A 72,089-nucleotide genomic window follows, 5' to 3' on the forward strand; every position below is an offset into this window, starting at 1 on the left:
ATTATCCTTGGAATAATGAGTCTATGTACTCGTCATTGGTGTTTAAGGGTCGTGTGGTTTGCTGACCTTGACGCTCTTTTTCCTTGGCAACCAAGTCTTAGGACTCGTTCTTGGTGTTTGATAAGTGTGATTTTTATTACTCTTTTATTCATGAAAAGTGTCAGTTTTCCTTTATTTCTATTGATTTTATTTTAGTTCCATATATTTTCTTTATTTTCTTAGATTTGAAGGAATAAGAAGATTTAGTGCAAAAGGAAAGCATTTTGGTATAAAAGAAGAGACTATGGAGCTAGACCGATTAGAGGCGACGAGATCTGAAAAGGCAAGAAGACTTTCCCCTCAGTAGGCGAATAGTCTTTCCTCTCGGTAAGCAAGAAGACCTGGTGACAAGGCTCCGGGCGGTTAGATTGGGCGACTAGTCTAAATGACCAACTAAAAAAACCAACCTAAATGACATCGTGGGCAACAACTAGTAAAGACAAGCAGCTTTACCGCTCGTTAGGTTGGCGAGAGGGTTCTATCATCCCGGTTGCGAGTCTTTCCTCTTGGTAGGCGAGGGACCAATTATATTTATTGCACATGGCATCTACCTGATGGGACTCTTTTGAGTTCCGTAATCAATTTGTTGGCGACCAAATCCTCTTGAACTCCTCAATTCAAGCCGCATATAACTGAATCTTCCATTTTAGATAATTCGGATATTCTTGGAATAATTTCTTTTATGTTAACATTTATCTTTAGAAACTATTTTCTAGATGTTTAGGCTAGATTGTAGCCACATTTATCTTGTTTCCAGATTTGAATTTTGACATCTATTTAATCTCTTCTTGTGGGATGAATAGACTCTGACTCTGACTCTAAGTTTTAGCCCTTCCAAACAATATATTTCCAACAACTCTTGGATCTTATTCCATTCATCCAATTTAGCCCTTCCAAAGAATATACAATCATCTGCAAAGAGAAGATGATTGATACTTTTCCCCCTCGAGTCACTTGCACACCTCATGTAATTTTCTGTTTCTCATAATAGTTTAGCAAAGAGCTGAGCCCCTTAGTACAAATGATGAAAAAGTACGGTGACAAAGTGTCACCCTACCTTAACCCCCTTGAGGGCTTAAAAATATGACCTACCTTTCCATTTATTAGCACTGAATAAGTTACAGAACAGACACATTTCATGATGAGCTTCACCCCCTTCTCACAGAAACCAAGCCTTAACATCATTGCCTCCAAGAACTTCCATTCCACTCGATCATAGGCCTTGGACATGTCCAGCTTCATGGCCATACTCCCCACCCTCCCTCTCTTCCTTGTTTTCATTGAATGTAACATTTCATAGGCTATCATAATGTTCTCACTTATCATTCTCCTAGGTAAAAAGACACTTTGAGTGGGAGAAATGCTAGTTGATAGCACTTTCTTGAATCTATTGGTGATGGTTTTTGACACTATTTTGTAAATGACATTACAAAGGCTGATGGGTCTATAGTCACTAACCATCTTAGGGTCTTTTAATTTTGGTATCAAAGCAATATAAGTGTAATTGAGAGAAGAATCCAAAGAGTTTCCATTTAGAACAGATAAAGCAGCCTGGCTACCACACTCCAGTGGTTTTGGAAAAAACAAGCTCCAAATCCATCTAGGCCAGGGGACTTCAAGGGTCCTATTTGCTTAACTGCCTCTTCCACCTCCCTTCTTGAAAAGCTTCTCGAGATCCTTTCATTCATCTATGGAGAGACCTTTGCTTCAATGCCTTTAATACAATCCTCAATCTCCTCTCTATTAGGACTGGTTGTTTAAAAGAGCTTCATAAAGTACCTTATGAAAGTTTCCTCAATTTGTTCATGCCTAGTAACTCTTATACCGCCTTCATTCAACACTTCTTTAGTAAGATTACTTTTTTTCCTTTAGTTAGCACAAGCATGGAAATACTTTGTATTTCTATCTCCAAGCCTATACCAATTTGTTTTTGCCCTCTGTCTCCATCTTAGATCTTCTTTGTCTAGTATAAGGTTCAATTCTTCTTTCACTCTCCTTATCTCATTTACATTGCTGCTATTTTCATCCTCTTGTAGCCTCTGCAACAATTTTGATTTTTCCTCAATTTCATTTCTTCCCCCATTTTTTAGCTTTTTACTCCATTTCTGAAAAGCTACTTTACTGCTATCAAGTAACTTTACCACCTTGTTCGTGGGATCCCTTCCTTCAACTTCCTTATTCCATGCTTTCTTTAAAACCAGTTCACACTCATCTTTTAGGGTCCAATTTGCTTCATACTTAAAGATCTTCTCTTAACCCATTCAACTTCTTTTTTTGCTTCAGTAAGTGAACTAACAGTGGCTTATGGTCAGAGGTACTAGCCACCAAAACTTCCACCCATGTCTCCTTATACTCCTCTCCCCATTCAAGGTTTGCAACAACCCAATCTAATCTTTCCTTGGTAAAGGATTCATCTCCATGTAGATTACTCCATGTAAATGTGTCTCCCTTCCAACCTAGGTCTATAGGTTTCCATCATTAAGAACCTCCCTGAATAAGGCCATTTGACCCTCTGGTCTAGCTCTTCCCCCTTCTTTTCCAATGTTAACAAGGATTTAATTGAAATCCCCACAATACACCACCCATCCTGCTCCTGTGGTTTAAAGGATTTTAACAAGTTTCATGACGCTTTCCTTTTTGCAGTTTCAGGCTGCCCATAATAACATGTCAGCAACCATCTCTTATCAACCTCTTCATCCATAATCCAAGCATTAATATGCCTTTGGGAATAATTCACAATTTCTATTCACACATTTATATTCCAAAATAAAACCAAACCACCCGATTTCCCCATTGGGTCCACAATGAAACAGCCCTCACAACCTAACCTTTTCTTCAGACATTCAATCCTCCTACTTCTAATCTTGGTTTCCATAATAAAAACCAAATTGGGTTTATTTTTCTCTGCCATATTGTAGAGATCTTGAATTGTTTGACGATTCTCCAATCCTCGGCAGTTCCAACTTAAGATTTTCATAATGTTTGGCAGGGCTGAAAATTAGCCGCCGCTACTTCAACCACACTATCTTCTCCCTCTACACCACTGTTCCATTTCCCCTTCTTCCTATTTTTACCACTCTCTTTTCATTTAGAAACAGTCTCACCATTCCTCTTTTTACTGTTAATGATAATTGCTAACCCCTCCCTTTTTCCTTTTTTCCTTACTCTCCTTTTCCATGTTCTTGTTTTTATGACCAACATAGCTCCCTTCCTGCACTCCATCTGGTTTGCAACCTCATTAGGACTCACCTCTCTCTTTAAATTTTCAATGCCCTCGCTACCAGTTTGAAAAACTACCTCCTCTCTAAGCTCCACCTCAAACAATTCTACCATACCCTCTCTTCATGATTTTGCCCTATCCACGCACTCTAACTCACTTCTTCTTTATTAATTATTGAATGATTCTACCCTTCCCTCCCATTGATTGATCTTTCACTTTTTGAAACATCCTCTTCCCTCTCTTCCACACCTCTCATTTTTTGCCTTTCAGCCTCATCTCCCCCTCTAGCCCCCTTACCTTCTTTTGCTTCTCTGCTCTCCTCACCTTGAGACAGACTAGTTCCTTCCTTCTTCCATATGTTTCACCCTTTGTCCCTTCTAGAAAAATTACTAAAATTCTTACTTCTTTGAAACTGAGTAGCCCTCAACCAAACACCATACTGCTCTTCCTTGTTCTCAGAATCTCCCAATAAACTACAAGATCCATTTGTCCCGTGAACAATGCATCCCAAGAAAAACAAATACGTAGCATCTTCTCATAACTAAAAGGAATCCAGATACTCTCTCCCTTCACCCTAAGTGTTCTTCCTCTAGCTAAGGGTTGTGTCAAAGCCACATAAGTTCGAACCCTCAAATAACTCCCCCAACCACAACCATCATCCTAAACATCCACCTCCCCAACCTTTCCAACTGTACTACCAATCTGTTCTCCTCTTTCTTATATCATACATGATAAGGGAAAATTGTGCATTCTGATCCAGAAGTTTTCATGGTCAAAATTTATATGATGCAAAGGAATATAACCCTCAAACTCCCTCAGAGCTAACAAATTGTTATAAAAAAGCCAAGGTCTCCCTGCCCAAACTCTTTACTTATCCGCTTGATTCTCAAAAACTAGGACAAAGATATTCATACTGGCCTCCATGAATTTAGTTGCCTTACTGATCCTCCATATCTTTGCCAATGTTGACTCCAATGCCTCCCTGCTTATAGTTCTTGTTGAAAACACTTTACCCATTAAACTTATCTGCTCTTTATACCGTAGTTCCTCAAATTCATTGCCTTCTATTACGATGTCTGAGACCTCCTCTTCTAGTAGCCTAAGCTTCTTCCATTTCTCTTCCAAGTCCTCCATTGCTCGCCATTTAGGTATTGTTTGGTTAGTGAGATGAAAGGAGATGGCTTTAGATGAAAGTTAAATAAAATATTGTAAGAATCTTATTTTTTAATATTATTATTGTTTTGGGATTTGAAAAAGTTGAATTGTTTATCATATTTTGTGTGGAAATTTGAGAAAGTTATAATCATGAGATGAGATGAAATCGTTTCTGTATCCAAACGGGACCTTAAACAAACACAAGGCTCATGTTAGTTTCCTTCGACATCTCTTAAACACTTTCTTTTGATCTTCTTGAGCGTGACTAAAACAAATTTCATGTTAGTTCTTTGTTCGGGCAACTCTGCATAACAATCTAAAGTCAATCCCGTAATTGAAGATATGTAGTCCTCCAAGGCAACATGACATCTTTCATTTTCCAACAAATTGGCATTAACAATATCAACCGTTGAAATGGGCAATGGTACCAAGCACTTCAAGACCATTTCTCCTACAAACATGTTATCTGTAGGTTTTTTTCTTGTAAAAGTCTCAATAAGCAGAATACCATAACTATACACATGATCCCCTCTTATAGAAACAACTCCTCCTAATCCATACTCTGTGCATAATATTACAACTTATTGTTATAACTTACTTCAATATTTGATATTAGTGAAAAATAATAAGGCAAAAGTGATAAATTGTGTAGATGAATGTTCTATCATATGAGAATACTTAGTTGTGTATGAGTAAAATAATGAATAAGAGAGTTTTAGTAGTCTGCATCATAGAATCCTCATCACCTAAGAGTTTGGCCATGCCAAAATCAGCAACATGTGCAACTATATCTACATCTAATAAGACATTGCTTGGCTTCAAATCACAGTGAACACTATTGCTGAGTAACCATAATGAAGTATTCTAATGCTAATGCGACATCAATCATTATATTTAGCCTTTGTAAGAAATTCAAACAAGGATCATGAGAGTATAACCACTTCTCTAAGTTGTCTTTTGGCATGTATTCCAATACCAAGGGCTTTGAAGTCGATGTTGCTACAAATGGTAATGATTTTGACCAAATTGTGACGATGAGAATTTCATAATACCTTGCACTCTGCATCAAAACACTTAAATGCCCCTTCTACTTGCAAGTTTTATAACTTTTACTGCAATATTCAACTCATCTGAAAGTGTTCCCTTGTATATTGATCCAAAACTCCCTTCACCAAGTAAGTTGCTTGAGTTCAGCCTTTTTGTTGCTAGTACAAGTTCTTGGTGAGAAATTCTTTTCCATGTAGGTAAATTGTACAAGTCTAATTGCAGTGGAAATCCAGGATTCTTTGTTTTGCATATATTATCGGCTAATGAAGGAACCACTACAAGCCTCGGTAATCCAATTGTTGGTAACAGATACTTCATTAAATCCGATACTTTGGCTTCTTTTTTTTTTTTTCTTTTTTTCTGGCGAGGGGTGCACCACAAAGCACATTATTTGAGATAAATGAAGCAGACTAGAAGTATACAAATGGTCCTCCTGTTAGAATTTCCCCTCGTACATTATTACAAGAGACAGTTAGATACTTGAGGAATAAAGGTGCTTTTAAGGAGTTGGGAATCCTTCCATATAAATTGTTGAAGTAAAGATCTAAGATCTCCAAGCTTGAGAGTTCACCAAAAGACTATGTAATTGAACCTTCTAGTTGATTGATTGCTAAAGAGAGATTAGTTAGATCTTTGAGGCCACCAATTGTTATTGGAATATACCCTTATAGTTGATTTCTTGACATTTTCAATATCCTCTGGACTTTTATATCTCCAATCTCTAATGAAAGAAGACCGATTAAAGAACTGCATGATAGGTCAACCTCCAAGAGATATGTAAGGTTCCACAAGTTCAAAGGAATTGTGGAAGTTAATTTGTTGAAATCTAAGTAGAAATATCTTAGGGAAGTTAGATTACTTATGCATATTGGAATATGTCCAAAAAGCTTATTGCTATTTAGAGACAACACAAACAAGCTCTTTAAATGACTAAGATCAAACAAGATATGACCCTCTAGTGTATTAGCTGGAATGAGTAAAGCTTGTAGCATGTGTGTCTTCCTAATGTAGTTGTAATATGTCCTTCCAAGTCGTTGGATAGGTCCAAAAAAATCAAACTACTTATATTCCCAAGCTCTACATGAATGCTTCCCTCAATATGGCTAGAAGATAGGCCAAGTTTTTGAAGAGAGAGAGAAAGGTTACCAACGGAATTGGGAAAGAAGCCACGAAGGGGATTGAATGAAAAATCTAATACTCTGAGAACTTTGCAATTCAACAAGGAAGAAAAAAATATTCAATTATTGACTTCTTATTGACAAATTATTAATTTCCAGGTTGAGCCAAAGGAGGAGCTTTAAATCACCAAGTGCTTTTGGAATTATGCTCGGCAATGAGTTATTACGCAAGTATAGGAGAGTGAGCTTTAAGTTGGGTTTTGGCAAATTCGAAGGCAAAGCGTTTTGGCGATTCTGAAGGCAATTTTTTTCTTATTTTGGAACTTCCTTTTTTTTTTTCTGGCCTTTCCAATTTTGGTTTAGGTTGGTGGACTTTCGGAGATTAGGGTTGCCTTTGACCGCACCTTCTTTCCCCTCTGATGGCTTCTCCATCGGCGGGGCCTGAAGCTTCTTCAGGTCATGTGGTTTGGTCTTACTCCTAGGTGGTGAACACGAAGTTGAAAGCTCCATCGTTTGAAATCCCCATGAGTTTTCCAGTTGAGATTAATGGTGAATTGGGTTTTATATTCTCTGAAACTAAGATGTCAAAAGCAGTGGAAGAATTTCGTTTTGCATTGATTATGAAATTTATGAGAGTTCCATTGATAAAATCCGGTTGTTTATGGTCAAAACTTGGGGTCTGCAGGATATACCAATGATAAGTTTTATGGATGATTACCATGTTCTTATCCAGATGAAAAATGAACATGGCTTTGTGCATGGTTGGGCACGCGAAGGACGTACAATGGCAGGGATAAACTTTCGACTTTTCAAATGGTCTAAAGACTTTGATGTGAAGAAAGAGTCACCGCTGGCACCACAATTGATTAATTTACCAGGCCTACTGATGCATCTGTACAAAACATATTTGCTACAAATTTTGATACCTGGGCACAGACAATGCTACCCTTAATCGTACGAGAGCCTCGGGGGCGCGTATTTGTGTGGAAGTAGATCTAACCATGGAACTAGTAATTGATTTTCCTATTGTATTGGCTCCCAACACATGCATTTGGCAAGAAGCAAAATATGAAAAAGTTGGGTTGTATTGCTCAAAATGTTATCGACAAGGGCATGCAGTGGTGGTGTGCAAAGTGGGCCAAAAGTAAAAAGATGAAAGTAAACCGAAAGATAAAAAGGAATGGCAGGCAAAAAGTAACAAAGGTTTATCAGATGAACCTATGGATTTTGATGGCCGGACTGAGGAAATGCATAATAAAGCAGGTAAGAAGAATACACACAATATAGAAAATAGTATGCATGTTACGAATGACATGAATAGTCTGGTGGCTTTGGACAATAATATGCAAGTCACGAATGAAGTGAACAAAACGGTTGATATGACAAATTCTGTGTTGGAAATTCAAGAAATTGGGGAAAAAACAGTGGAAGTGGTCTTGGAAACACAGTTAAATATTAAACAAAACGTGAGGACTGATAAATCAGAGAGTAGTGATGAGGAATGCGAAGAAGTGTGGTGTGATGAATATAGACCCCTTGGAGAAATAATGTCTCAAGTACGAGTTGAAAACATTGAGGAGATGCATACTAGGGCTTGTCTAGGGGATTTGGCACTAGAATGTGCATCAGAAAGAGAAGAAGGCGAAATACCAACATTGATGGGTAAAGAAAAACTGTACGAGTCAGATGTGGAACATAGTTCGATTTCCAGAAATTCAAAGAGGATAGAGGAATTATCTGTGAGGAAATCTCAAAGGGTTCATACCCGATCTCAAAAACTAAATCTATGACGGAAACAATCTTCTTCTGGAATATTAGAGGCTTGAGAAAGTCTAGAGGTAGGCTAAAGAAGCTTCTCAATAAATTTCGAGTAAAACTGCGTGCTATTTCGGAACCGTTTGTTTCCGAGAATCATATGTTTATGTTGGGGAATTTTCTGCAGTATGATTACTCTGTTTCTAATGAAATACAAGGTGGTAAACTGTGGTTGTTTTGGCATGATCCGAATGATTTTGAGGTAATTTCCTACACTTCTCAAATGGTTTCTGGATGGTTGGTTATGGCCGGCCATAGAATTATGATTTCTTTTGTCTATGCCAAATGTACTTATGTTGAAAGAAGAGAGTTATGGAACCTGTTAGAAGTGACACAAGTGGCTGACACACCTTGGATGGTGCTGGGTGACTTCAATGTGATTCACATGGATTCGGAAAGGATTCGTGGAAATCCAAGACCTCTCATTTCGATGTCGGAGTTTAATGATTGTTTAGATCATTGTGGTCTATTTGACTTATCAAATGTTGGCCATCGTATGTCATTGTGTAATGGCCATGAAGGGATATCTAGGAGCTGGGCGAAGCTGGATAGAGTGCTTATTAATGATAAATTAGTGAGGTAATTTCCATCGGCTCAATTTAAATTCCTTTTGTGGAAAGCATCTGATCATTGTCCGATAATGGTCTTTCTGGAGGTGCCACAGTCCTCTTATGGTCCTTCGCCATTTCGTTTTCTTAACATGTGGTGTACTCATGATGCCTTCCTGGCATGTGTTAGAGATGCGTGGAATCAATAGGACTCGGCCTTGGGTCTTCTGAAGCTTGTTATCAAACTTAAGCGTACTAAGGTTGCTTTACGTGCTTGGAATAAAAATGTTTTTGGGAGAGTGGATGATCACTTAAAAGATCATGAGGAATGTATGGAGTTTCTAGAAACCCAATTACAGGGTGGTTTTTCGGAGGAAGTTGAGGCAGATTTCCTAGTTACTAAAAGCGAACTTCAGCTGTGGGAGATGAGGGAATCTAGCCGCTTGAGTCAGATAGCTAAAAAAAGATGGTTGACAGTGGGGGATCAAAACACGAGAGTTTTTCATTCAGTAATTAATCAAAAGCGGAAAAGAGGTCTAATATCTAGGATGGTGCTTGAAAATGGAAGAATTCTTGAGGGGGCCGATATTGTTCATAAAGAAGCTGCTGATTGTTTTCCAGAATTTTCTCTTTGAGAACTCGGGTGTTGAGGAGTGTGACCTCTTGGATTTGATTCAAAATCAAATATCTGAGGAAGAGAATTTATTCCTTTGTGCAGAAACTTCAGAGGATGAGGTAAAACAAGTAGTTTTTTCTATTCCAAAAGATCGTAGTCCGGGTCCTGACGGTTTCGGATCAGAATTTTATGTCTTGCTGGGATATTGTTAAACATGATGTCATTGAGTCGGCTAGAGATTTCTTTAGGGGTGCACCCCTAACCAGGTTCTACTCTTCTTCTTTTATTATCTTAATTTCGATAGTGCCTAATCCCTCCAGTTTTGACAAATTTAGACCGATTAGTTTGTGTTCCGTGAAGTATAAAATCTTTTCTATGATTATTGTCTCTAGACTTACTCCGGTTGTAGAGAAGTTAGTCTCACATGAACAAGGGGCGTTCATTCTTGGGCGAAGCATTTTTGAAAATATCACCCTTGCTCAGGAAATGGTTCATTCTTTACATAAGAAAAATATCGATGGTAATGTGATGATGAAACTTGACATGGCCAAGGCCTACGACATGGTGAATTGGGTTTTTTTATTGGAGGTATTTAAGGCTTTGGCTTCTCTGATAATTTTTGCAAATTAATACGACATTGTGTGGAATCCCCGTAGTTTTCTGTTATGATGAATGAGACTTTGTCTGGTTATTTTAAATCGATTCGGGGTCTGCACCAAGGAGACCCTCTTTCTCCTCTTTTATTTATTATCATGGAGGAAGTTCTGACAAGATTACTCAGAAAGAATTTTAATTCTGGGCGTATTAAAAAATTCTATCATCTAGTTGGTGTTCCTCTGGTATCTCATTTACTCTATGCAGATGATATCCTTATTTTTGCAAATGGGAATAAGAGGTCTATGAGAAACCTCATTTGTAACAGCCCGCTAGAAATTCATTGGCGGAATTTCTATTGACTTTAGGAATCTCGTGAAAATCTCATAAGTTTTTACGAATCGACCTATTGCATAGGTTTTAGTCTGTCAACATAGTCAGTGTTATCACTCACTATGCTGCTAGAAATATGAGTTTTATTTATTTGAGGTGGTTAGAAGTGTCAGAATGCATTATGGTCTACGCCATTACACTCAGTGGATTATTTAGGATTTTATGGCACAATATCCTATTTTCATAATTCCGGACGAAACGTCTGTTGGAAATTGTGAAATTATTTTTAGGGGCACTTTGAGGTTAAATTTCGGTAAAAGATTTTCACTGTAGGTTAATATGAATATTTAGGAATTTTTAGTACTAAGTTTATGATTCACTTTTTTGAAGTGAATAGTAACCTCGGTAAGCGCACCAATTGCAGTGTTTCGAAATCACAGTGTGGAATGTCCAAATTGGATTAGAGAAGTTTTATTTGGACACTTGGCAAGATCTTAGCCACACTTAGTGAATAATTTTAGACACTTGGCACCATAAGGAACGTTTGTTGGATTTGAAGGAATCAAGGTGTGAGATCATGTCGCTTAAGCAAAACTTTGTTTCATCTGCTCAACCAAATTGTGCCAGATCAAAGAGGTTTTCAATCCTAGTGAAATTCTAAATGGTGGGAATCCAATCGAAAGCCCAAAAGCATGGTTGAAATCGAAACCCTAAACGGTTTCCCCAAAACCCTAAAGTTGGCCTCTAAACATTTTCTAATCCGATTTCTAGCATTGTGTTTAATCACTTGATTAAATCACTTCCACATGCTATTAATCCTTCAAATTTGTGTTAGAACATCATTATCCAACCTTGTTAACCTTGAAAAATTGATTGGGCCAAGTGATATTGGATTTGGGCTTGATAGCAACCCAAACCCTCTTTAAACCCCAAATTTTAGGCCCATTCGGTTTAGGCCCTTTAAGGCCCACGAATTTGGTCACCATAGGATTGCTTCATGGCTAAGTTTTGTACCCCCACTTGGCTGGCCAGATCTGTACAAGAAGAGCCTAGAAGGTTCTTGAAAGACATAGCTAAAGGGCCACCTCACTCATTCACTCTTACACTCCACCTTAAGAAAAGATCTTGGTCTGATTTTTATGAGAAGAAAAGGCCAACACTCAACCATTCCTTCAGTCCTATCACTTTACATAGCTTGTGTAAGAAGCTCTTCAGTCCACTTCCCACGAAAAAGCAACTCTCCTTTACACTTTTCCTTCATAGAACACAAAAGACACTCTCGGACAGTTTTTCGTACCTCTTTTGAATGCCTGTTTCGAAGCTTTTGTAAGTGTTTCCTCGCAACGTTTCCTTCATGAAAGTTGTTTCTTTTGGAGTCTAGTTTACGTGGATATCTTATTTGTTCCATTTGGAGATCATTTGATTGGTAAAAAGTTGTTTAGACCCCAGAAAGGTCATTCTGGGCGATAAACTGGAGAGTGTGTTATATTTTGGAGTTTTTGACCAAGCTAATGAATAGATCTTGGTCCGAAATTTTTATGGAGTACTGTTAACATGTGTATATGATTATTTGTTGAGGATTTGTTGCATGATTAAAAGTTTTGGTGAAATATTTTCTTAGGTCTAGAAACTTAGAAACTGGAAGAGGAAAAACAGTTTCTGTTTTGAGAAAGTTTAAATCTTTTATGGTTTAATCTTATTCCAATGGCTTTGATATTTTTATTGGAAGATCCTAAGCATCTTATATACATGTTAGAATGTTATTTTGAAGATATTTGATGTTAGTTTCGAACATATGAAATTTTATGGAAGGAGATATTCGGTTAGGCCAAAGTGATGATGTTCTTGGCTAAATTTATGTTTTGGTTGATGTTTACCCATGTGATCTTGAGTTTGAAGCTTGGATCTGTTTTAGGACACCTTTTTGAACCATGTGATGTTTTGGTTTGAAGATCACTTCTTTATAAGTCATGGATCAAGAGGTTGATCAAAACAAGTTAGAAACAAAATTCTGTTTTGAACTTAGAAGAGAAACCAAAAAGTTCAAGTATGGTTTTAGTGATTTTGATGACTTTTGTTCATGATTCAAAACATGATTATTCTTAAGAATATGTTATGAGTGTAGTAGAAGAAAAATTTTGGTTTAATCATGAGTTTTGAGATTTGAAAGAATTACAACAAAAAGCAAAGGAAATAGCCTTTGTAAGTTTCGGCCATATAGAGTTTTGATGGTTGTGTTTAGTTTTAAATTTTTATGAATTGATATTTGAGTTTAGGACAAAATTTACATAAGGTATGTAAATTTTGGTGATTTTTGAAGTTATGATGCAAAATCCTTAAGTTAGGGGTAAAATGGTCATTTTCCCACATGTAGAGGGTAAAATGGTAATTTTACTCTAAGTTGATATTTTTCCATATTCCTAATTGTTAGTGATTAAGTTCTAATTTTTAGAAATCACTACTTTCAGTTTCCCGTGATCGCACTTGAGTTTTGTCTCGAAGCACGAAGATCGAGGTAAGTTAGCTTTTAACTTACTATCAATTTAATGTGTATGTGTGATAAGTAAGGGAACTAAATTGTATGTATGCATGTTATCATATGTGCCATGCCAAGTCATTACATATTTATCTGTTACACAGAATTTATTCTGTCATGAATTATTCATCTGTTACACAAGATATTCTGTCACGTATTGCTATACATGCTATACATTGCAAGTATGTCATGTTAAGTTAAGTATGCCATCTGTTACATGTATTTCTTGTCATGTAATATTCATTGTCACATGTTACGCCACGTTAAGAAATGTTGTCTGTTATATGGTATGCCATGTTACGAAATGTTGCATGTTACATGTATGACATGTTATGAAATGTTCTCTGTTACATTTATGTCTCGAAGTATGTCATGTCTGTCGTCCTACGTTCATGTCACGTTATGTTACGTCAAGATTTCTGTCTTTTATGTCACGTTCATGTTACGTCACGTTACGAAATGTCATGTCTGCCAGTTAAGTCATTCATGTCAATCACGACCCTAAGCGCTAGGATGGGGTAATATCCTAGTGGAACTCCTTTGTTCACGCTGGAGTGTCTAAATAGGTGTGAAATTCCCTGGGTTGACGAAGTACAGTCAACAGGTTGCGAATGGGGCCTAATTAGCTGGTCACCGGAGCGCGCCAGGCACTAACGCCGATGGTGCCACACATTATGTTACGTGTGTCCACAGCAAGTGTGGCACAAACAGATAAGTCATGGGGCCACAACAACTGTGGAGCATGAAGTATGGGGCCACAACAACTGTGGAGCATACACTACGTGAGACACAGCAATTGTGACACGTAGAATACGTGGGGCCACAACAACTGTGGAGTACGTATTAACGCACTCACAGCTGGTATAGACACCTGTGATGTGATGCGGTAATCGGCAGGGACACACGGCTCAAGGGGACCTGTGTAGCACCCATATGGTCACGTTAATGATTAAGTTTATTGAATAAGATTCCAAGTTCAAGTCATGTTTCACGTTATGTTACGTTCAAGTTTACGTTCACGCAATCATGGTAATCCCATGAGACAAGAATATGTTTCAAGTTCATGTTATGTTATATTCACGTTCACGTTATGTTCCAAGTTCATGTTATGTTATGTTCACGTTTACGTTATGTTCTAAGTTCACATTTATGTTATGTCATGCTCAAGTTCAAGTTCAAATTATGCATGTTCAAGTTCATGCTATGTTTCAAGTCCATGTTATGTTCCAAGTTCACGTTCATGCTATGTTTCAAGTCCATGTTATGTTTCAAGTCACGTTCATGCTAAGCTTCAGTTTTAGTTTAAATTATGCCAGTTATGTTATGTTGTATGTCAAGTTATGCTATGATTACTTAAGATTTGATTATGCATTCATGCTTTTACTGCCATGCATGCATCATTAACCTGTGTGGAAGTTTCTTGTTAACTTGCTGAGATTTGTAATCAAATCTCACTGTGGTAGTCCCAACTACCATTCCCCCCGAATGGTAGATTTTGTTACAGGATCTGAAGGAGAATCGAGAATCGACCATCTGGAAACGATCGATTAAGCGATGGTGCGACGTAGATGGTAGTACAGTAGTTACCTCAAGTTACTACTTGTATTTGTGGAGTTCAATCTCCAGCACTCTTTTGATCACAACCATATGCACTATTATTGTGATCTCAGTTGTTTAGTACATCATTATGAATGAAGTATGTTTTAAGTATTTGGGATATTTCGGTTTGGTGCATAGTATTGCTAAAAAAAAAAAAAAAAATTATCCGCTGCGAATATTGCATAATTCTAGATGCATGTTAGGAATATTGCATCTTATATGTCATGAACGGGGGCAGGTAACCTTGTGTTGCATGTCTCGACGCTTCAAATGTCCGTCCGATCCCAAGCGGAATTTGGGGGCGTCACAGGGTGGTATCAGAGCAATACGTCTCTGGGTTTAAATCCACATGTCCTTAGGAAATGCACCAAATATTAGGCTTGAAATTTTAGTCTTTACTAGGCTTGAATTTCTTGAAGTATAAGAGATAGTATGTGGCTGTAACACGTGTACTCGTGTGATTTAGGAAGTGACATGACTCGAGGTAGGCTACCTCAAAACCCTGAGGGAGTTACAAATTAGGATAATCAGAATCCCCCGATGGATGGAGGATTAGCTGAAGCCGTACGTTTGCTGACTGACATGCTTAGACAACAGCAACATCAGCAAGCACATGTACCCAGACTCGAAGTCAGGGATTGTCTGTGTGAGAAGTTATTGATCCATCATTATCCAAACTTTTCTGGTAATGAAGAGCCACTAAAAGCCGAGAAATGGATTATGGATCTCAAAAGGATAGACGAGATCTGTGGATGTACTGAGGACCAAAAGGTTCTATATGTTGTATACCTATTCTAAGGAGAAGCTGGAATATGGTGGGATACACAAAGGCAACTTCTAGTTAGGGAACTAGGAAGTTTGGATGCATTGTCTTGGGAGAGATTTAAGGAAGAGTTGACAACGGATTCTTCCCAGATTCTATCAAACAGCTAAAGGCGCAGGAGTTCGTGACTTTAACTCAAGGTAGTTTGACCGTAGAGCAGTACGCTGCTAAGTTTATGGTGTTAGGAAGGTTTGCACCACACTTGATTTCTACTCAAAGGATGCAGGCACGAAAGTTTCAAGCTGGACTTCAGCCATGGATCCATAGCCAAGTAGCTTGCCTAAGAATAAAGAATTACCAAGAGTTGGTAAACGTGACCGCGATAGCAGAGGCTGAGCAGGGAGGTCTAGCGATCCAGATCAATACCGAGCGAAAGAGAACTTCATTGTATGCTACTGAAGAAAATCTAAAAATGAAGAAGATGTCTACTAGACCAGATAAGGGAGAAGGCATCGAGACTGGAAGCTCAATACTGACCACGTATCCAATATGTGGGATGTCCGGAAAGAACCATGGAGGCAAGTGCAAACTTACCTTAGGACTCTATTTCAGATGTGGCCAACCTGACCATTTGATCAAATTGTCCCAAAAGAGGCCGGAGAAATGGAACTATTCCCATTGGAGATTCCAAACCAAAGCCACGACCTCCAGTACTAGCTTAAGTGTATGCAGGTACTTCTAGAGACGCAGATGCTGACGCCCTAGGAACTAAAGGAGTTGGCGCCGTCACTGGTATTTTTTCTAAGACCTCTATATTGTTAAGCTTATCTAAGGTTGATTAGATTACAATTGATGGTACTAGTGCATTATTGATACTTTGGGTAAGTTAAATCATTGAGGTGTATAACTTGTATGCAGTTTGATTCAAGCGAGGCCCTATTTTTAGTGATTGTGGTATTGTACGTTTAGTTCGTACTCTGAATTGTTACCAGGTGGTAAGAGTAACATTTTTCATTAAGAGTATTTCTATTCATACCAGTGTAGATATGGAATACCTTTTAGTAGTACGAGGAAGGATATTCAAGGTTGATGAATTAGTATCCCAAGTATTTGGAGTTTGTTTTGATTCGAATGTTACAATGAAATTTGTGTTCGGAAGAGTACAGTGTGTGGGAGAAGCTTTGGCCTTAGTAGGATTCACTTATGATAATAGTTTTATCCAATCGCGAATAAATGGTTTCTGGCGAAGCACCGTGTTTGTGGAAACCTAGATTGCCCTTATATTGGAGACTTTTATATGGGGAGTAAAAGCTTGTCTTAAGGATTTACGTGAGCAGTAAGAACAAATTCTTTGGATTAGAGTCAGAATAAAAGGTAACTCATGATGGACAGAAGAGCTATGTTAATCATAAGAGAGAAACTCTTGAGTTGAGGTTAATAGCTGATCGTTTATCAAGGTACCACCTAGGAGGAGGAACGATTCGTGGTGATTATGAAGGAGTAAGCTAGTCCTAGGCAGATATAATTCCTTGAGGAAATAGAGAATGTGAATTCAGTTGTGTATGGATTAAATTCTTCCAAATTGAACTGCATGAATACTTGAAATTTTAGATTTAGAGAGTATGCTGGTACGATTTGACCTACCTTGTGGAAGGACTCCAGTACAAATTGATATGATTTGAGAGAGAAAGAGTTAAGAATGGTAGATATATATACACGTTGTGGATAATTCATTGAATAGTGAAGAGAATAGTGATTTCTTTTAAGCAAGGAGTCAGTAACCTAAAAAGTCTAGAAGTCATTAAGTTTAGGCAGTAATCTTTGGGATTGTTATGCCTTAATGTTATAGTGATAGTCTTTTTGTATAACCATGTGATGGTTATAGATAAGAATAGTGTTGACTACGAGAAGGAGGCGTTATTTCAAGAAGAACGAGACCTGCCCCTTGGGCGTGATGAGGCATCCAGTGATGGGCAATAAGTTGGTAAGCAACTTTTTCTTTTGAGCGTATTTTATGTTTGTACTTACGTCGATTTCGAGGACGAAATCTTTTTTTTAGGAGGGGAGGATGTAACAGCCCGCTAGAAATTCATTGGCGGAATTTCTATTGACTTTAGGAATCTCGTGAAAATCCCATAAGTTTTTACGAATCGACCTATTGCATAGGTTTTAGTCTGTCAACATAGTCAGTGTTATCACTCACTATGCTGCTAGAAATATGAGTTTTATTTATTTGAGGTGGTTAGAAGTGTCAGAATGCATTATGGTCTACGCCATTACACTCAGTGGATTATTTAGGATTTTATGGCACAATATCCTATTTTCATAATTCCGGACGAAACGTCTGTTGGAAATTGTGAAATTATTTTTAGGGGCACTTTGAGGTTAAATTTCGGTAAAAGATTTTCACTGTAGGTTAATATGAATATTTAGGAATTTTTAGTACTAAGTTTATGATTCACTTTTTTGAAGTGAATAGTAACCTCGGTAAGCGCACCAATTGCAGTGTTTCGAAATCACAGTGTGGAATGTCCAAATTGGATTAGAGAAGTTTTATTTGGACACTTGGCAAGATCTTAGCCACACTTAGTGAATAATTTTAGACACTTGGCACCATAAGGAACGTTTGTTGGATTTGAAGGAATCAAGGTGTGAGATCATGTCGCTTAAGCAAAACTTTGTTTCATCTGCTCAACCAAATTGTGCCAGATCAAAGAGGTTTTCAATCCTAGTGAAATTCTAAATGGTGGGAATCCAATCGAAAGCCCAAAAGCATGGTTGAAATCGAAACCCTAAACGGTTTCCCCAAAACCCTAAAGTTGGCCTCTAAACATTTTCTAATCCGATTTCTAGCATTGTGTTTAATCACTTGATTAAATCACTTCCACATGCTATTAATCCTTCAAATTTGTGTTAGAACATCATTATCCAACCTTGTTAACCTTGAAAAATTGATTGGGCCAAGTGATATTGGATTTGGGCTTGATAGCAACCCAAACCCTCTTTAAACCCCAAATTTTAGGCCCATTCGGTTTAGGCCCTTTAAGGCCCACGAATTTGGTCACCATAGGATTGCTTCATGGCTAAGTTTTGTACCCCCACTTGGCTGGCCAGATCTGTACAAGAAGAGCCTAGAAGGTTCTTGAAAGACATAGCTAAAGGGCCACCTCACTCATTCACTCTTACACTCCACCTTAAGAAAAGATCTTGGTCTGATTTTTATGAGAAGAAAAGGCCAACACTCAACCATTCCTTCAGTCCTATCACTTTACATAGCTTGTGTAAGAAGCTCTTCAGTCCACTTCCCACGAAAAAGCAACTCTCCTTTACACTTTTCCTTCATAGAACACAAAAGACACTCTCGGACAGTTTTTCGTACCTCTTTTGAATGCCTGTTTCGAAGCTTTTGTAAGTGTTTCCTCGCAACGTTTCCTTCATGAAAGTTGTTTCTTTTGGAGTCTATTTTACGTGGATATCTTATTTGTTCCATTTGGAGATCATTTGATTGGTAAAAAGTTGTTTAGACCCCAGAAAGGTCATTCTGGGCGATAAACTGGAGAGTGTGTTATATTTTGGAGTTTTTGACCAAGCTAATGAATAGATCTTGGTCCGAAATTTTTATGGAGTACTGTTAACATGTGTATATGATTATTTGTTGAGGATTTGTTGCATGATTAAAAGTTTTGGTGAAATATTTTCTTAGGTCTAGAAACTTAGAAACTGGAAGAGGAAAAACAGTTTCTGTTTTGAGAAAGTTTAAATCTTTTATGGTTTAATCTTATTCCAATGGCTTTGATATTTTTATTGGAAGATCCTAAGCATCTTATATACATGTTAGAATGTTATTTTGAAGATATTTGATGTTAGTTTCGAACATATGAAATTTTATGGAAGGAGATATTCGGTTAGGCCAAAGTGATGATGTTCTTGGCTAAATTTATGTTTTGGTTGATGTTTACCCATGTGATCTTGAGTTTGAAGCTTGGATCTGTTTTAGGACACCTTTTTGAACCATGTGATGTTTTGGTTTGAAGATCACTTCTTTATAAGTCATGGATCAAGAGGTTGATCAAAACAAGTTAGAAACAAAATTCTGTTTTGAACTTAGAAGAGAAACCAAAAAGTTCAAGTATGGTTTTAGTGATTTTGATGACTTTTGTTCATGATTCAAAACATGATTATTCTTAAGAATATGTTATGAGTGTAGTAGAAGAAAAATTTTGGTTTAATCATGAGTTTTGAGATTTGAAAGAATTACAACAAAAAGCAAAGGAAATAGCCTTTGTAAGTTTCGGCCATATAGAGTTTTGATGGTTGTGTTTAGTTTTAAATTTTTATGAATTGATATTTGAGTTTAGGACAAAATTTACATAAGGTATGTAAATTTTGGTGATTTTTGAAGTTATGATGCAAAATCCTTAAGTTAGGGGTAAAATGGTCATTTTCCCACATGTAGAGGGTAAAATGGTAATTTTACTCTAAGTTGATATTTTTCCATATTCCTAATTGTTAGTGATTAAGTTCTAATTTTTAGAAATCACTACTTTCAGTTTCCCGTTATCGCACTTGAGTTTTGTCTCGAAGCACGAAGATCGAGGTAAGTTAGCTTTTAACTTACTATCAATTTAATGTGTATGTGTGATAAGTAAGGGAACTAAATTGTATGTATGCATGTTATCATATGTGCCATGCCAAGTCATTTCATATTTATCTATTACACAGAATTTATTCTGTCATGAATTATTCATCTGTTACACAAGATATTCTGTCACGTATTGCTATACATGCTATACATTGCAAGTATGTCATGTTAAGTTAAGTATGCCATCTGTTACATGTATTTCTTGTCATGTAATATTCATTGTCACATGTTACGCCACGTTAAGAAATGTTGTCTGTTATATGGTATGCCATGTTACGAAATGTTGCATGTTACATGTATGACATGTTATGAAATGTTCTCTGTTACATTTATGTCTCGAAGTATGTCATGTCTGTCGTCCTACGTTCATGTCACGTTATGTTACGTCAAGATTTCTGTCTTTTATGTCACGTTCATGTTACGTCACGTTACGAAATGTCATGTCTGCCAGTTAAGTCATTCATGTCAATCACGACCCTAAGCGCTAGGATGGGGTAATATCCTAGTGGAACTCCTTTGTTCACGCTGGAGTGTCTAAATAGGTGTGAAATTCCCTGGGTTGACGAAGTACAGTCAACAGGTTGCGAATGGGGCCTAATTAGCTGGTCACCGGAGCGCGCCAGGCACTAACGCCGATGGTGCCACACATTATGTTATGTGTGTCCACAGCAAGTGTGGCACAAACAGATAAGTCATGGGGCCACAACAACTGTGGAGCATGAAGTATGGGGCCACAACAACTGTGGAGCATACACTACGTGAGACACAGCAATTGTGACACGTAGAATACGTGGGGCCACAACAACTGTGGAGTACGTATTAACGCACTCACAGCTGGTATAGACACCTGTGATGTGATGCGGTAATCGGCAGGGACACACGGCTCAAGGGGACCTGTGTAGCACCCATATGGTCACGTTAATGATTAAGTTTATTGAATAAGATTCCAAGTTCAAGTCATGTTTCACGTTATGTTACGTTCAAGTTTACGTTCACGCAATCATGGTAATCCCATGAGACAAGAATATGTTTCAAGTTCATGTTATGTTATATTCACGTTCACGTTATGTTCCAAGTTCATGTTATGTTATGTTCACGTTTACGTTATGTTCTAAGTTCACATTTATGTTATGTCATGCTCAAGTTCAAGTTCAAATTATGCATGTTCAAGTTCATGCTATGTTTCAAGTCCATGTTATGTTCCAAGTTCACGTACATGCTATGTTTCAAGTCCATGTTATGTTTCAAGTCACGTTCATGCTAAGCTTCAGTTTTAGTTTAAATTATGCCAGTTATGTTATGTTGTATGTCAAGTTATGCTATGATTACTTAAGATTTGATTATGCATTCATGCTTTTACTGCCATGCATGCATCATTAACCTGTGTGGAAGTTTCTTGTTAACTTGCTGAGATTTGTAATCAAATCTCACTGTGGTAGTCCCAACTACCATTCCCCCCGAATGGTAGATTTTGTTACAGGATCTGAAGGAGAATCGAGAATCGACCATCTGGAAACGATCGATTAAGCGATGGTGCGACGTAGATGGTAGTACAGTAGTTACCTCAAGTTACTACTTGTATTTGTGGAGTTCAATCTCCAGCACTCTTTTGATCACAACCATATGCACTATTATTGTGATCTCAGTTGTTTAGTACATCATTATGAATGAAGTATGTTTTAAGTATTTGGGATATTTCGGTTTGGTGCATAGTATTGCTAAAAAAAAAAAAAAAAATTATCCGCTGCGAATATTGCATAATTCTAGATGCATGTTAGGAATATTGCATCTTATATGTCATGAACGGGGGCAGGTAACCTTGTGTTGCATGTCTCGACGCTTCAAATGTCCGTCCGATCCCAAGCGGAATTTGGGGGCGTCACATCATTTACGCTATTAAGACTTATGAGAAGTGGTCGGGCGAAACTATTAGTAACGATAAATCTGCTCTGTTTATGTCGAACCATATTTCTTTAATCCGTAAGCGTGGTTTGTTGAGAATTACGAGTTTTAAGGAGGGCATATTTCCTGCTATGTATTTGGGGGCGCCATTGGTATTAAGTAGATTAACGTCCAGGATCATGGAGCCGTTAATAGAGAAGATAAGGAAGAAAATTGCAGGCTAGAAAATGAAGCTTCTTTTGCATGGAGGAAGACTTATTTTACTAAGACACGTGTTATCTAGCATGCCGATTCATCCTATGTTGGTGATGAATATCCCCATGGTGACTGTGACTTCTATTAAATCGCTTATGGCCAATTTTCTTTGGGGTGAGGTGGATGGAAAAAGAAAGCTGCATTGGAGATCTTGGGGGGGAAGTTTGTAACCTACTTCAGAAGGGGGTATGGGATTGAGAGATCTTAAAGATGTACAAAAATCTCTTCACATGAAGTTTGCTTACTGGTTGATAACTACCAAGACTTTGTGGTTTGAATTTTTTCGCTCAAAATACTTCCGTAATGAGCATATTTCGTCCCATGTGGTGAGGCCTAATGCATCCCGCTTTTGGAAGTCGGTTATGTCTTGTCTTCCGGAAGTTATGGAGAATATAAAAGTGTTGGTGAGAGGAGGAAATGCTTCATTCTGGTTTGACAAATGGCTTGCATCAGGCGTATTATCAGTTAGCGTTGAGGCTGTACTTAGCTCTAAGCTGTGCATCAAAGTTTGCTGATCAATAATTCTTGGAACTCTGATTGTTTATTGGAGTTAATGGGTTCGAAACTAACAAAGGAGATTTTACAAAATGTGCCAGCTGGTAAAAGTGGACAGGACATCTTCATTTGGAAACCTTCTCCAAATGGTCTTTTATCTACTGGCACGGCGTGGGAGCCTGAATACTTTGTACCATGATTGGTTGTGGCACAGTATGTTGTCGAAACGTATTTCTGTGTTTTTATGGAAAGTTTGGTCTAATTGCTTAGCCATGGATGATAGAGTGCAGAGCAAGGGCATTTACCTGGCTTCTTCATGCGATTGCTGCGCACGAAAAGACACAGAAACTATCGACCATGTTTTAGCTTCTGGGGATGTAGCTTTGACTGTTTGGTCTCATGCAAGTGCTGTGATGGGAGTCCCGTTTAAGCATTAGATGCCTTGGAAAACCAGAGTTATGGTCTGGTTTCAGTACGCAAAAAAATCCTCCATCAAAGGCACATTAGTTGGTTTAATTCCTTGTCTAATTACTTGGAGTTTGTGGAAAAAGAAGGTGTACAGGATAATGCTGAAAAAATCTGGAGAGACGTTTGGTTTTGGATGAAGTTATTCGCTGATAAGCTTAGAGCTAAACGTAAGTTATCTATTCAAGACATTAAAATTCTTGAAGAATTTCATATTGAACGTCCGAGAACTGGGGCGAAGGAGGTAAAAATAATGACTTGGTCCAAATCTCCCTTGGGTTGGGTGAAGCTAAACTATGATGGGAGCTGTCGTGGAAATCTAGGTAACACGGGAGGTGGTGGAATTATTTGTGACTCTAACGGTGGGGTGAAAGCAGCGTTCTCAACTCACTTGGGAATGGGACCAATAACGGAGCTGAGCTTAAGGCGATCGTGGAGGGTATTCGCCTTTGCAAGCAATTTCACTTTTTTAATATCATTATTGAAAGTGACTCTCGTATTGTTGTAGACTGGCTCCAGAAAGGGAGATGTACCTTATGGTACCTTTGGGATTTCTGGGATGATCTAAAGGCAGAGCTCGTTGGAATAAACTTTGTGGTAGTTCATCAATATAGGGAAGGAAACAGTGCGATTGGTTTTCTGGCTAGAGAAGGCGAAAGTGGGAAGAATGAGATTTATGAAGGGCATGTTTCTCTCCCAAGACGTCTAAGAGGTATTACGTGTGTTGAGAAGATGGGTCTTCCATACCTGCGACAATGAGATTTTTCAATATTCAGTATTTATGGTCTTTTGTTTGGTCTGGGGTGTGGTTTTTATAGGCCTGTTTAGATGTTCTTTCTGTTTTCATATAGGCTTGTTTAGTTTTTTATTCTATTAGGCTTGTTTAGAATTTATCTTCGGTGCTCGTTAAATAGGCTTGTTTAGTTTTTTGCTTTACTATTTAGGCCTGTTTAGATCTTTGTTTTGTTTTGTGTTGATTTTGGCTTTTTGGAAGGAGTGCTCTCATAGTTATTTGGCTTATTACCACAGTTTTCCTCCACTATAAATGAGGGTTTTTTAATAAACTTGGGACGGGTTCACTACTGTGTGGCTATTGGCTCTTCGGTAAAGAAAAAAAAAAAAAAAGGAAAGTGAGCTGTGAAGCATTGGAGGTGGAATTGAGAATTCTTCTGATGGAAGATAACCTGGAAATTTATTGAGGCCCATATAAATAGCTTCTATTGTTGAGATATTGATGATCTTGAATGGAATTGGACCCAACAAAACCATTGGCTCGGATGTTTAAAAAACTCTAGATTCTGGAGGTTACCAATTTCACTTGGTATTAACTTATAAAAATATGAATTTATATGTATTTCTATTAGGAAAAAAAGAAAAGAAAAGAAGAAATAGTGGTTTTAATAATCAAATAGACACAAATTAGCAGATGGAGGTGTTATTAGTTGTAGTGAAAGATTGCATGTCGACTGTGATGCACAATCTTAGCAAGTTCCCTCCTATTCAGAGCATTTGTGACCGTTTTATTTTCCTGTTGTACTTAAAGAATTTCAATTACCTGTAATACTTGAATTCTTTCCCATATAAATCATACCCCTACTAAAGAGGCGAGTATTGTTCGCACAAATTTTTGGTGTTTTTTTTTTTTGGCCTAATCTCATTCTTTCATTGATACATGATTGCCACACTCTCCAGGAGAGTTCTTGCCCTACTCTTGTAATGTTACAACTCCGATGTGCATTGCAACAGAAATAAACAGGGCCCAACAACCCACGCTTCTTTATCCCAATCAACCCAATTAACCACCATAACACAGAAACCAACTTAGACAAGTCCTGTAAAAGCCCTTTCTCAATGAACCACACAAATCTCCAGCAGCTGGCCCTTCTTGGCCCACCCCTCCCAACTACTAGGCACAACAGAACCCCCTCCAACAGTTAAGCTTTGCATTCTCTATAGCAATTGAACAACATGCCTTGTCAAAATCCCCCTCCACCTCCACATCAGATCCTTCCCTAGCTAGCCCAAACCCATTCCTACATTCCAAAACTCAAATCCCTTCCACAATAGTTCTAATAATAACTTTGACTTTTGTTTCTCATGAATGTAAAATAAAAGTATAGAAAATCAAAGGAAAATGGAGAGAGAGAGAGAGAGAGAGAGAGAGAGAGAGAGAGAGAGAGAGAGAGAGAGAGACTAAATATGGTAGAGAATAAATCATAGTGGAATTTGTTAGCTCCCAAATTGAAAAATTCTAGGCTCTGCAAATTACCAATTTCACTTCGTATTGCACTTGTCACAATATGTATAACTCTATTAAAAAAAATGTCTATAACAAATCGAACATGCAACTTATTAGTAGTAAGAGAACAATCAAGACTTCGAATATGTACCATGGTTGATAAGGCATATCAACATTTATAATTGGTTGAGCCACCCTTGAGTTGATTGCACTGGAGGAGCCACATGCATTCTAGTGGGTGCAATTTTTACAGTCACAATTATTATTTTTTTTTACCTGTCGCACTTACTAAAAGAATAAGGCAGCCATAACTAATGAGAATCCATTTTAAAATTCTAACCATTAAAACATTTTGATCTTTTCACGAAAAAAGCTTTTAAGTTTTATTTACTTCAAAGTAATTCCAATATAAAAAAATCCCAACTTCCATAGCCATGCATTTATAAAAATCTTAAAAATCCACACATGACCAAATAGTTTTTGCTTCGCTAAAAAATTATAAACTTTTTTATTTAATCGAGATTGCATATATACTAATGATTTGTCATATAAACATAGTCGACCAAAACAAGACTACGGTTACATTACATTAAAAGTACTTAGTTGTAGCCAAGGTACGTATAATACTATAACCTAGCATTGTTAACTTGATCTCTATTTTCAGAGCTACACTCGACAAGGGATTTAACAATATTGGAGAATAAAATTATTGGTACTTATGGCTTATCCTTGTACATGACTTTTTAATGAAAAATTCTAGGGAAAATTACATATTCCACCAAGGGGTGTTACTATCACTACCTCATGCTGGCTCAACCTAACCATTTATTTTTTTGCTTTCATTTGGAAGTACCTAATTAGAGAAGTTCAAATATAGAAAATGCATATATATATATATATATACACACACACTAAATCAATGGTGACACATTGGCATTTTTATTATAATAAATTAATACAAGACGTCACGTACGTACCTTCCAAGTTGTTGTAGGCAAGCGTTAAAAATAGTTCCCGATTTCAGGTGACAATTTTCCGTTGAAATTATTAGACGACAAAACTATAGCTTGCAGCTATTTGCAGTTGAACAAAGAGGATGGGAGAAACATGCAATTACACTTATTTAGAAAAAAATTTTTGGATTTTACTAACCGATAATTAACTACATAATCTATGAATCGAGACTAAATCATTACAATAGAATTTGGTTTTTGTGATGGATGAAACTGTCATGCACAAAAAATAAGCAAACCATCACAAAAACTTTTTTTGTGATGGATTGAGGCTGTCACCACGACTGTCACCTAAAAGGCGTCACATAATGTTTTTTGTGACGGTTTACTGTTCAACCGTAACAAATTTTGTAACGGTTGGAAGTCTTCCGTGAGATGTAACGTTTGAACGTGATGATTTTTTGTGATAGATAAAAACCATCACAGAAAGTAACGTTCGCACGTATAAACCGACTTTTGAACATTAACCCGACTGATTAACATTCGTACGTAAAAAAAATTGGCGTTAGATGTTTTTGCTTCGCACGAATGACATTTACATTCGAACGTTAACTTGAAGACGTTTGAATGTAACTGTAACATACCAGTCATAGATTTGGGGTATATAAGTAAATCTTCTAGTTATTTTACATTTACTAATCTTAATAATTACTATTATAATTTTGTTTGAATTTACTAGAGTTTTGTTTTATTATTAATTCTAGTAATTATTACTAGATTTTTATCAGATTTTTCGTCCTCTAGAGTTTTTGGTTTGAATTCAAATTTTAGTTCTTCCTATCTCCACCAAACTTCATCTCTTGTTTTTAGCCTCTGAAATAAACACTATAAACCTCCAAACCCGTTTGTCTCTCAGTATTAGTTGTTAACATTCTAGTGGAAACCGACTCTATTGATGAGCAATTTCTCCACTCTGCACGTCTCCACTCCCATGCTCATGCACGTCTCTACCCCTCTAGGTTTCCTTTTATTTTTCTCAATCATCTACATTTATAAATTTCGCTTACCCCTTATACGAGAAGTGAAAACTCGAAGCCGTGAGCCACCCCACTGCTGAACTCCTCTACACCGTGAGCCTTCCCCCACTCTCAACCACATTGCAAGGCCAAGAGTCCCCAAACACAGTAAGCCCTCGTGCCCCACGTTTTTTACGGAACCATTTTTGGTGAACCTCTGTTTTCCACGTCCGAAACAGAGCCGTCGCCTCTCCTCCATGGTAGCCACCACAAGAGATGCCGACCTACCTCTCCGACGACACAAGAGTTTGCATGCCATCTTTTTCCGTCGCACCCACTCCCTTCCGGTAAGCCCACCGCCGTTGACCACCAGTTTCTCTCTTGTTTTCGGTTTAGAAGTCTCTCTCTCTAAACTTTCTCTCTCTCTCTCTCTCTCTCTCTGTGTCGCGCCACCACAGAGAAGCCGCTAGTTGCACCGCCGTGACCCTCGCTTGTCGCTTGAACCGCCACGCAGCCCATCTCCGTCAAATACCCTCTCTTGGTGAGCCCCTGCTATCTCTAGCATGGCTTTTCGTTGCTCTGTCTGTGTGCCTTAAAGCCTCCATGAAACAGTGATTCACAACGGGCCCTTGGGCATTATGTATGCTGGGATGATTAGATAAGTTTGTGTTTTAAAAAGTAAATTGGGCTTAGTTTTAACTTGTTTGGTTTTAAATCTTGTGGGCTAATTTCCTTGTGGGTTGAGCTTGAGGTTAATTAGACATGTACCATTGGGATAAATTTGTATTTTAAATTGGGCTTGAGTTTATTATGTTTCAATAATTGTTTTAGTGATTTTTATTGAACCTAATATTTTGTTAAAATTCCTTTGTTTATTTAGTTGAATTTTAATAAAATTATTATGTTAAGAATATTTAAACAATATTAATATTTATTAGGTTTCTTATAAGATGGAATAATTATGTTAATAAATGAAACTAATTTTTTAGAATTCAAGTTTTATGACTTATTTTAAAATAGCCCAAGTATCCTACTAAATTATAATATGTTATTAGTATTTAAGTAATTTAAATACTAGGATTTATTGATTATGGTGTTAAACAAAAGATTTATTTGACTATCTTTTATATTGTGAATTTGATTAAATAGGATATTAGTACATGTTGCTCTTAGACAAATTTAGTGATAGTTAATATTGTGTATAGGTGACGAGTTACGAAGTGAGATTCAAGAAGAGACACAGCGAGGTAATTAATTTGATCATAAATTAGGATCATCATAGTTTAGCTTGTATATAAGTATTATTCATGTGACGCCCTCAAATTCCGCTTGGGATCTGACGAACATTTGAAGCGTCGAGACATGCAACACAAGGTTACCTGCCCCTGTTCATGACATATAAGATGCAATATTCATAACATGCATCTAGCATTATGCAATATTCGCAGCGGATAATTTTTTTCTCTAGCAATACTATGCACCTAACCGAAATATCCCAAATACTTACAACATACTTCATACATAATGACGTACTAAACAACTGAGATCACAATACTAGTCTAAAATGGTTGTGATCAAAAGAGTGTTGGAGATTGAACACCACAAATACAAGTAGTAATCTGAGGTAACTACTGTACTACCATCTACGTCACACCATCGCTTAGTCGATCATTTCCAATTGGTCGATTCTCGATTCTCCTTCAGATCCTGTAACAAAATCTACCACAATGAGATTTGATTACAAATCTCAGCAAGTTAACAGGAAACTTCCACACAGGTTAATTATGCATGCATGGCAGTAAAAGCATGAATGCATAATCAAATCATAAGTAATCATAGCATAACTTGACATACAACATAACATAACTGGCATAACTTAAACTGAAACTGAAGCTTAGCATGAACGTGACTTGAAACATAACATGGACTTGAAACATAACATAACATGAACTTGAAACATATTCTTGTCTCATAGGATTACCATGATTACGTGAACATAAACTTGAACATAATATAACGTGAAACATGACTTGAACTTGGAATCTTATCTAATAGACTTAATCATTAACGTGACCATATGGGTGCTACACAGGTCCCCTTGAGCCGTGTGTCCCTGCCGATTACCGCATCACATCACAGGTGTCTATACCAGCTGTGAGTGCGTTAATACGTACTCCACAATTGTTGTGGCCCCACGTATTCTACGTGTCACAATTGCTGTGTCTCACGTAGTGTATGCTCCACAGTTGTTGTGGCCCCATACTTCATGCTCCACAGTTGTTGTGGCCCCATGACTTATCTGTTTGTGCCACACTTGCTGTGGACACACCTAACATAATGTGTGGCACCATCGGCGTTAGTGCCTGGCGCGCTCCGGTGACCAGCTAATTAGGCCTCATTCGCAACCTGTTGACTGTACTTCGTCAACCCAGGGAATTTCACACCTATTTAGACATTCCAGCGTGAACAAAGGAGTTCCACTAGGATATTAGCCCATCCTAGTGCTTAGGGTCGTGATTGACATGAATGACTTAACTGGCAGACATGACATTTCGTAACGTGACGTAACATGAACGTGACATAAAAGACGGAAATCTTGACGTAGCGTAACATGACATGAACGTAAGACGACAGACATGACATACTTTGAAACATAAATATAACAGACAATATTTCATAACATAGCATACATGTAACAGGCAACATTTCGTAACATAGCATACCATGTAACAGACAACATTTCTTAACATGGCGTAACATGTGACAGTGAATATTACGTGACAAGAAATACATGTAACAGATGGAATACTTAACTTAATATGACATACTTGCAATGTATAGCAATGTATAGCAATACGTGACAGAATATCTTGTATAACAGATGAATAATTCATGACAGAATAAATTCTATGTAACAGATAAATATGTAATGACTTGGCATGGCACAGATGATAACATGCATACATACAATTTAGTTCCCTTACTTATCACACATACACATTAAATTGATAGTAAGTTAAAAGCTAACTTACCTCGATCTTCGCGCTTCGAGACAAAACTCAAGTGCGATCACGAGAAACTGAAAGTAGTGATTTCTAAAAATTAGAACTTAATCACTAACAATTATGAATATGGAGAAATATCAACTTTGAGTAAAATTACCATTTTACCCTCTACATGTGGGGAAATGACCATTTTACCCCTAAGTTAAGGATTTGTATCCTAACTCCAAAAATCACCAAAATTTACATACCTTATGTAAATTTTGTCCTAAGCTCAAATATCAATTCAAAAAATTTAAAACTAAACACAACCAATAAAACTCTATAGGGCCGAAACTTACAAAGGTTATTTCCTTTGATTTTTGTTGTAATTCTTTCAAATCTCAAAACTCATGATTAAACCAAAATTTTTCTTCTACTACACTCATAACATATTCTTAAGAATAATCATGTTTTGAATCATGAACAAAAGTCATCAAAATCACTAAAACCATACTTGAACTTTTTGGTTTCTCTTCTAAGTTCAAAACAGAATTTTGTTTCTAACTTGTTTTGATCAACCTCTTGATCCATGACTTATAAAGATGTGATCTTCAAACCAAAACATCACATGGTTCAAAAAGGTGTTCTAAAACAGATCCAAGCTTCAAACTCAAGTTCACATGGGTAAACATCAACCAAAACATAAATTTAGCCAAAAACATCATCACTTTGGCCTAACCGAATATCTCCTTGCATAAAATTTCATATCTTCGAAACTAACATCAAATATCTTCAAAATAACATTTTAACATGTATATAAGAGGCTTAGGATCTTCCAATAAAAATATCAAAGCCATTGGAATAAGATTAAACCATAAAAGATTTAAACTTTCTCAAAACAGAAACTGTTTTTCCTCTTCCAGTTTCTAAGTTTCTAGACCTAAGAAAATATTTCACCAAAACTTTTAATTGATCAGCTTTTAATTTCGACTTCCAAGCGTAGAAGCTGTCAAAGTAATACAAGGGTAAATCCCAAGATCGAATTCACAGGGACAATGAGAATTTAGCAAACATTTCATTTTCGCAAGACCACATATTACCGTTTGGAGTGATACGAAAATTTAAAATAATAAGTAAAGAGAAATAAATTCCTAAACTTAACCACTAACAATATTTACACCTAAATGTGGGTATTTACTAAGGGGGTGTAGAATGAATTATGAGTGAAATTGTCGGAACGTTTAAGCATAAGTAAAACTGAAAATAAAAGAGAATCTATTTTTCTAAAATTGCTAAGATTAAAGAGATTTAAAGAAATCGTATGGAAGTTGACTTAAACTTGTAAGAAACAATTAAACAAACACTTGGGATGCAATTTTCACCCACTAATTTGATGATGGATTTACTTCTCTTTTTATTTTCTCTCGACCATTTTCTCATTCCTAGAAATCATAGTCGGATAATATAGCAATGAACCACAATTTTATTTTAATAAAACTACTTGACAAATTATATAACAATCATAGAAAGTGAAAGAAAAACATTAAAGTCATGTTACTTGTTCAAGTATCAATTGTGCCTTTACGTCTACAATTGATCTAAACCAAGAACAAAGAACTCTAATATTTTCTAGATGCACATTGAGATATAATCCATCAAGTTAATCATCAAAAGCACTAAATATTGAAGTAAATCCAATCCCAAATAGTCACGGGTTACTCATTGAATCCCAAGCTAAAAATCTAGCCTATCATCTCTAGATTAACAAAATGCTCAATAAAATTAAAATCTAACATCATCATATACTGTTTCAAATTAAAGTTACTGAATAAAAATGTATTGTATTTCACAAATGTGCTGAAATCCAAAACTCAAAAGCATACAAACTTGCAGAAAATAAAATGAACTGGAAAAATAAATTGAAGAGGAAGACGACACTGTCGAACGAATATAATTCTGAAGGAAGAAAAATGTGCCGAAGAAAAACTTGCGGAAAAACTATAAAATCAAAAACTGCCGGCGCACGAAATAAATTTTTCGTTTTATACTCTCTCCTTGCGCACGCCACAGCACGCGTTTCATCTCAACCCCACCATGCCGTTTCACCTTTTCCTGCTGTGCGTTTTGACGTGCGGTTGAGGTTCGTGCATCCCAGCGCTTCACGTTCACGTTCGTGCTGCGCGTTTCGAGTTCTTCGGTGCTGCGCGTTTCGTTCCACTGCAGCCCAGCGTGAGTGCGCCTTCCAGCTCCTGCGTTTCGTGCGTCCCTGCGTGCGTTTTAATCTGCCCATGCATTTCACGTCCGCATTTCAAGTCCGCTGCAGCCTAGCGTGAGTGCGTTTTATTCCTCCCTCTCCTGCGTTTTGGTCCAGCTCGCCTGCGTTTCATGCCTTCCTCTCCTGCTGCTCAATTCATCTCCCTGCAACATAAATAAGACATGAGTACAATTTTGGAGTATTAATTTTTTCTTGGTGTGAACTAACTGCAATACAACTTCTTTCAAGTGTAAAATATCAAAATTTCATATTGAGTCAAGAATTAGAAATTACTACATAATTAAATGCTCATTCACATTTTGGTTAAACAAATCACTCACTTTAGCAATTTAATCATGTAATTTTTGACATTTTATCACACCCCCCAACTAGCTTTTTGCTAGTCTCTAGCAAACAATGCGACAAAAATATTGTAGGTTTCAAGAATGAGCTACTAAACTCAAAAATCTCTACAAAAGATCAATCATATTGAAATCATGGGCATTAGAATATAGTCAAGTCAAGTTTTAGCTCAACACAAAAGCTTATAAAATTCTCAAGAGCTCAAACAAGGGAAATGTACTTAAGCTGGAGATCTTTGAGTGCACCAAGTGTGTGAACAGATTTCCATTTGTTGGTTTCAAGATCTCTCACAATAGTTTCAATCTAGCAACTTTTTTCAAGAAAGACCAAAAGGTCTTCACTCCAATTCAAAACCATTACGTTGGCGGCTTTCACGCTATCACACTTTGAAAGACCCATTTTTTTTTTAACAGATCCCGGTGATAGGCAGCCTTTTCCAATGTACATGCCTATTTTTTTTTTTTTTTTTTTGATCTCTAGCTTGTCCCTTTTCTAATGTACTTTTGCAACCTTTTTTTTTCATCACACTTTTCCTAAGCCATTAAGATATGGTTCATTGTAGTTCTTGCTAGTTGCTTAGAAGAAACCACTGATTGTCGTCAAACAAACCACAAAAAATATCTGTTTGTGTCAATTAAGGTCATCAATCAATAGCTTTGAAGTAACTTTCCCAAGTTTGAGTTGCTAAGACATATCATAAGGTCAAGTGTCAAACTTAAAACTAACCAATGAGAATTAGTGTAGCCCAAAATTGCAACTATCTGATCTTAAGTAGAGAGGTGTGAAAATAGCAGCTTGGTAGCAACAAAAAAAAATCAGACCCCACAATAATTAATCCTGAGAGACTAATGGTAGAAGGCTCTCCTTACCCCCCAACTAAAAATGAGCAGTGTCCTCAATGCAAATCATGAATGCAATAAAGCATGAAAGAAAATAGGGCCAAAGGGAAATACCTGAGATGGCTGAAAGGATTGTGAACGTAAAAATGAAACCATAAAGGAATAAACAGTGTTGAACCTGAAAAGATATACTAAAGAAAAAGAAAAAAGAAAGAAAGAACAAAACATAGAACTGAAACAAATAAAAGCAGAAAAAATAAAAGGAAAAGAAAGAGAAAAAAAATTAAAACAAAACAAGAATGAGCTAAGGACCATGAGAATAAGTGGGATCTTCTAAAGGAATGGAAGTATCCTCATGTGAAAGTTTTGCCAAAAAATGTTTAAGTCGTTGGCCATTAACTTTGAAAGTGTTTCCATTTTGAGGATTAGTAATCTCAACAGCTCCATATGGAAACACAGTTTTAACTACATAAGGCCCACTCCACCTCGATCTTAATTTGCTTGGAAATAGATGGAGGCGGGAATTGTAAAGTAAGACTTGCTCATTCGGCTCAAAACTCTTTCTTTGGATGTGCTTGTCATGTAATACCTTCATGCGTTCCTTTGACAATTTAGAATTGTCATATGCATCTCGCCTAAGCTCATCCAATTCTGAAATCTGAAATTTTCTCACAGAACCAGCATGGTCAATAGAAAAATTAAATTGTTTAACAGCCCAATATGCCTTATGTTCAAGCTCAACGGGAAGGTGACATGCCTTTCCATAGACCAAGCGATAAGGAGACATGTTAAGAGAGGTTTTAAAGGCTGTCCTATAAGCCCAAAGCGCATCAGTAAGCCTTAAAGACCAATCTTTTCTGTTGGGGTTGACTGTTTTTTCTAATATGTGCTTAAGTTCCCTATTAGCTAATTCAGCTTGCCCATTCATTTGCGGGTGATATGGAGTGGAAACTTTATGGTGTATACCATATTTTTTCATGAGGGCAGCAAATGGTTTGTTGCAAAAATGAGTTCCATTATCACTAATGATAGCTTTAGGCATGCCAAATCTAGCAAAAATGTTTTCTTTCAAAAACTTAAGCACAATCTTATGGTCATTTGTTTTACATGGAATGGCTTCAACCCATTTAGAAACATAATCAACAGCCACGAGGATATACAAATAACCAAAAGAAGATGGAAATGGTCCCATAAAATCAATCCCCCAACAATCAAAAATCTCAATGACCAAAATGGGTTGTAAAGGCATCATATTTCTCTTAGTGACTGTGCCTAGTTTTTGACTTGGCTCACAAGTTTTGCAAAAATTATACGCATCCTTAAACATATGTGGCCAATAAAACCCACTTTGTAAAATTTTTGCAACAGTTTTATTTGCAGAAAAATGCCCCCCACAAGCCTCATTATGACAAAAAGAAAGAACAGCTTGTATCTCACGATCAGGCACACATTTCCTTATGATTTGGTCAGAACAATATTTAAACAAGTAAGGATCATCATAAAAGAATGACTTTACCTCATGCTTGAATTTCCGCATGTCTTGAGCACTCCAATGGGGTGGAGTTTGTCCTGTCACCAAAAAATTAACTATGTCAGCAAACCAAGGCAAATTTTCAACTGACATTAATTGTTCATCAGGAAAAGAGTCAAGGATAGGGTTAGTGTGATCCTTTTCAGCAAATGTAAGCCGAGACAAGTGGTCGGCAACTACGTTTTCAGCACCCTTCTTGTCTTTGATGATAAGGTCAAATTCTTGGAGAAGAAGAATCCATCGGATTAAACGTGGTTTAGCATCCTTCTTTGACAATAAGTACTTTAACGCTGCGTGGTTAGTGAAAACAACCACAGGAGAACCAAGAATATAAGTTCGAAACTTGTCTAATGCAAAAACTATAGCAAGCAATTCCTTTTCTGTGGTAGAATAATTTCTTTGGGCTCCATTTAAAGTTTTACTTGCATAAGAAATGACATGTGGGAACTTATTTATACGCTGTCCAAGAACAGCTCCTATGGCTACATCACTAGCATCACACATTATCTCAAAAGGAGTAGACCAAACAGGGGGCTGCATGATAGGAGCTGTGGTGAGCAAAATTTTCAGCTTATCAAAAGCATCTTGACAAGAAGAGGTCCATTCAAAAGCAACATCATGCATAAGTAACTCACACAAAGGCTTAGAGATAGAACTAAAATTTTGAATGAATCTCCTATAAAACCCAGCATGCCCAAGAAATGATCTGATTTCTTTTACTGTTTTGGGTATAGGAAGCTTGGAAATAAGTTCAATTTTAGCTTTATCAACTTCAATACCTCGTGATGAGACTATGTGACCCAGAACTATGCCTTGTTGAACCATGAAATGACACTTTTCCCAATTGAGAAGCAAATGCTTCTCTTCACACCTGGCTAAAACAGCTTGTAAGTTAGTCAAACATGCATCAAAAGAACTGCCAAACACTGAAAAATCATCCATGAATATTTCCAAACAGTTTTCAATCATGTCACTGAAAATACTAAGCATACATCTTTGAAAAGTAGCCGGTGCATTACATAGTCCAAAAGGCATTCTTCTAAATGCAAAAGTGCCAAACGGGCAAGTAAAAGTTGTTTTCTCTTGATCTTCGGGTGCTATTTCTATTTGGTAAAAACCAGAATATCCATCAAGAAAGCAATAGAAATCATGACCCGCAACTTTTTCTAGCACTTGATCAAGAAATGGCAAAGGGAAATGATCTTTCCTAGTGGCGGCATTCAACTTCCTATAATCTATACACATTTGCCAACCAGTAGAAATCCTAGTAGGAATCAGTTCATCTTTCTCATTTTTCACAATGGTAAGCCCAGATTTTTTTGGAATTACATGAATGGAACTTACCCACTTGCTGTCTGCAATAGGGTAGATGATTCCCACGTCAAGTAATTTTAAAATCTCTGTTTTTACCACCTCTTTCATAGTAGGATTTAATCTCCTTTGCATCTCCCTAGAAACTTTAGCATTTTCTTCTAAGTAAATCCTATGAGTGCACACAAGAGGATTTATACCTTTTATATCTGCTATTGTCCACCCAATGGCACCTTTGTGTTGCTTTAAGACTTCCATCAATTTGCCTTCTTGATCATGAGAGAGTTGGGCTGAAATCACCACTGGAAAGGTGCTGTCCGGTCCCAGAAATGCATATTTCAAGTCACTTGGCAATGGTTTCAGCTCAAGCGTGGGGATTTCATTTGCTGAAGGCTTCAAACTTGCTGTCAACGGTGGGAGTTGCTCAATCTTTGGCCTCCATTTAGTCTCCAATTTATTTTCTGCATTAAAAACATGAGAAACATCAATGGGGGTGTCATCAGTGAGAAGTTCACAAAAATTTTCTAACTCAAACAGCAGGTTAGTGGGCTGGTATGCCAAATAAGTCTCCTCCTCAAGGATGCTTTCCAACAGATTCACTTCTTGTACATCTTCCAAGTCTTGAGGTTGCCTACAAATATTGAAAATATTTAGTTCAAGAGTCATGTTCCCAAAACTCAGCTTTAAAACACCACTCCTACAATTTATTAATGCATTTGAAGTAGCAAGAAAAGGTCTCCCAAGAATCACAGGTGCTTGAAAAGAAGATTTTGGTGTCAAGTGAACATCCAACACAACAAAATCAACGGGATAAAAGAATTTATCCACTTGAACCAAAACATCCTCAACAACTCCTCTTGGCATTTTAATAGACCTATCTGCTAGTTGTAAAATTATAGGAGTTGGTTTTAATTCACCCAAACCAAGTTGCTCATAAACATTATAAGGCAGCAAATTCACACTTGAACCTAGATCTAACAATGCTTGACCAATTTTTGAACTTCCTATAACACAAGCAATTGTTGGTGAACCGGGATCTTTATATTTTGGTGGAGTATTACTCTGAATTATGGCACTGACCTGCTCAGTAAGAAAAGCTTTCTTTTGCACATTTAATTTTCTTTTAACTGTACACAAATCTTTTAGAAACTTAGCATATGCAGGAATTTGTTGAATAGCATCCAACAAAGGGATATTAATCCTAACATTTTTGAATATTTCTAAAATTTCAGATTGGTGTTTGTCTTTGTGCAGAGGAACCAATCTTTGAGGAAAAGGAGCAGGTACAGGACATGAAATCTTTTCAGTTTCAGTTTCATTTTGTTCAAACTCACCATTTTCAGCCTCATTTAGTACAAGTTTAGAGACCTTACCAGCCTTGTCTGAACCTTGAGCTGGAATGTTCACCACCTTACCATTTCTCAAAGTAGTGACCGCCTTCACTTGCCTCACATTTGAACTCTCAACCGCTCCTTGTGGTGGCTGACTTTGTGGGTTGGGTTGAGGTTGTGCAGGAAGTTTTCCTTTCTCTTGAGAACTCCAAGCCGTAGTCATCTTTGTAAGTGTGCTCCGAATGTCATTTATCGCTTGAGAGTTTTGATTGTTGATTGTTGCTTGACCTTGCATAAATTGCTGCAAGGTGTTTGACAATTGATGCATCGTCTCCTCAAGACCCTTCTTTTGCATTGGAGGTGCTTGAATTGCGAGTTGAGAGGGTCCTGGAGCCAAGGCTGCTGGAGCTAATTGCTGGTCATTCCTCCACCCAAAATTTGGGTGGTTTCTCCATCCTGGATTATAAGAATTAGAATAAGGACCAGAATATGGTTTTTGTATCATATTTACAGCATTAGATTGGTCCAACAATACCTCTTTGAATGCGGGGATCGTGGGACACTCATTAGTTGCATGCCCATGATCCTCACATATGCCACACTTCTCTAAATTTTTATGGACAGCATGCACTTCATTTACCTTTTTCAATTCCATAGCTTCCATTTTTCTAGACAACAAGGTTAACTTAGCACGCAAATCATCATCTTCTTTTAAAGTGTATTTTCCATGACCAGACTCAATTTGCCTAGACCTATCATGCACATCAGCTGTGTCCCAAGATTGAGCATTTTCAGCAAGGTAATCAAAATATTCAAATGCTTCCTCAGGCTCTTTGTCAAAAAATTCTCCATTACACATGGTTTGTACAAATTGGCGCATTTTAGGTGTCAAACTTTCATAAAAAAAACTTATCAAACGCCAATTTTCATAACCATGATGAGGACAAGCATTTAAAAGATCCTTGAACCTTTCCCAACTTTGATAAAAAGTTTCAGAATCTTTTTGGGCAAAGTTCATGATTTGTCTTTTAAGTGCATTTGTCCTATGTATTGGAAAAAATTTCTTCAAAAATTCAGTTTGCATTTCCTGCCATGTGCCTATAGATCTAGGTCTTAATGCATTTAACCATGTTTTAGCCTTATCTTTCAAGGAAAATGGAAACAACTTTAGTCTAATAACCTCGTCAGTGCATGTTGGGTCCATGAATGTAGAACAAACCTCTTCAAATTCTTTGATATGAAGGTACGGATTCTCGGAATCCATGCCACGAAAATGTGGAATTAATGGAATCATTCCAGGTTTGAAATTAAAGACATTTGCATTCAAAGGTAGGATTATGCATGAGGGGGTACTAGTTCTGACAGGTTGTAAATAATCTCTAAGTGTCCTATTCTGATTCACTACTTCCCGATCATGATTCTCATTTTCAGCCATGGTACTATTAGTGTCAGAAGATGACTCAAAAGAAAGTGATGCTGAGGTAAAATATGCTTGAGATTCTGTCCTAACCAACCGAGAAGTTTGGTCCCTAGTCCAACCAGTCATACAAATAAGAACAGAAAATAAAAGTATATGCAAGACAAACAACAACAAAACAAAGAAAAAAATAAAATAAAAATAAAATAAAGAAAAAATAAATTAAGAAAAATGTCACCCAAGTTGTGAAGAGGTTCACAACGCTACAAACGTCTTCTCAACAATATGAGAATGCTTTGCTAAACACCAGTTGTCCCCGGCAACGGGGCCAAAAACTTGATCAGCTTTTAATTTCGACTTCCAAGCGTAGAAGCTGTCAAAGCAATACAAGGGTAAATCCCAAGATCGAATTCACAGGGACAATGAGAATTTAGCAAACATTTCATTTTCGCAAGACCACATATTACCGTTTGGAGTGACACGAAAATTTAAAATAATAAGTAAAGAGAAATAAATTCCTAAACTTAACCACTAACAATATTTACACCTAAATGTGGGTATTTACTAAGGGGGTGTAGAATGAATTATGAGTGAAATTGTCGGAACGTTTAAGCATAAGTAAAACTGAAAATAAAAGAGAATCTATTTTTCTAAAATTGCTAAGATTAAAGAGATTTAAAGAAATCGTATGGAAGTTGACTTAAACTTGTAAGAAACAATTAAACAAACACTTGGGATGCAATTTTCACCCACTAATTTGATGATGGATTTACTTCTCTTTTTATTTTCTCTCGACCATTTTCTCATTCCTAGAAATCATAGTCGGATAATATAGCAATGAACCACAATTTTATTTTAATAAAACTACTTGACAAATTATATAACAATCATAGAAAGTGAAAGAAAAACATTAAAGTCATGTTACTTGTTCAAGTATCAATTGTGCCTTTACGTCTACAATTGATCTAAACCAAGAACAAAGAACTCTAATATTTTCTAGATGCACATTGAGATATAATCCATCAAGTTAATCATCAAAAGCACTAAATATTGAAGTAAATCCAATCCCAAATAGTCACGGGTTACTCATTGAATCCCAAGCTAAAAATCTAGCCTATCATCTCTAGATTAACAAAATGCTCAATAAAATTAAAATCTAACATCATCATATACTGTTTCAAATTAAAGTTACTGAATAAAAATGTACTGTATTTCACAAATGTGCTGAAATCCAAAACTCAAAAGCATACAAACTTGCAGAAAATAAAATGAACTGGAAAAATAAATTGAAGAGGAAGACGACACTGTCGAACGAATATAATTCTGAAGGAAGAAAAATGTGCCGAAGAAAAACTTGCGGAAAAACTATAAAATCAAAAACTGCCGGCGCAGGAAATAAATTTTTCGTTTTATACTCTCTCCTTGCGCACGCCTCAGCATGCGTTTCATCTCAACCCCACCATGCCGTTTCACCTTTTCCTGCTGTGCGTTTTGACGTGCGGTTGAGGTTCGTGCGTCCCAGCGCTTCACGTTCACGTTCATGCTGAGCGTTTCGAGTTCTTCGGTGCTGCGCGTTTCGTTCCACTGCAGCCCAGCGTGAGTGCGCCTTCCAGCTCCTGCGTTTCGTGCGTCCCTGCGTGCGTTTTAATCTGCCCATGCATTTCACGTCCGCATTTCAAGTCCGCTGCAGCCCAGCGTGAGTGCGTTTTATTCCTCCCTCTCCTGCGTTTTGGTCCAGCTCGCCTGCGTTTCATGCCTTCCTCTCCTGCTGCTCAATTCATCTCCCTGCAACATAAATAAGACATGAGTACAATTTTGGAGTATTAATTTTTTCTTGGTGTGAACTAACTGCAATACAACTTCTTTCAAGTGTAAAATATCAAAATTTCATATTGAGTCAAGAATTAGAAATTACTACATAATTAAATGCTCATTCACATTTTGGTTAAACAAATCACTCACTTTAGCAATTTAATCATGTAATTTTTGACATTTTATCATTAATCATGCAAAAAATCCTCAACCAATAATCATATACACATGTTAACAGTACTCCATAAAAATTTCGGACCAAGATCTATTCATTAGCCTGGTCAAAAACTCCAAAATATAACACACTCTCCAGTTTATCGCCCAGAATGACCTTTCTGGGGTCTAAACAACTTTTGACCAATCAAATGATCTCCAAATGGAACAAATAAGGTATTCACATAAACTAGACTCCAAAATAAATAACTTTCATTAAGGAATCTTTCCGAAAAAACACTTACAAAAGCTTCGAAACAGGCGTTCAAAAGAGGTACGAAAAACTGTCCGAGAGTGTCTTTTGTGTTTTATGAAGGAAAAGTGTAAAGGAGAGCTGCTTTTCATGGGAAGTGGACTGGAGAGCTTCTTACACAAGCTATGTAAAGTGATAGGACTGAAGGAATGGTTGAGTGTTGGCCTTTTATTCTCATAAAAATCTGACCAAGATCTTTTCTCAAGGTGGAGTGTGAGAGTGAAAGAGTGAGGTGGCCCTTTAGCTTTGTCTATCAAGAACCTTCTAGGCCCTTCTTGTAAAGATCTGGCCAGCCAAGTGGGGGTACAAAACTTAGCCATGAAGCAATCCTATGGTGACCAAATTCGTGGGCCTTAATGGGCCTAAATTTTGGGGTTTAAAGAAGGTTTGGGTTGCTATCAAGCCCAAATCCAATATCACTTGGTCCAATCAATTTTTCAAGGTTAACAAGGTTGGATAATGATGTTCTAACACAAATTTGAAGGATTAATAGCATGTGGAAGTGATTTAATCAAGTGATTAAACACAATGCTAGAAATCGGATTAGAAAGGGTTTAGAGGCCAGCTTTAGGGTTTTGGGGAAACCGTTTAGGGTTTCGATTTCAACAAAACTTTTGGGCTTTCAATTGGATTCCCACCATTTAGGGTTTCACTAGGATTGAAAACCTCTTTGGTCTGGCACAATATGGTTGATCAGATGAAACAAAGTTTTGCTTAAGTGACAAGATTTCACAGCTTGATTCCTTCAAATCCATCAAACGTTCCTCATGGTACCAAGTATCTAATATTATTCACTAAGTGTGTCTAAGATCTTGCCAAGTGTCCAAATAAAATTTCTCTAATCTAATTTGGACATTCCTCACTATGATTTTGAAACACTGCAATTGGTGCGCTTACTGAGGTTACTATTCACTCCGAAAAAGTGAATCATAAACTTAACAATAAAAATTCCTAAATATTCATATTAACCTACAGTGAAAATATTATACCAAAATTCAATCTTGAAGTGCCCCTAAAAATAATTTCACAATTTTCAACAAACGTTTCGTCCAGAATTATCAAAATAGGATATTGCGCCATAAAATTCTAACTAATCCACTGAGTCTAATGGTGTATACCATAATGCATTCTGACACTTCTAACCACCTCAAATAAATAAAACTCATATTTCTAGCACCATAGTGAGTGATAACACTGACTATGTTGATAGACTAAAACCTATGTGATTGGTCGATTCGTAAAAACTTATGGGATTTTCACGAGATTCCTAAAGTCAATAGAAATTCCACCAATGAATTTCTAGCGGGCTGTTACAATTCAAGCCAGTTCGTTGACAACCATTATTTATGAACCACTCATGTCATATGTAAGCATGTCATCCAGCATAGCATACGATCATGTCATTCCGCATCATGTTCAAATTCAAAAATTATAATTATGTATGTATTATGTCATGCATCTCATGTGTATAAGACACGTAACTTATCTTAAGTTCAAAGTGCAAGATAAGATCAGTTCAGTTAATAATATGGCAATTCAAATGCATGGTACCAACGCAGTTCAGTTTCAGGGTGGGTGCGCAAGCCATGGACTCAAGCGTGGTCCACCATAGTAGGCCAGAATACTATCAGCGGCTCCCTTTGCTGCAGCGGGACGTGGGGCCGGTGCACAACCTCTCACACAGGATTAAGTGTATTGGCCAGTTAGATAAGAGCATTGGCATTGCATTAGCCAAATGCCTTTTCATCTTCAAATTTAGCAAATATCATCTATATTTGCTCCACATTGAATTAGCTAAATTGTTTTCATCCAAACTATAAGCTACAGTAAATCTATTTTTTTTTTCAAATATGAAAAGAGCTATAGCAAGTCTAAAAGTATTTTTTGAGATTATTATATTATAGATTGTTGGATTGTGAAAATAAAAATGAATATGATTTGTTGGAGGTTATTGAAGATTATGAAAATAAACTATAAATTAATTAAAAAAATATAAATAACAAAAAATAATAATATTTTATTATTATAGAGAGTGTGATGACTAATCCAATGTAGACTTTAAGTTTTGGATGATTAGCAAAAGGTGAAAAAGTTACATATTAGTCAAAATTTGAATAATAGGATGGCCAATCCAATGCTAATGCTCTAAGTTAGATTAGTCAGATAATTCAGATAAATCAGTCATGCACAACATAAACATCAGTATGATCAGTTATGATTTTTAAGCTCTCAGCATGACAAACTTTTATGAAAACCTTATGTTTATTATGTTTACGTTGTGATAGTTTTCTTGCTGAGTCTTCGGCTCATTTTAGTTTTATTTCTTATTTTTAACCACCCAGGTGAGGATGATGAACACGAGCAGACAGGCCAAGAGTAGAAAGAAGAGTCGATTTTAGTTTCAAACCTTCTAGAATAAAATTTCTTTTATGACATAAATTTTATTTAGATTATTCATTTAATATTTTTTTGAAGATATTTTCATTAGACAGTTTTTCTAAAACATAAATCCTAATTTCAGTTATTAAATTTGAGATCTCTTGTCGGATTTATTTTATGAAAAACACGTGACACTCCTAGCCTACGGTAACGGTGTTACAATTTGGTATCAGAGCCAGGTTGAGAGATTCTGTAGACTTTTGTTTTGAAAAGAAAAAAAAAATCTTTTAGAAATTCTGAAGTTAAGTTACCTAGGATGCTCCTAGCCTGCTCGTGAATAATCAAGGTTTGTTTTTTTAGTTGAATACTTTATAGCTCTTATTAGTTAGAACCATCATTATAGTTGTTTTTATTATTCATATCAAAATGCTGGTTAATTGTTAGTATGACATCTTGTCGTATATCATGGCCCTCGGCACTAGAAATCACCCAGATCGAGAGGGATCTTCTGGATCTAACCAGAATGATAACCCGGATCCTCTTGTCGCAGCTGCTACCCAATTTTTCCAATCAATGGTTTGTGGCCAATTTATGGCATCTAGAGCTCCTCAGGCAGGTTGTACCTTGGAACAATTTTCCCGCCAGCATCCCTTACCTTCGATGGCATATTGAATTCCTTAGATGCAGAAAGCTGGATTGAATGTATGGAGCAGATTTTCGAAGCGCTTTATTGCACGGATGATCAGAAGGTGAAATATGCCACTTACCATTTGACTAACATGGCAAACAAGTGGTCGAAGTCAACACGAGCATTGGTTCAATTGGAGTTTGGGGAAGCAGTCCCCATTTCTTGGGAACATTTCAAGAGAATCTTTCTAGATCACTTTTTCCCACAGACCCTTCAGGAGTCGAGAGCTCACCAATTTATGGACCTCACTCAAGGAACAATGACGGTAGCATAGTATGCTATGAAATTCATGGACCTTTCCCATTTTGCCAGTTACTTAATTCCAGATGAGGAAAAGAAAGCTGAAAAATTCGTGCACGAACTGGATCGTAGGATTCAAGAACGTGTGCGTACTCTCATGATTAGGAGTTTTATGGAGCTAGTCACCAGGTCTACCATTGTTGAAGAAGACCTCCATGGAAACATTGAGTACAAAAACCAAAGGAAGTGCCATCAACAACAACAACTCCAATCAGCATCGCATAAGGACAAGAGGCCTCATATCGAGAATCGTCAAGGGCAACCACCAGAAAGACAAAGTTACCCCACGTGCGCAACATGTGGGAGAAGACATTTGGGAAAGTGTATGTATGGCCAGAACATGTGTTTCAAGTGCGGGAAGCCAAACCATCTAACCCGAGACTGCCCAATAAAGAGACCCAGGGAACTAGGAAGGAGCGGAGGACAGAAGATGATAACTACGGTAAGAGTATATTCCATCACCCCTGTTGATGCTGAAGCGTCAAACAATGTAGTCACTAGTACCTTTCCTTATCCTAAATTTAGATATGTATATAGAACGATGAATAAATTGCATGATCCTGATAGCTCTAAGTGTTATGACATTCATATAGGCACATTATCGTTGTTTTCACGTCATGCCTCCATTTTATTCGATTCTGGAGCTACTCATTCTTTCATTTCAAATCATTATGCACCTTTGGCTGAGAAGATACCTGAACCACTACAGCCTAGTATGTCTGTTGCTACACCCTCGGGAGGACATATCATTTGTGATTCAATGCTAATTGGATGTCCGATAGAGATTCAAGGGAGAATTCTACCTGCGGACTTAATCATATTTAATATGTCTGGGTTTGACGTGATTCTGGGAATGGACTGGTTATCTCAAAACCATGCCTGTGTGGATTGCTTTAATAAGAGAGTAGTTTTTAAATCCACAAAGGGTGTGGAGTTTAGTTTTCAGTCAGTACGTGAAAGTTCCCCTCCTCGTGTAGTCTCAGCTTTACAGGCCACCTGACTTTTGAGATAAGGATGCATGAGATTTCTAGCGAGTTTGGTCTTACCACCAATAGATGGACTCAAGATTGAAGACATAAAAGTAGTTAGAGAATTTAGAGATGTGTTTCCTGAAGATCTTCCAAGGTTACCACAGGATAGAGAAGTAGAGTTCGTGATTGATCTCACTCCAAGAACGGCGCCTATATCTAAAGCACCCTACCGTATGGCTCCAGTTGAGTTAAAGGAACTCAAGGTTCAGTTGCAAGCGTTACTAGAAAAAGGTTTCATACGCCCCAGTATTTCCCCATGGGGTGCTCCGGTACTTTTCGTGAAGAAGAAGGATGGGTCTATGCTTTTATGTATTGACTACATGGAGTTAAATAAAGTAACTATCAAGAACAGAAACCCTCTACCCCGGATAGACGACTTATTTGATCAACTTCAGGGAGCCCAAGTCTTTTCTAAGATAGATTTGCGATCCAGACACCACCAGTTGAAGGTTAAGGAGACAGATGTGCAGAAGACGGCTTTCTAGACACAGTATGGACACTATGAATTTCTTGTTATGCCATTTGGTCTAACTAATACCCCCGCAGCTTTCATGGATCTTATGAATAGGGTATTTAAGGATTATTTGGACCAGTTTGTGATAGTTTTTATCGGCGATATTCTCATTTATTCTTGGAGTAGCAGAGAGCATGAGGAGCATTTGAGGATTGCCCTTCAGATACTAAGAGAAAAGAAGTTGTATGCAAAATTTAAGAAATCTGAGTTCTGGTTACAAGAGATTTCCTTTTTGGGACATGTGGTATCAACAAAAGGAATTTCAGTGAACCCAGGGATGGTTGAGGCAGTGGTAAAATGGGCCAAGCCTAGTAATGGCAATGAGGCACGAAGTTTCTTAGGTCTCGCTGGCTACTATAGAAGATTTGTAGAAGGATTTTCAAATATTGCAGCTCCGATGACAAAGTTGACAAGAAATGATGAGAAGTTCTTATGGACAGATGAGTGCGAGGACAGTTTCCAAGAATTGAAGAAAAGATTAGTAACAACACCAATTCTTACAGTTCCCTCGGTAGATGGAGGATTTTTTATATACAGCGATGCTTCACTAAAGGGTTTAGTTTGTGATTTAATGCAAAATGGGAAAGTTATTTTATACGCTTCCTGACAACTAAAGAATTATGAGCAGAATTATCCAACCCATGATTTGGAACTTGCAGCAGTAGTTTCTGCCTTGAAAATACGGAGGCATTATTATCTTTATGATGAAAAGTGTGAGATTTATACCTACCATAAGAGCTTGAAATATTTCTTCACATAGAAAGAGCTGAATATGAGACAACGAAGATGGCTGGAACTTCTGAAGGACTATGACTGTAATATTAACTATCATCCTGGCAAAGCAAATGCCGTAGCAGATGCACTTAGTCGAAAGTCATCCTCTGGCACCTTGGCTATGATGTTTACTCCTCAGAAGCATATACTACTAGAAATGGAGTGAGCAGGCATTGAGGTAATCCAGGACACTCAATCTAAGATGAATAGTTTGACCCTTGGTTCAACAATGATAGATCAAATTAAGGTCACCCAAGCTAGTGATACAGAATCGATGAGGATTAAAGGAGAAATAACAGAGGGTAAGAGACCTGATTATATAGTATCAGATGATGGCACCCTGAGATTTAGGGGAAGATTATGTGTACCCAATGATAGAGTAATTAAAGATTTGATTTTGAGAGAAGCACATCGTTCACTGTACATAGTTTGGAAGCACCAAGATGTATTGGGATTTAAAACAGGCACTTTTGGTGGAGTGGGATGAAGCGAGAGATAGTGACATATGTAGCATAGTGTCTGACATGTCAACAAGTCAAAGTAGAGCATCAGAGACCCTCAGGTATACTTCAGCCACTCCCTATACCAGTGTGGACTTAGGATGAGATCGGGATGGACTTTGTTTCAACGTTCCCGAACGCGCTAGGATGTCAGGATGCAGCATGGGTGATTGTTGACCGATTATCAAAATCAGCCCATTTTATTCCTATTCAGATGACGTACTCCGTGGATAGACTGGCATAATTGAACGTTAGAGAGATTGTCAGATTACATGGGATACCATCTAAGATCATCTCTGATAGAGATACCCGATTCACTTCAGTTTTTTGGAGGAAGGTACAGAAGGAGTTGGGAACTCAACTGACTTACAGCATGGCATTTCATCCTCTGATAGATGGTCATTCAGAAAGGACAATTTAGATACTAGAAGATATGCTTAAAGAGAGCTTGATGGAATTTAAAGGTAGTTGGATTAAGTATCTACCCCTTATCGAGTTTGCATATAATAATAGTTACCAGGAAAGTATACAGGCAGCGCCGTATGAAGTACTTTACTGACTTAAGTGTAGCGCCCCTCTATTGGAAAGAAGTAGGAGAGCGGAGGATACTGGGACAAGAAATTATACAAGACATGTGTGAGAAAATATCAATTATTAGAAAGAAGCTCACCATAGCACAAGAGCGACAGAAGAAATATGCGGACCAACGACGATGAGAATTGGAATTTCATGTAGAAGATAAAGTATTCTTGAAGGTTGCACCGATGAAAGGGATAGTGTGTTTTGGTAAAAAGGTGCTATAGCTTACAGACTAGCACTTCTACCTCACTTGTCGGCAGTACACAATGTGTTCTATGTCTCTATGTTACAAAAGTATGCCCTGGATCCCACACATGTATTGGAGTAAGAGCTTCTTCAGATTTGAGACGACCTCATCTATGAAGAAATTCTAGTGAGAATATTAGCACAGAGGACCCAAGTACTATGAAACAGAACTATTTAAATGGTTGAAGTACTTTGGAGTCACCACAGCAAGAGAGAAGTCACTTGGGAACACGAGGAAGACATGAGAGAGAAATACCCCGACTTATTTTAATCAAGGTACGTTCCATCTCGAGGGCGTGATTTTCTTATAGTGGGGGAGATTTGTAACATACTAGTCATAGATTTGGGGTATATAAGTAAATCTTCTAGTTATTTTATTATTATTATTATTCTTTTTATAATCTTATCAGATTTTACATTTATTAATTTTAATAATTACTATTATAATTTTGTTTGAATTTACTAGAGTTTTGTTTTATTATTAATTCTAGTAATTATTACTAGATTTTTATCAGATTTTACGTCCTCTAGAGTTTTTGGTTTGAATTCAAATTTTAGTTCTTCCTATCTCCACCGAACCTCATCTCTTGTTTTTAGCCTCTAAAATAAACACTATAAACCTCCAAACCCGTATGTCTCTCAATATTAGTTGTTAACATTCTAATGGAAACCGACTCTATTGTTGAGCAATTTCTCCACTTTGCACGTCTCTACCCCTCTAGGTTTCCTTTTATTTTTCTCAATCATCTACATTTATAAATTTCGCTTACCCCTTATACGAGAAGAGAAAACTCAAGTCGTGAGCCACCCCACTGCTGAACTCCTCCACACAATGATCCTTCCCCCACTTTCAACCACCGTGCAAGGCCAAGAGCCCCCAAACACAGTAAGCCCTCGTGCCCCACCCTCTTCACAGAACCATTTTTGGTGAACCTCTGTTTTCCATGTCTGAAACAGAGCCGTCACCTCTCCTCCACGGTAGCCACCTCAAGAGACGCCGAACTACCTCCCCGATGACACAAAGTTTGCCGGCCATCTTTTTCGGTCACACCCACTCCCTTCTGGTAAGCCCACCGCCATCGACCACCAATTTCTCTCTTGTTTTCGGTTTAACAGTTTCGCTCCCTATACTCTCTCTCTCTCTCTCTCTCTCTCTCTCTCTCTCTCTCTCTCTCTCTCGGTGTCGCACCACCATAGAGAAGCCGCTAGTTGCGCCGCCATGACCCCCGCTTGTCGCCTGAACCACCGCGCAGCCCATCTCCGTCACATACCTTTTCTCGGTGAGCCCCTGTTATCTCTAGCATGGCTTTTCGTTGCTCTGTCCGTGTGCCTTAAAACCTCCATGAAACATTGATTCCCAATGGGCCCTTAGGCCTTATGTTTGCTAGGATTATTAGATAAGTTTGTGTTTTAAAAAGTAAATTGGACTTAGTTTTAACTTGTTTGGTGTTTAAATCTGGTGGGCTAATTTTCTTGTGGGCTGAGCTTGAGGTTAATTAGACATGCAGCATTGGGATAGATTTGTATTTTAAATTGTGCTTGACTTTATTATGTTTCAATAATTGTTTTAGTGATTTTTATTGAACTTAATATTTCTAGTTGAGTTTATTTTTATGAAATAAATATTTTAGTCATAAGCTCATTTTTATAAGAAAACACTTAAAGATTTTGAAATGTATTTTAAAATGTACTATTGAGCCTAATATTTTGTTAATATTCCTTTGTTTATTTAGTAGAATTTTAATAAAATTATTATGTTAAGAATATTTAAACATATTAATATTTATTAGGTTTCTTGTAAGATGGAATAATTATGTTAATAAATGAAACTTATTTTTTAGAATTGAAGTTTTATGACTTAGCCCAAGTATCCTACTAAATTTTAATATGTTATTAGTATTTAAATAATTTAAATACTAGGATTTGTTGATTATGGTGTTGAAAAAAAGATTTATTTGACTATCTTTTAGATTGTGAATTTGATTAAATAGGATATTAGTACATGTTGCTCTTAGAAAAATTTAGTGATAGTTAATATTGATATAGGTGACGAGCTACGAAGTGAGATTCAAGAAGAGACGCAGCGAGGTAAGTAATTTGAACATAAATTAGGATTATCACAGTTCAGCTTATATATAAGTATTATTCAAGTCAGTTCGTTGACATCCATTATTTATGAACCACTCATGTCATATGTAAACATGTCATCCAGCATAGCATACGATCATGTCATTCAGCATCATGTTCAAATTCAGAAATTATAATTATGTATGTATTATGACATGCATCTCATGTGTATAACACGTATGCTATATTAAGTTCAAAGTGCGTGATAAGATCATATCAGTTAATAATATGGCCATTCAGATGCATGGTACCAATGCAGTTCAGTTTCAGGGTAGATGTGTAAGCCACAGACTCAAGCGTAGTCCACCATAGTATGCCAGAATGCTATCAGCGGCTCCCCTTGCTGCAGCGGGAGGTGGGGCCGGTGCATAACCTCACACATAGGGTTAAGTGTGTTGGCCAGTCAGATCAATTTGATAATTCAGATAAATCTGTCATGCATAGCATAAGTATCAATATGAACAATCATGATTTTTAAGCTCTCAGCATGAAAAACTTTTATGAAAACCTTATGTTTATTATTTTTACGTTGTGATAGATTTCTTGGTGAGTCTTCGACTTATTTTAGTTTTATTTCATGTTTTTAACCACCCAGGTAAGGATGATGAGCATGAGAAGGCAGACCAGGAGTAGAAAAAAGTGTTGATTTTAGTTTCAGACCTTATAGAATAAAATTTCTTTTATGACATAAATTTTATTGATTATTGATTTAATATTTTTTGGAAGATATTTTTATTAGACATTTTTTCTACAAAATAAATCCTAATATCTATTATTAAATATGAGATCTTTTGCCGGGTTTATTTTATGAAAAACACGTGACACTCCTAACCTACGGGAAGGGGGTGTGATACCCCATATGATATGGATAAGGGTAGGTGGTGTATGAGATCCCACATTGTTTGGGAAGGAGAAGTTCTTGCTTTTTATAAGGTTCCAATGTGGCTCCAATTATATCATTGACTAGTCCTTTTAGAGTATAGGCCATGTGGTTTGGGCCTTCCATTGGGGCGTTACAGGGGGTGTTACAGTAACATTAGGATGTTAAAGGTGAAGAGCTCGAACATAAAATTTTTAACGTTCGGATGTTAGTTTGTCATTCGCACGTATAAATTCTCATCATTTGAACATTTAGATTGTTTGTGTGTTAAAACGTGCGAACGTGGTATCATACGTTCGAACGTTTTGTTCGAATTTGCCGGCATTTTGTTCGAACATTAGATTCGAACGCGAATCAAAGTTCGAATGTTGTGTGAACGTTATGATCAGAAATAGTAATTTCATAAAATTAAAAAGCATACAAATTGTTTCATATTACACCTTAAATGTAACAACTAATAATGTCTTATAGAGTTGCAAAAATAGAGAATAAAAGTTTCTAATAATGATAATGATAATGATATATTGATCATTTCTTCTTTTCTCGCCCATTACGATCCTGTTGAATTGACATAACACCTTCCATCTGGACCATCATCTCCCTTTGCACTTGCTCTTGGATTTCAATGCATATTCTCTCATCGCGGTCTCTTTGTTGCTCCTGCAAACGCGTCTTTAAACTAGACTGTCGCAATAAGAGAGACTCCAACTCCTATTGTCTCGACTTCATTTGCTCAATTTCTTGGCGTGCTGCATCTAAATCTTTAGTAAGATTCTTAACTTCCGAAGTCAAGGTCTTGGAGGATTAACCAACACACTTGGAAGAATGTCCCAAACCTCTTACCAAACTAGATTTGGTCCCGAGCACTTGTGTGAATATGTTTATGCCACTTGGAGAGGATTCCTCAAAGGCTGATTGGATCTCAATTATTTTTTCCTACAATTACAACAAAAATATGATAATAAAGCTCACATATTAAAAGAAATGAGGACTCAAACATAATATAAATTCACATGTTGCATAATTTAGTCACAGAAAATAACATCACTTACATAATTATCCTTAGCGACAGGATCAACCCACTCACTATGTTCATCAGTGTGAGTAACAGTATTGACATGAATGAGGGAGAAATTTTCAGGATTATCACGTTTCTAACAAAACCACATTAGTAAATTTAAAAAATAATGTTAGTACTTAAATAAAAGAATATGATAAAAATGAGTGAGAATTAATAAGTTATCAATTACCATTTTATCAGCACGATGTTGGAATGACCTTAAGACGGCACGATTGTGGATTTTCAAAGCCGTTCTATTCTGTACATTGATAGAACTTAAGTGCTGCAAGAGAAATTAACAATGTTAAATACCTGATAATCTGGACTTGCGAAAAGATCACTACACTTCCTCCAATCATCTAACTTCATTTTTTGAAAAGGAGATTGAACAGCCTCTTCCAACGTCTCGAACTTCTTGAAGTGGTCATGACATTATCCCTTGTGATGCCAAAATAATCTAGCCATCAACTCGTTAATAGTTTGCACATCCTCGCTACGGCTCCGAATTCATATGCAATTCAGAGCCGTAGTGAATTTCAAAACATCTCGCCGTAGTGAATTCGGAGCCGTAGCCATCAACTCGTTAATAGTTTACACTTTGAGGTCAAATTCATGCTAAGAAGTGAATTACGTAAAAAATATGAAATCAGAACATCTCTAAAAAAATTTACTTTAGTATATAAACTCACCAATACACGACTCCAAATGTGATCCTCCACCTCATTCGGAACATCTCTCCATGATCGCACATAAAATGGGGCATAAGCTTGAACTAGTGTGCCGACATAGGAGGCAATCAATGCTAAACTATCATCCAGTCCTTTAATGTAGTTACCAAGAATGTTGAGCTTGATTTTTTCATGCCTTCTATTTCTTTCAAGAGCAAGGCCACGTGTGTAGCCATGTCCGCGACGTGACAATGCAGTAGCTAATATTTTTAAAATAATTAAATATGGTCCTCAAAGTATTGAAATATAATTAATTATCAACAACATTTCCTTACTTGTAGGTGTCGACTGGCTGTCTGTCTCCTGTGTATTAACTTGTTCAAGAGCGAAGTCCTCAATTGGGAAGTCATGAACCAGTTTAGGATGTAACAACTCGCTAGAAATTCACTGGTAGAATTTCTATTGACTTTAGGAACCTCATGAAAACCCCATGAGTTTTTACGAATCAACCAATCGCATAAGTTTTAGTTTGTCAACATAGTCAGTGTTATCACTTACTATGGTGCTAGAAGTATAAGTTTTATTTATTTGAGAAAGTTAGAAGTGTCAGAATGCGTTATGGTCTACACCATTAGAGTCAATTGATTATGTAAGATTTTATGGCACAATAAGTTTATTTTCATATTTTTGGACGAAATGCCTGTTCGAAACTATGAAATTATTTTTAGGGGAACTTAGAGGTTGAATTTCAGTAAACAATTTTCACTGTAGGTTAATATGAATATTTAGAAATTTTTAGTGCTAAGTTTATGATTCACTTTTTTGGAGTGAATAGTAACTTCGATAAGCGCAGCAATTGCAGTATTTCAAAATCACAGTATGAAATGTCGAAATTAGATTAGAGAAGTTTTATTTAGACACTTGGCAAGATCTTAGCCATGCTTAGTGAATAATATTAGACACTTGGCACCATGAGGAACATTTGTTGGATTTGAAGGAATCAAGGTGTGAGATCATGCCACTTAAGCAAAACTTTGTTTCATCTTATCAATCAAATTATGCCAGACCAAAGAAGGTTTCAATCCTTGCGAAACCCTAAATGGCTGGAATCCAAGTGAAACCCCAAAAGCTTGGTTGAAACTGAAACCCTAATGGTTTCCCCAAACTCTAAAGTTGGCCTTCAAACCCTTTCTAATCCGATTTATAGTATTATGTTTAATCACTTGATTAAATCACTTCCACATGCTACTAATCCTTCAAAGTTTTGTTAGAACATCATTATCCAACCTTCTTAATCTTGAAAAATTGATTGGGCCAAGAGATATTAGATTTGGGCTTGATAGCAACCCAAACGCTCTTTAAATCCCAAAATTTAGGCCCATTTGGTTTAGGCCCACGAAATTGGTCACCATAGGATTGCTATTTGGATATGTTTTGCACCCCAGATCTTTACAAAGAAGGGCCTAGAAGGTTCTTGAAGTACAAATCTAAAGGGGCCACCTCATTCTTTCACTTTTACACTCCACCTTGAGAAAAGAACTTGGACTGATTTTTGTTTATTGCAATGAGAAGAAAAGGCCAACACTCAAGCTTTCCTTCAGTCCTATTACTTTCCATAACTTGTGTAAGAGGCTCTCCAGTCCACTTCCCACAAAAAGTAACCCTCCTTTACACTTTTCCTTCATAGAACACAAAAGAAACTCTCGGACAATTTTTCTTATCTCTTTTGCACGCCTGATTCGAAGCTTTTGTAAGTATTTTCTCGCAACGTTCCCTTCATGAAAGTTGTTCATTTTGGAGTCTAGGTTACGTGGATACCTTATTTGTTCTATTTTGAGATCATTTTATTCATAAAAAGTTGTTTATACCCCAGAAAGGTCATTCTAGACTATAAACTGGAGAGTGTGTTATATTTTGGAGTTTGTGATCAAGCTAATGAATAGATCTTGGTCTGAAATTTTTATGGAGTACTGTTAACATGTGTATATGACTATTGTTTTTGGATTTGTTGAATGATTAAAATTTTTGGTGAAATATTTTCTTAGATCTAGAAACTTAGAAACTGGAAGAGGAAAAACAGTTTCTGTTTTGAGAAAGTTTAAATCTTTTATGGTTTAATCTTATTCCAATGGCTTTTATATTTTTATTGGAAGATCCTAAGCCTCTTATATACATGGTAGAATGTTATTTTGAAGATATTTGATGTTAGTTTCGAAGATATGAAATTTTTTGCATGGAGTTTTTCGGTTAGACCAAAGTGATGATGTTCTTGGCTAAATTTATGTTTTGGTTGATGTTTAACCATGTGATATTAAGTTTCAAGCTTGGATTTGTTTTAGGACACCTTTTTAAACCATGTGATATTTTAGTTTGAAGATCACTTCTTTATAAATCGTGGATCAAGAGGTTGATCAAAACAACTTAGAAATAAAAATATGTTTTGAACTTAGAAGAAAAACAAAAAAAAAAAGTTCAAGTATGGTTTTAGTGATTTTGATGACTTTTTTTCATGATTAAAAACATGATTATTCTTAGGAATACGATATGAATATAGTAGAAGAAGAATTTTGGTTTAATTATGAGTTTTAAAATTTGAAAGAATTACAACAAAAATCAAAGGAAATAGCCATTGTGAGTTTCGGCCCTATAGAGTTTTAATGGTTGTATTTAGTTTTAAATTTTTTTGAAATGATATTTGAGCTTAGGACAAAATTTACATAAGGTATGTAAATTTTGGTGATTTTTGGAGTTATGATGCAAAATCCTTAAGTTAGGGGTAAAATTGTCATTTTCCCACATGTAGAGGGTAAAATGGTAATTCTAATCTAAGCTGATATTTTTCCATATTTATAGTTGTTAGTGATTAAGCTCTAGTTTTTAGAAATCATGACTTTCAGTTTCTCGTGATTGCACTTGAGTTTTGTCTAGAAGCACGAAGATCGAGGTAAATTAGCTCTTAACTTACTATCAGTTTAATGTGTATGAGTGATAAGTAAGGGAACTAAAGTGTATGTATGCATGTTATCATATGTGTCATACCAAGTCATTACATATTTATCTGTTACACATAATTTATTCTATCATGAATTATTCATCTATTATATAAGATATTCTGTCATGTACTGCTATACATTGCTATACATTGCAAGTATGTCATGTTAAGTTAAGTATGCCATACGTTACATGTATTGCATGCCACATAATATTCATTGTCACATGTTATGCCATTTTACGAAATATTATCTGTTACATGTTATGTCATGTTACGGAATATTGTCTGTTAGATGTATGCCATGTTATGAAATGTTGTCTGTTATATATATGTTTCAAAGTATGTCATGTCTATCGTCTTATGTTCATGTCACGTTACGCTACATTAGGACTTCTATCTATTATGCCACGTCATGTTACAAAATGTCATGTATGCTAGTTAAGTTATTCATGTCAATCACGACCCTGAGTGCTACGATGGGGTAATATCCTAGTGAAACTCCTTTGTTCACGCTGGAGTGTCTAAATAGGTGTGAAATTTCTTGAGTTGACGAAGTACAGTCAACAGGTTGCGAATGAGACCTAACTAGTTGGTCACCGGAGCGCGCTAGGCACGAACGCCGATGGAGCCATACTTTATGTTACGTTGTCCACTACAAGTGTGGCACAAACAGATAAGTCATGGGGCCACAACAACTATGGAGCATGAAGTATGGGGCAACAACAACTGTGGAGCATACACTACGTGAGACATAGCAATTGTGACACGTAGAATACGTGGGGCCACAATAATTGTGGAGTACGTATTAACATACTCACAGCTGGTATAGACACCTGTGTTGTGATGCGGTAATTGGCAGGGACACATGGCTCAAGGGGACCTATGTAGTACCCGCATGGTCACTTTATTAGTTAAGTCTATTGAATAAGATTCCAAGTTTATGTATTTCACGTTCAAGTCATGTTTCACGTTATGTTCTGTTCAAGTTTAAGTTCATGTTATGTATACTCACGTTCATGCTATGTTTCAAGTTCATATGATGTTTCAAGTTCACGTTCATGTCAAGTTATGTTCACGTTCATGTTCACGTTATGTTCAAGTTTACTTTCATGTCAAAATTCAAGTTTATGACAGGTTAAGCCAAGTTTCAGTTCAAGCTATATCAGCTCATGCCATGTTATGTCAAGTTACATTATGCTTATTATTTCATGCCATGTTATGCCATGTTTACTATTAACTTTGATTGTGCATTCATGCCTTTATTCCCATGCATGCATCATTAACCTGTGTAGAAGTTTCCTATTAACTTGCTGAGATTTGTAATCAAATCTCACTGTGATAGCCTCAACTACCATTCCCCCCGAATGATAGATTTTGTTACAGAATCTAAGGGAGATCTGAGAATCGACCAACTGGAAACGGTCGACTAAGCGACGGTGTGACGTAGATGGTAGTACAGTAGTTACATCAGATTACTACTTGTATTTGTGGAGTTCAATCTCCAGCACTCTTTTGATCACAACCATTTTGGACTAGTGATGTGATCTCAGTTGTTTAGTATGTCATTAAGTATGAATTATGTTTTTAGTATTTGGGATATTTCAGTTTGGTGCATAGTATTACTAAAGAAAAAAATTATCTGCTGCGAATATTGCATAATGGTAGATGCATGTTAGTATCATTGCATCTTATATGTCATGAACGGGGGCAGGTAACCTTGTGTTGCATGTCTCGACGCTTCAAATGTCCGTCCGATCCCAAGCAGAATTTGGGGGTGTCACATAGGACTTGGGGGAGGAGGCACATTTCTTTGTTGTCGTTTTTCTGGCATCCTTGAAAATGATTAATATTTTAAAAAAAATTAGTATTGAATAATTTATAAAAAATGTATTGTGCTGTCACCGATGTAAGTAAAATATTTAATATTTTTATTCTTCATCTCCATATGTATTTTCCATACTTGTTTCAGAATCGACTTCAATAACATCTTCGTCATCATCATCTTCTTCTTGATCAACTGCCTCTTTAGACTCTTCTTCTTCTTTTCTTCTTCTTCTTATTCTTTTTCACTTTCTTCATGAACTGAATGATCATTTAATATGGATGGGTCGAGATGTACGGGTGGGACGTCATCTCTACATAAGGAGATTAGTTCAAGTGCACTGAGGTCAACAAATAAATTTATATCCTCTCCATCTTCTTGGTAGGCCTCAATAATAGGAATGTCATCTTCGTCTCCACTATGATCATGATCAGCTACCATTCCTTCATCATATATATTCCGGGGCACAAATTTTTGTACGACTTGCCAAGTTATATTTCCACTATCTTCATCAGCCCCTTTCAATGGATCAACTAAGTAATAAACTTGGGTAGTTTGACAAGCCAATATGAATGGATTATCTTCATACTATTTACTTGCAATATTAACACTTGTAAAGTGATTATCCCTATGTATCGAAACTCGACCACCGCCTATATCCCACCAATCAGATTTAAAAACATATATCACATTCCCACCCAGATATTTTAATCTGATAATGTCATGTTTGACACCATAGTAATCAATGTCATCTGTTCCATGACTTCCCTCGACCAACACACCACAATTTTGCATTTTTCGATTACATTCATGGTCCATAATACAGAATCTATAATCTCGAACCGTGCATACAGTGTATCGAAGTGCTCTGTGTGAGGGACCATGGGCCAATGCATGCACTTTAGAAGAAACTGATGCGGGATCATTAGCACGTTGTTCCAAAATCTAACAATTGGAATAGTAAGAAAACATTAAAAGTAAACAAGAATTAAAATGGTTCAAAGTGATTTTAAGTCATGGGACATTTAAAATGTATACGCATTGTTCAAAACATTCGGGAAATTCTTTTTTGTGTCTCGTCTCTATATTCTCTATGTCTTTTGTCCTAAGTTTGTCCATGTGTTCACTATATAGAAGTACAAGAGAATGTACATTCTGTGCATTACAAAATATGTTATATAATAATATTTTTAATTAGAATTATTCTAAGTATGCAGCGACATACCTGCAGCGACATACCTGAGATAGTCATCAATCTTCTGACAATTATTCAACATGTATCACCGAGCTTTTCCTAACTCTCCACCAATTAAGTCGTATCCCGTTTGTGCACCCAAGGGTCGTACATTATGGGAAAACATTGATAGCTCACGAGGGGGAGCAGTAAGATTAGCATTCCGCTTTTCACAATTAAATCGTATATCAACACCATGAAGATATAGAGACTAAAATGTCAACCATTTATTGTGTATATAAACCTTTGCTATTGAACCCTCAGCTCGGGCTTTATTCCCAACAGTGCGCTTCAATCTGCCCAAATATCTTTCAACTGGATATATCCAACGGAACTGCACCGGGCCACCTAACATTACCTCCCGAGGTAAATGTTTTGTAAATGTATAGTAGCAATGTCTTATTCCAACTTCCATAACATATCTCAATTTACAACCTGAGAGCGCAAATCTTCGAAAAAAATGGAAAGTTCAATTATGGCAACATTTACATCAAAAGTCAGTTTACCACGAATTCCTACTGGTAACAATTTTTGCAAAAATAAGTGACAATCACGACTTTTTAGTCCACTTATTTTCCAATCATCAGGGCTCACGCATCTACTGAGATTGGAAGCATAACCATCTGGCAACTTCACACTTTGTAACCATTTGCAAAAACCCATCATCTCATCTCTTGTCATCATAAAACATGCATGCGGCATAACTACCCTGTAACACCCCGTATTTTAGTGTATTTTTATTGAAGGATTATTTTTATTTTATTCAAAAATTATTCTCTTGTTTTAAAATTATTAGATTTTAATTGGATCATTTTTAGGATTTTTAATTTGGTGAAAATTAATTTTTATGTGCTTTCTTAATATTTATTTAATGTGTGCATTTAAATTGCTTTTCATATTTAATTAATTACTGTGTGATTTAATTATTTCAATTTGACTTTACCATTACGTTTAAATTATTTTATTTAACTTGTGGTTTTGAAATCATTTTCGTTGGATCATTTTCTGTGACCCAAGATGTGAGGACTGGACCTCATTTCTTTCCCTCTATTTTTCTCTCTCCTCTCTTTCTTCTTTTCTTTTTCTCTTTTTCTTTCCTTTTTCTTTTCTTTTCCCGCTGCATTTCCCCCCTGTGCGACAGCCCTTCTCTCCTTTCTCTCTCCCCGTGTGTTCCGTCTTTCCACCCAACCCACCACCGTCGTGCCGCCGTGTGCTACACCGCCCAGCCCAACCTCACCCCCACCGGCCGGCGACCCTTCCCCATAAATCCCAACCCCTATCTCGCCGCCATTAGCCGCCACGAGCCCACTGAAGCCGCGGAGTTACTTTCGCTCCAGCGCTGCCGTCGCACCATCTCCGGCCACCATCTTCCTACCACTTCATCCCCGACCTCTTGGCAACCCAATGGACCCAACGCCGGCTCCGATCCGTCACCGGTGAAGCACAACCAAGCCCATCTTCGATTTCGACTTTTTGGCCTTAAAACCACCCTTTGCACCGCCACCCACAACAAACCGCCACCACCATTGGCTTCACCGACCTCTCTAGGCCCTACCCTACCATTTTTGGGTCTTCGTTTGAGACCCACGGCCACAGTGTATTTTACACTGTGGTGTTGCTCAGATGCCACCTCTTGCAGCTTCGTGATCCTTCGGAAATTGCTATATTGCACTGTAAGTATTTTCTCATAGAACTTTCGTGATTTAAATGTATTTTTGCACTAACTCTTTTTAACTGTGAACTGGTTGGTTATGCCAGACTGAGTCCGAGGAGTTCGAGGGTCGGATGGATTGCGGACGGAGTTGATTGTATATTTGGTTTGTGATTGGATTATGTTGACATTTGTTGGTTGTTGGATATTGGTGTCGTGTCTTGTTTACTGCATTTGTGCGCATGTTCATGTTTGTAACTGAAAACTAGGTTTTCGCATGATTGCATACATGTTCATGTGTTTATCTAAAAACTGGGTTTTCATGTGAGAATGATTTTTGGGTGTGTTTGAAATGATTGGATTGACTGGTTTGAGAAAAAGGAAAAGAGACTGTAGGGATGGTGGTAAGCAGGGACGGTGGTAGAGTCCCGCCTGTGATTCCCGCCTACGGTGCACGCGATAGGGATGGTGGTAAGCAGGGATGGTGGTTGTGTCCCGCCTGTGATTCCCGCCTACGGTACACGCGGTAGGGATGGTGGTAAGCAGGGATGGTGGTATAGTCCCGCCTGTGATTCCCGCCTACAGTGCTCTGTTAAGTATTCGTTGTGTGTGTTAAGTATTCATTGTGTGGAAAGGAACTGTAGGGATGGTGGTAAGCAGGGATGGTGGTAGAGTCCCGCCTGTGATTCCCGCCTACGGTGTACGCGATAGGGATGGTGGTAAGCAGGGATGGTGGTTGTGTCCCGCCTGTGATTCCCGCCTACGGTGCACGCAGTAGGGATGGTGGTAAGCAGGGATGGTGGTAGAGTCCCGCCTGCGATTCCCGCCTACAGTGTCCGATAAAGGGTTTGTTTTGTGTGAATCATTTTCCGGGAAAATGTTTTACGGATTATTTTTAGGCCAAAATGGGATTTTGGCGTGTGTTGGAAATTATCATTTTTCTGGGAAAAACGGTATTTTATGGCTATGTGGATTTTGTCGTATGAATGCATGTTGGTTGCATTAATGTATTTTTATCCCGAGAGTTGTTTAGTTTATACTTACCTGTGGTACCATTTTATGGTATCGCAGATTTTGATGCAGATGAGGATGACGAGCCTTAGCTTGGCTCCGTTGGTGGAGTGATCTGGGATTGTTCCTGTTTATCGAGTTTCGTATTTTATCAATTTATATATTGTCCTTGTAATTTATTTGGGATGACTGTATAACTCTTTAAAGGTAAATTGTTTTGAATATTTGTATTTAAATTTTCTGGTACTTAGTTGACTTATTTATATTATCCGCTGCGACTTTTATTGTGCACCTTTGCATGTTGTACACACACTTGGCACTTTCGTTGGGATGTGTGACCGTGTTGTCATCATCCCGGTATCTCGATTCCCGTGTTTTCCTTACATGGGGGTCGGGGGCGCCACACACCCTATCGCCTTCCATTTGCAACTGCAGATTATGTTTAATTCTCATTATCTCAAAATCTTTTCTTGTCTTAATAGTGTCATTTGTATTTTTGTTATTGCTCATCAATGTCCACAGAACATTGTCACAAATATTCTTCTCAATGTGCATTACATCCAAATTATATCGCAACATACATGATGAACAATACGACAAGTCAAAGAAAATACTTCTTTGTCTAATTCAATTCTACAAGGCCTCGTTTTCTCTTATTCTTTCCCTGACATTTGCCAAAATCGTTCGCTTTAACTTTCCATAACTGTTCGACTATCTCATCCCTAGTGAACTCATTAGGTGCAATTTTGTCCTCAACTATCCCATCAAATTTAGTGTCTTCCCTTCAGCATGCATGATTTGTTGACAGATACCGTCGATGGCCCATGAAGCACTTCTTCTGCGAATATTTTAGCCACTCACTTGCTGTTTCATTATTACACATGAGACACGCTAACTTCCCTTTAGTACTCCAATCGAAAAGCTTCACATATGCTAGAAAATCATTTATCATCCACATTACTGTAGCATGTATCTGAAAAGATGTTGACGTAGATGCATCAAAAGTTCTGACTCTTGTTTCCCATAGATTTTTCAACTCTTCAATTAACGGCTGCATGAATACATCAATAACATTTCCAAGTGATCTTGGGTCGGGGATAAGTAAAGTTAACAGAAAGTTTGGTGCCCTCATGCACCTCTATGGTGGAAGATTATATGGAATCAATACTACGGGCCAAGTGCTTTAACTTGTACTCATATTGCCAAAGTGATTGAATACATCTGTTGTTAGTCCTAGACGCACATTGCGAGCTTCGTTGCCAAACTCTGGGTATTAATCATCAAACTTTTGCCATGCAAGTGAGTCAGCTTGGTGCCTCATATATTCAATGTCCTTAACTCTTTTCTCCTCGTTCCACCTCATATCTGGACTTGTTTTTTTACACATATATAGCCTTTGCAATCTGGGTTTCAGGGGAAAATTTGAAAAATCTTCACTAGAATTTTTCTTACCCTTCTAGCTCGACTCTCTGCATACGGGACAAGCTTGTTTTTCCTCATTCTCCATCCAAAATAAAACACAATCATTGTTGTATGCATGTATGGACTTGTACTCAAACCCTAATCCCTTTCTCAACTGTTTCCTTCATAAAAATTCTTCAGTAATGTAGAACCTTCAGGAAGCACCTCATTAAACAAGTCCAAGACCATGTTGATTGTTTTTGTCGACATTCCACACAATGACTTAATGTGAAGCAGCCGCATAATAAACGACATTTTGCTATGTTTTGTATATCTAGGATAATGCTCACGCTTTGCATCTTCCCACACTTTAGAGAAATTCTCCGATTCATTCCCTCGACTACTTGAGGCGTCCTCATCCATTTCATGCACAAACAACCCGATTTCAATGTCACCCAACATCTCCTCCATCTCATCCCGCTCATTAAGGTCATCCCGGTCGGTATCTTCATCCATATGTCGCATATCAATACCATGACCGAACATAACCTCAATTGAATGTTTGTATGGCTCACCACACAATACCCATCAGGTATACCCCAAATCCATACCATTCACAAATATATAACTTTCTACTTCATCCAATCCTATAGCGCACAGATTTTTGCACCCACGACATGGACACTTAATATAACTGTGACTATTAGCAGAGGCCCGAGCAAAATCAATAAAAGCTCTAACTCCATGTGCATACACATCATAGTCCTTTCCAAGTCTATCATCAAGACGCATCCAACTTTTATCCATTTCTAAAAAAAATCTATCGATTAGTATAATGCAAACTAATTTCACATGCTCCAATTCTCACTGCTCTTTAGATCTTTAGCTGTTGGTCTTATCCCATTCAAGATTATATCATCCATATTGCATAAATTTTGTCACTCTTCTACTTTCCACGTCAGTAGAAATTTCAGCAGCACCTCCCCATAGTTCTACATGTAACAGGAATTAAGTAATTAATTAAACGGGAATTAATTAATTTCGGTAGTTGGTCCTATCTCGTTCGCACGTACTATTATAACGTTTGCATGTAACGGGAATTAAGTAATAAAATGTTCAGACATTATGATTGAAACATTCAGATGTATATCTCTCTCATCGCTTGATGTTTGCACATTCACGTTTGCACATTCGAACGTTAAGTGCAAAACCGCACAACTCACGTTCCTCTCAAAACTATAATTGGAAGCCTCCATCTCATACCGCCACTTGCACCATCGCCGTCGCCGTCAAACTCCACCACCAACGTTACAAAAGAGGTAGTCATCCTTCTTTAACCTTTGGGTAGATTTTTTTATTCTTTTATTTATTTATTTATTTTTATGGTTAATGGAGGTTTTGGTGGTTCCCAAAACCATTGGTGACCGGACATTAATCTTAATTTTCCGACCACCAGGAGTTGGCCGAACGGCCACCTTAGAAAGCCTTCTTGAAGTTTATGCTTCATTTCTATAGTGACTTTTGGCTAATTTCATTGTGTTTGAGGTGTTAGGGAATGACTGAGTCGACTCAACCATTTCTGTCTCGTACCGTTCAAATGTTAGATTCTCACGTTCGAACGTTATACATACCAAATGAGGAAGATGATATACACGTTCGCATGTTAATTATATTAGTGTGCATGTGCTATAGTATGTGCGAACGTATTGAGAGTAAATGCGAATGTATATTTTATATTCGAACAAACATTTGTAATGTTTGCACATATGATCGTTCAAATACTTGATTGGTACATACGTGCGAATGTTATTTGGAATTCATTAAAATGTAAAACTTTCAGTTTCCATAAACCAAATATACGTTCGCACTAATAGTTATGTGCGTTCGAATGTCTTATTAAATACATTAAAGAACTTCCTCACGTGCAAGCGTGATATGTTTTGTACATTCGAACCTGTGTTTAAGCTATCATGTTCGAACGTAACTCATCTTACGTTGGAATGATACTATTGAGGAATTTAACGTGCGACCGTATGAGCCAAAACGTTCTCATGTTTATGCGTAATGTCCAAACATGATATGTTACATTTGAACGTGTTCCCAAAATAATTTAGATTAGAGTACATAATATGGATCATATTGTTAATATTGCTCATTTTTTTTTTTTTACGACTAGGAAAAGAGGGAAGGAAGGAACAAGCAAAGACACATCTCGAATCTGGGTTCAAACAGTGATATCTGAACGAGAAGTCGTGATCAACCACTTTCACGTACTCATATGGGAGCAAAAGAGCGTTCGAGACGTGTTCGTTTCGAGAGGCTGGATGAGTATATGCACATTGAGGGGTATCGTACACCCCTCAATGGTTCCGGAGTTTTATTGGTGATGTGTTTCATGCCTAAGGATGCATCCTCTCACACCGTGACAATACGTGGTGTTCAGTTCAGTTCACTGACAACCTCCCATATGGAGTCCTCATTACCAAACTATTACTGGCCTGGGGTATGCAACCTAAGGTGGAGGAGTGGATGAGTGACCAGATGAGCTCTATCGACATTACCACACACCGTCGGAGCATTGGACAGGGGAGGGGCCATGCTTGACATCAGCCTGGACCTGTACTAGATCTTGTTCCTCCCACCTAGTCTGAGCCGGGTATTGGGAGTTGTTGGGAGTACTAGTCTGCAGTCGACGGGTACATCTTTGGGAGATGCGCGGCATGCTTAGATTGATGCATTTTACTCATATATTACTGCACACATGAACTAAAGGATTGCGTCAGTAGAACAGAATGTTGGAGCTTTGGTCACCGATGCTCTCCATCGGATAGATATCCTAAACGCAAAGGTGAATGCATTGACAGACGATTTTAATAAATATGTAAACGACACATTATGACTATTTTGTACTTTATTTTTATCATATGTAATGAGCCATATTATTTAATATATCTACTATTTTTGAAATTCAATTCTCAATTTTTTTTTTTAATTTGAAGTATCCAACTTTAATATTTAAACCTATTAACGTTCACACGTGAGAATCAATAACGTTTAAATGTTGGCGCCAGAAATTTTCACGTTCACACGTAAACATCCTTCATGTTTGAATGTCCAACGAACGTCCTAACATGAATATGTATACGTTCGAACGTAATGTAATTTCTCATCTACCTTTAGTGACGATTTCCACAAACCGTCACAGAAAATACTTTTTTATGACTGTTTGAGCACTGTCACAATTTACAAACCGTCACAAAGACTAATTTCTGTTGTAGTGAATATATATACCTTCAAAGTTATTAAAGGCAAGGGCTAATTCTGTAAGCATGGTTATGTTCCTGACTTCCGGTGGTAGTGCCAAAACTAAAACAATATGGCTGAAGTTATAATAATTTATCCAAGGGACATATATTCAATACTAGGATATTTACTTGTAAATATCATAGAGTAAGTGTAACACCCCCTTCCCGTAGGCTAGGTGTGTCACGTATTTTTTTCATGAAAATAAATCCGGCAAGCGATTCTCTAATTTCATAATTTAAAAATAAACTGAAGTAATTTATTATGAAATAAAAGGTCTAATAAAAATGTCTTCCCAAAAACATTTAAGGAATAAACTGAATAAATTCGTCATAAAAGACACATTTTATTTTAAAAAGTCTGAACAAAACTAAAATGCTCCTTCTACTCCTGGCCTGCCTGCTCGTAATCATCATCTTTACCTGGATAATTAAAAACATGAAAATAAACTAAAATGAGTCGATGACTCAGTAAGAAATCTATCATAACGAAAACGTAATAAAGATAAAATTTTCATAAGAACTTTCATGCTGAACTTAAAATTCATGACTGTTCATGTTAATGCTTATGCTATGTATGACTGAATTATCTGAATTAACTGACTGATTTATCTTACTTATCTGACTGGCCAACACACTTAACCCTGTGTGTAAGGTTGTGCACCAGCCCCACATCCCGCTGCAGCAAGGGGAACTGCTGATAGTATTCTAGCATACTATGGTGGACCACGACTGAGTTCGTGGCTTGCACACCACCCTGAAACTGAACTGCATTGGTACCATGCATCTGAATGGCCATCTTATTAACTGATCTGAACTTATCTTACACTTGAAATTAAGATGGCTTACGTGTCTTATACACATGAGATGCATGACATATTACATACATAAATCATAATTTCTGAATTTAAACATGATGCGGAATGACATGATTGTATGCTATGCTGGATGACATGCTTGCATATGACATGAGCGGTTCATAAATAATGGCTATCGAAGAACTGGCTTGAATAATACATACATATAAACTAACTGTGATGATCCTAATTTATGATCAAATTTACTTACCTCGATGCGTTTCTTCTTGAATAATACTTCGTAACTTGAGACCTATATTCAATAAATAACTATCACTAAATTGTTTGGAACTAAAATAAATGATAATACTTTACTTAACTAAATTTGGAATTCTAAAAGATAGTCAAACTAAAATCAATAATTCATAGTATTTAAATTACTTAAAATACTAATAACATATTAAAACTTAGTAGAATACTTGAGCTACTTTAAAATAATTCACAAAACTTAAATTCTTAAACTAAGTTTCATTTCTCAACATAATTATTAAATCTTATAAGAACTTAATAAATTCCAATAAATTCTTAACATAGAAATTTTATTAAAATCTTACTAAATTGACAAAAGAAATATTAACTCAAATATTAGACTTAAAATTATACTTTAAAACATATTTCCAATTCTTTAAACATTTATTAAAAAGAACCTTTAACTAATATATTTATTTAATTAAAAACTAACCTTTAAAACAGTAAGCCCAATAAAATTACTAAAACCGTTGTTAAAATAAGATTAAATCTAATTTAAAATCCCCTTTCAAATTCTTTAACTATTTATATAAAATGAGCTCATGACTAATAAATTATTTAATAAAATAAACTCAACTTCAATACAATGACATATTAATATTCATAATTAACCTACACTTAAACATAAGGTTATAAATATAATTATACTTAAAAAAACACTGCTTCAAGATACTAGATTAGAAAGGGCATACTTGTAATCATCTACTAACACTTAGTAAACTGAAACCTAAAGCAAAATACGTATATATATACTCTGCAGCAGAAAAACAGAGAGCTCGGGAGAGAGAGACGCGCGACGCAAAGGCTCACCGAGAGAGACTGACGTGCGGCAGTTCTGAGTTGCTGGCGGGAGTCACGGCGGCGCGACTGGGGGCTCGTCTGTGGTGGTGCGACGCCGAAGGGAGTGAACCATGCGGCAGTGCAACCGAGAGAGAGGGAGGAGCACGTACTGAGCTCTGCCACGCTGAAACACCGCCGAGAGAGAGAGGAGGGTGGCGACGGCAGTGGGCTTCCCGGAAGGGAGTGGGTGCGACGGAACAAGGGCGTCCGGCAATTTCTATGGTGACTGGTCGGTGGTTCGACGTTCCTCAAGGTGGCTACCGTTGAAGCGAAACAGAGGCTTCGGCCTTCACGTCCGTGGCTGCTGCGGCGTGTCCTCGCGGCTGGGGATGGTCCGGTGTCTTCTAAGGTGGCCGGTGGTGGCGTCGACGTGTTCTGGGCAGCTTGGAGTCGCCGTGGTGGAACGTGGGAGATGGTGGTGTTGCTGCAAGGGGAGGAGCAGCGCTGATACTACGGTATTGCATGGCTGGGTAGTGCTTTCTCCTGGTCCGAACGTCACAGTGCAGTGGCGGTAAATTCTGGGCTGTTCGGCATAACGTTCCGACGTATTTTATGGTGGCTTCCGGCAAAACAAGTAGCTCGGTGTGGAAGAGAGGTGACCGGTGCTATGGCATGGGCTTGCTCTGTTCCGTGAGTGTAAAACAGAGTCATGCCCTTCTGATCAACCCGTGCGGCGCTGGTTTCTGTTTTGGTCTAATGAGATCGACGGCACTACGGGTAGCGGGGCTGAGCATGGGCTGGGCAAGGCTCGAAGTGGTTCCTGGTCTGCGGCGTGAGGTTTTCTTCATGCAGAAGATCCAGCGTATAAACATATATATAGGTGGTAGAGAACACCCTAAAAAAATAAAACCCTAAGGAAAGAGACGTGCATGCATAGGAGAGGAGACGTGCGGGACGGAGAGGAGGGAAAACGTGGAACTTAAAATATGAGAATAGTTATCCTAATAACAATAAAATCTTAAATTAATAATAATAATAACAAATATAATAAATGTAAAATCTGCTAAGAATAATAATAACAATAATAATAATAACCTAATTATCAAACCTAATAAAATATCCGTGTAATTGTCTCTAATGATATAGGATCGGGATGTTACAGTAAGTGTTAATCATGTTATATCAGAATAGATTTTTAATACGATTAATTACTTCTAGCTATAATTAATAATTCCACAACTAATTTCCAATTATAGCCTGCACTACAACAGTTTGGGTCTTTTAGGATGAATATTTTTGTCCCAAAAGATATGTTTTTGTCCTAAAATGAAACGAAAAAAAAGCGACTTAAAGTCATCCTAATATTAGTATCCCAAAAGGTATTTTGAGACGAAAATATTAGTTTGGTCCCAAAAAATATCTTTTTTGGATGAAATTTGATGGACCGTTTGATCACGTTCGAACAATAATTTTATTCTGGACGATTGAATTTCATCCCATAAAGTCGTTCGAACTCCCACAAAAACCATGTATTTCATGGGTGCTCGATCGATAACAGTCTGTTTGACCAAATAGACATGAGGAAACGTTCGAATAAACAAATTGATGATCGAACATAAAGTATATTAATTTTTAGAATTGAATAAGAGGTTTGAACATGTAATGAATGGAAAGAGTGAGTTGCATGTTCGAATGGTTCACAACACTTGATGATCGTTCGAACTCAAACTTCTGATGTTCTAACGGTTGTGTCCAATTTATATATGTTCGAACGTTTGATGACTGTTCGAACGGTTAGTATTTTCCTTTTAATAAAAAATTTAAAACAAAATAGATATTTATATTTCAAAAATACATTACAAACTGTTAACTATAAATAAAATTAATCTAATAAGTCCAAACTAAATAAATAAAATAGTAATAATACTAAAATTGTTATCGATACAGAATTTTATAAATCCTAAGATCATGCAAAACACGAAAATCAATTGCTTGGAGGCCTGAATTGTTGCATAAGCGTCTGCATTTGGAGTTGCATCTCTCTCCTGAACTCTTATTGTTGTTCTTCTTGTTGTTTTATGCACATCTTCATGTTTGCTTGTTTCATCAATTGAGCCTCTAACTCACGTTGTTTTGCAATCAATTCTTTGATCCTCGAACTCGCATTCTATAATGAAATGGCAGTAGTACTTGACGTTAATGAAGAGCTTGAAGGCTTTACACAGTGATCCAAACCCCTCAAATATCCTGAACGTTGACTCAAAACTTGTGTAAAAGTTTCAACGTCACTTATTGATGAATTCTGATCTGATGCAGCTTCATCACGGAGGGCAACCATTTTATCCTACAAACGACATAAAAAAATTAATATTGGAACAAAAATTTAAATATGGGTAATTAAAACAAATTATAATACTTACATAATTCTCACGAGCATCGGGATGAGTCCACTCTCCATTGCTATTAGTATGTGATGTAGCATATAATTTTTTCAGATCATCATTGGTGTCTGACTCTTACTATAAAATACATTGTTAAGATATAAAGTCAATATTAAAATTAGTACCTCCAAAAACTAAACTATATAAAATAAAAGAAATAGTACATTACCAAAAAAAGACAGTGCATTTGAAGTATCTTAATTATTATGTATTTTAATATTAGGTGTATTTTAAGTATTTTAATTATTAAGTGTATTTTAAGTATCTTAATTATTATGTATTTTAATATTAAGTGTATTTTAATTATTAAGTGTATTTAAGGATCCAAAGTATTATGTATTTTAATATTAAGTTTATTCTAAGTATTTTAATTATTAAGTGCATTTTAAGTATCTTAATTATTATGTATTTCAATATTAAGTGTATTTTAAGTATTTTGATTATTAAGTATATTTTATGTATCCTAATTATTATGTATTTTAATATTAAGTGTATTTCAATTATCCTAATTATTAAGTATTGTTATTTATTTGTTATCTAATAATTATAATTTAGTAATTAAACTGTTTTCTGCATTTAATGTTTGAACTATGTCATATTGTGATCGAACGGTGCAACCCAGAATACAAACCAGAGAGCAAAACGCAATCGTAAAATGCAATCAATCATCCCAAAAATCAATTCACAATGAAGATAGATAGACAAATACATAGATTTGATGTTAAAAACTATAAGTTATGAAATCTGGACATACTTTGAGCCGTGCAAACTGAAATAACTCAATAAACACCTATGAAATGGTGTTTAAACAAATATTATCACTATAATGAAGAAAATGAATTAATTTGTATAGAAATCTAAACAAAAAACATACATTGAATCGATATAGTGCTAATGTTTATAGCTTTCGTGGATAGAATGAAGGATTGTGGAGAGAAAAGTGGA

The 72,089-nt window shown here is 36.9% G+C and overlaps 2 protein-coding genes and 1 non-coding gene across 3 annotated transcripts; 2 read left to right on the forward strand and 1 right to left on the reverse strand.

Moving 5' to 3' along the window:
• Positions 1-34,094: 34,094 nt before the first annotated feature.
• LOC118348198 lies at positions 34,095-38,896 on the reverse strand. The gene is made up of 4 exons (XM_035689222.1): positions 37,905-38,896; positions 37,709-37,808; positions 35,228-36,793; positions 34,095-34,741 (listed from the first exon to the last, which is right to left on the reverse strand). Exons 1-4 carry the CDS (start codon positions 38,841-38,843, stop codon positions 34,095-34,097), a joined length of 3,252 nt encoding a protein of 1,083 aa, XP_035545115.1. The 5' UTR covers positions 38,844-38,896.
• On the forward strand, positions 38,893-38,999 carry LOC118348352. The gene has a single exon (XR_004801446.1). It is a non-coding gene; the product is annotated as a small nucleolar RNA R71 (small nucleolar RNA).
• Positions 39,000-45,014: 6,015 nt separating this feature from the next.
• On the forward strand, positions 45,015-46,025 carry LOC109007989. Its single transcript, XM_018987909.1, has one exon. It carries the CDS (start codon positions 45,015-45,017, stop codon positions 46,023-46,025), a length of 1,011 nt encoding a protein of 336 aa, XP_018843454.1.
• The last annotated feature ends 26,064 nt before the right edge of the window (positions 46,026-72,089 follow it).

Source organism: Juglans regia, chromosome 4 (genome assembly GCF_001411555.2).
Source record: "Juglans regia cultivar Chandler chromosome 4, Walnut 2.0, whole genome shotgun sequence".
Lineage (NCBI taxonomy): Eukaryota > Viridiplantae > Streptophyta > Magnoliopsida > Fagales > Juglandaceae > Juglans > Juglans regia.

What these genes read in the sequence shown, in the direction of transcription:
- LOC118348198 (XM_035689222.1), bottom strand. Translation starts at nt 38,843, where the DNA reads ATGCGCCAATTTGTACAAACCATGTGTAATGGAGAATTTTTTGACAAA. An exon ending in GTCCTGTACCTGCTCCTTTT is followed by an intron (nt 37,809 to 37,904) that starts CCTCAAAGATTG and finishes TTGTTGGATGCT; the next exon opens with ATTCAACAAATTCCTGCATA. An exon ending in AAGGAAATGTGTGCCTGATC is followed by an intron (nt 34,742 to 35,227) that starts GTGAGATACAAG and finishes TACACCATAAAG; the next exon opens with TTTCCACTCCATATCACCCG.
- LOC109007989 (XM_018987909.1), top strand. Translation starts at nt 45,015, where the DNA reads ATGGACCTTTCCCATTTTGCCAGTTACTTAATTCCAGATGAGGAAAAG.